The sequence below is a fragment of the Somniosus microcephalus genome, unplaced genomic scaffold (assembly GCF_052327205.1).
Source record: "Somniosus microcephalus isolate GS21.2 unplaced genomic scaffold, FLI_Smic_1.0 unresolved_chr2, whole genome shotgun sequence".
Taxonomy (NCBI): Eukaryota; Metazoa; Chordata; class Chondrichthyes; order Squaliformes; family Somniosidae; genus Somniosus; species Somniosus microcephalus.
Window position 1 is genome coordinate 65,289,215 of NW_028225180.1, and position 72,089 is coordinate 65,361,303.

The 72,089-nt window shown below is 44.6% G+C and overlaps 1 pseudogene; it reads left to right on the forward strand.

Annotated features, from left to right (window-relative positions):
• Positions 1-8,074: 8,074 nt before the first annotated feature.
• Positions 8,075-46,072, forward strand: LOC147092751 (uncharacterized; annotated as a pseudogene).
• The last annotated feature ends 26,017 nt before the right edge of the window (positions 46,073-72,089 follow it).

Below are 72,089 nucleotides of genomic sequence, written 5' to 3' on the forward strand. Positions count from 1 at the left end.
TTTGGCAACTAAAACTGGATGAAGAGAGCATCAAATACTGTACCTTCAACACACCTTATGGCAGGTATTGTTTCCTCAGAATGCCTTTCAGGATAATATCTGCATTTGAAATCTTTCATAGAGCGATGGAACACATAATTGAAGGTCTGGAAGGAGTTCGAATCTATGTTGATGACATCATCATCTGGGGCTCCACAATGAAAGAACACAATGAGAGACTGACTAAAGTGCTACAGAGCATACGCCGGAATGGACTGAAGCTCAACAAAGCCAAGTGTCAGTTTGGCGTCCAGGAAGTCACTTTCCTAGGAGATAATCTATCTGGTAAAGGAATAGAGCCAGATATGGAAAAAGTAAACGCCATACTCAAAATGCCCCGACCCACTGACAAAAAAGGAGTGCTACGCATCATGGGGATGATAAACTTCATTGGAAAGTTCATTCCTAACTTGTTAGCCAAGACAGCCTGTCTGCGAGACCTGCTACGTCAAACAAATGAGTTCGCATGGACAGAAAGACATGAGCAAGAGTGGATAAACCTCAAAACAGTGCTGACTACCACACTTGTACTCACCTTCTTTGACCCAACAAAAAGAATCAAAGTGTCAACGGATGCATCAAAAGATGGCCTAGGTGCGGTCTTGCTACAAGCAGAGGGTGAAGATTGGAAGCCTGTTGCCTATGCCTCCAGGCCTATGACTGATACTGAATTTCGATACGCCCAGATTGAAAAGGAATGTCTAGGCTTGGTAGTTGGACTAGAAAAGTTTCATGGCTACATATATGGACTTCCCACCTTCACAGTTGAGATAGACCACAGCCCACTGGTTGCCATCATAAAAAAGAACCTGAATGAGATGTCTCCAAGGATTCAACGACTCATGATGAAGCTGCAAAGATATGACTTTGAACTGGTCTACACACCAGGCAAATACATAGTGTTAGCAGATGCACTATCCCGAGCACCCACAATGAGTCATGTGAGCTCTACTGAAGAAGACGTGGATGTTCATGTGAGTATGGTCACTGCTGCGCTGCCCGTGTCAGACACAAAATCAAAGCAAATAGCAGAAGAAACATTAAAAGATACAGTATTACAAACAGTAATAGAGAACATTCATCAAACAGAACAGAATAGTCATTCCACAGGCTCTACATCAAGACATGCTCAAAATGATTCATGAGGGATACCTCGGAATTGAAAAATGCAAAAGGAGAGCAAGAGACACTGTTTATTGGCCTGGCATAAAAAAGGACATTGAAAGCATGATAGGCAAATGTGAGACATGTCAGAAACACCAAAACAAACAAGCAAAGGAACCAATAATGGTAGCTGACATACCAACAGCACCATGGCAAAAGTTTTGTATGGACCTTTTTCATTTAAATGGTAAAGACTATCTAATAGTGATTGACTATTAGTCTAACTATCCTGAGATGGCGCTGCCCTCAGGCACCACAGAAAGCAGTGTCATAATGCATGTGAAATCCATCTTCGCCAGACATGGAATTCCCAGGATTGCTGTTAGCGACAATGGTCCGTGCTTCAACTGTAAGGAGTGGCAACAGTTTGCAGCACATTATGACTTTCAACACATCACAACCAGTCCTTTGTATGCTCAGTCGAATGGTAAGGCAGAGAAAGGTGTTCAAGTTCTCAAGCAGTAACTGAAGAAAGCGACAGAGAGCAAGTCTGATCCTTATCTCGCCTTGCTGAGCTACCGAGCCTCACCTTTAGACTCTGGTTCTTCACCTGCTGAACTCCTAATGGGTCGCAAGTTGCATACCACGCTACCCTGCTGTGCAAAAGATAAGCAGAGTAAGGAACTGAGGCAGAGACGTCAACTGTTAAAGCTGAAACAGAAATCATTCTATGACAAATCATCCAAAACTCTGAAAACATTGACAAGGGATGATGTTGTCAGGATTGAAGATCCAGATGCATGGAACAGGAAAGCTACAGTTCTTGAGGAAGTAGGACCAAGGTCATACACTGTTAGAACTGAGGAGGAACCGCCATTCTCTCCTAAAAATTCAAGAGACTATCGAAGAGCAAATCGATGACAATGCCGCAACTGAATCTTGTCACTCACCACCAGAACAATCTAACACAAATACACATATAGGCTCTCATGAAAACACATCAAACTTACCTGTGCTGAGAAGATCCACTCGTGAAGTAAAAAAGCCTGATAGACTTAATATTTGAGTACAAAGAAAACTACATTGAAAATACATTGACTGTTGAAGATGTTTATGTTGTTATGATTGATTGATATTCATTGATACTGATTTTGTTTAACCTCCAAGAAAGGGGGCTGTAATGATCAGTAAACTTTCATTCTGGAATGGTACACTAGGTGGTGCTGTATGTAATTAAGAGTGGGCTACCCACGATGCACCAGGCTACCCACAAGGCAGCAGTCAAGATGGATGCCTCTACAGATACTGTACCTAGTCCTCATGTGCTCAATAAAGTGTCTAGCAAAAGCAAGCTGTTCTTAATAAAAACGACTAGTTATTAATGAACATAACAGAGCTGGGTCAGTGGTGTGTGGGGATGGGTCAGTGGGGTGTGTAACTGGGTCAGTGGGGTGTGCAGCTGGATCAGTGGGGTGTCTGGCTGGATCAGTGGGGTTAGGGGTTGGGTCAGTGATGTGTGGTGCTGGGTCAGCGGGGTGTGGGGCTGGGTCAGTGGGGTCTGATGCTGTCTCAGTGGGGTGTGCAGCTGGGGCAGTGGGATGTGGGGCTGTGTCAGTGGGGTGTAGGGCTGTGTCAGTGGGGTGTAGGGCTGTGTTAGTGGTGTGTGGGGCTGGGTCACTGGGGTGTGGGCCTGGGTCAGTGGGGTGCGGGGCTGGGTCATTGGGGTGTCTGGCTGTGTCAGTGGGATGTGGGGTTGGGTCAGTGGGGTGTGGGGCTGTGTCAGTGCGGTGTGGGGCTGGGTCAGTGGGGTGTGGGGCTGGGTCAGTGGGGTGTGGTGCTGGGTCAGTGGGGTTTGGGGCTGGGTCAGTGGGGTGTGGTGCTGGGTAAATGGGGCTGTGTCAGTGGGGTGTGGCACTGGTTGAGTGGGCTGTGGGACTGAGTAAGTGTTGTGTGGGGCTGGGTCAGTGGGTTTTGGGGCTGGTTCAGTGGGGTGTGGGTCTGGGTCTGTGGGGTGTGGGGCTGGGTCAGTGGGGTGTGGGGCTGGGTCAGTGGGGTGTGGGGCTGGGTCAGTGGGGTGTGTGGCTGGTTCAGTGGGGTGTGGGGCTGGGTCTGTGGGGTGAGGGGCTGGGCCAGTGGGGTGTGGGATTGGTCAGTTGAGTGTGGGTCTGTGTCAGATGAGTGCGGGTCTGGCTCAGTGGGGTGTGGAGCTGGATCAGTGCGGTATGGATCTGGTTAAGTGGGGTTTGGGACTGGGTCAATGGGCTGTGGGCTGGGTCACTGTGTTGTTTGTCTGGGTCAGTGGGATGTGTGGCTGGTTTAGTGGGGTGCAGTGCTGGGTCAGTGGGGTGCGGGGCTATGTCAATGGGATGTGGGGCGGGGTCAGTGGTGTGCGATGCTGTGTCAGTTGTGTGTGCGGCTCGGTCAATAGGTTGCGGGGAAGGGTCCGTAACGTGTGGCGCTGCATCAGCGGGGTGTGGGGCCGGGTCAGGTGGGTGTGCTGCTGTGTCAGTGAAGTGCAGCGCTTGCTCAGTTGGGTGTGGGGCTGTGTCAGTGGGATGTGGGGCTGGGTCAGTTTGGTGTGGGGCTGGATCAGTGGGGTGTGGGACTGGTTCTGCGGGGTTTGGGGCTGGGTCAGTGAGGAGTGGGGCTGGGTCAGTGATGTGTGAGGCTGGGTCAGTGGGGTGTGGGGCTGGGGCAGTTGGGTTTGGGGCTGGGTCAAAGGGGTGTGGTGCTGAGTCAGTGAGGTTTGGATCTGGTTCAGTGGGGTGTAGAACTGGGTCAGTGCGGTGTGGAACTGGGTCAATGGGCTGTGGGCAGGGTCAGTAGGGTGTGAGGCTGGGTCAGTGGGGTGCGCGGATGGGTCTGTGGGATGCGGGGCTGGGTCAGTTAGGTGCGGGGCTGGGTCAGTTAGTTGTGTGGCTGGGGCAGTGTAATGTTTGGCTGGGTTACCGGGGTGTGGGGGCTGGGTCAGTGAGGTAAGGCGCTGGGTCAGTGGTGTGTGGGGCTGGATCAGAGGGGTGTGGGACTGGGTCAGTGGGGTGCGGTGCTGGGTCAGTGGGGTGTGGGGCTGTGTCAGTGGGCTGTGGGGCTGGGTCAGCGGGGTGTGGGACTGGCTCAGTGGGGTGCCGGGCTGTGCCAGCAGTGTGTGAGGCTGGGTCAGTGGGGTGTGTGGCTGGGTCAGTTGGGTCGGGAGATGGGTCAGTGGGGTTTTGGGATGGGGCAGTGTGGTGCGGGGCTGGGTCAGTGGTGTAACGTGCGGGTCTGTGTCAGTGGGGTGTGGTGCTGCTTCAGTGTGGTGTGGGGCTGGATCAGTGGTGTGTGAGGCTGGGTCAGTGGTGTGTGAGGCTGGGTCAGTGGTGTGTGAGGCTGGGTCAGTGATGTGTGTGAGGCTGTGTCAGTGGGGTGTGGGGCTGGGTCAGTGGGTTGTGTGGCTGGGTCAGTGGGGTGTGGGGCTGGGTCTGTGGTGTGTGAGGCTGGGTCGGTGGGGTGTGTGGCTGGGTCAGTGGTGTGCGGGGCTGGGTCAGTGGTGTGTGGGGCTGGGTCAGTGAGGTGTGTGGCTGGGTCAGTGGTGTGCGGGGCTTTGTCAATGGTGTGTGGGTCTGGGTCAGTGGGGTGTGGGGATGGGTCAGTGGGCTGTTTGGCTGTGTCAGTGGGGTGTGGCTCTGGGTCAGTGGGGTGGGTGAATGGGTCAGTGGGGTGTGGGGCTGGGTCAGTGGGTTGCGAGTCTGGTTCAATGTGGTGTGGGGCGGGGTCAGAGGGGTGTGGGACTCGGTCAGTGGTGTGGGAGGCTGGGTCAGTTGGCTTCGGGGCTGGGTCAGTGGGGTTTGGGGCTGGGTAAGTTGGGTGAGTGACTGAAGCAGAGTGGTGACCAGCAGGGTCAGTTGGGTGTGGGCTGGGTGTGTCTGTTGTTGTACTGGGTCAGTGGGGTGAGGGGCTGTGTCAGAGGGGTGCGGTGCTGGGTCAGTGGGGTGTGGGGCTGTGTCAGTTGGCTGTGGGGCTGGGTCAGCGGGGTGTGGGTCTGTGTCAGGTGCGAGTGGGGCTAGGTCAGTGTGGTGCTGCGCTGGATCAGTGGGGTATGAATCTGGGTCAGTGTGGTGTGGGACTTGGTCAGAGGGGTTTGGGGCTGGGTCAGTTGGGTGCCGGACTGGTTTAGTGTGGTGGGGGGATAGGTCAGTGTGTTGTGGTGCTGGGTAAGTTGGGTGAGTGCCTGGGGCAATGAGGTGCGTGTGTGTGTCAGTGGGGTGTGGGGCTGGGTCACTGGGGAGTGGGGTGTGTCAGTGGGGTGCGGGGCTGGGTTAGTGGGGTGTGGGACTGCGTCAGTGGGTTGTGGGTCTGGTTAAGTGGGGAGCGGGGCTGGGTCAGTGGCATGTGGGCCTGGGGCAGTGGGGTGCAGTGCAGGGTCAGTTGGATGTGGTGCTGGGTCAGTGGGGAGCGAGTTTGGGTCAGTGTGGTGTGGGTCTGGGGCAGTGGGGTGCAGTGCCGGATCAGTGAGGTGTGGGGTGATGGGTCAGTGGGGTGTGGGGCTGGGTCAGTGGTGTGGGGGGCTGTGTCAGTGGTGTGTGAGGCTGGGTCAGTGGGGTGTGAGGCTGGGTCAGTGGTGTGTGGGGGTGTGTCAGTGGGGTGTGGGACTGGGTCAGTGGGGTGGGGCGATGGGTCAGTGGGCTGTGGGGCTTGGTCAGTGGTGTGTGAGGCTGGGTCAGTGGGGTGTGAGGCTGGGTCAGTGGTGTGGGGGGTTGGGTCAGTGGGGTGTGGGGCTGGGTCAGTGGGCTGTGGGGCTGTGTCAGCGTGGTATGGGTCTGTTTCAGTGGGGAGTGGGGCTAGGTCAATGTGGTGCTGGGCTGGATCAGTGGGGTATGAATCTGGGTCAGTGTGGTGTGGGGCTTGGTCAGTGGGGTGTGGGGCTGGGTCAGTAGGGTGCGGGACTGGTTCAGTGTGGTGGGGGGATAGGTCAGTGGTTTGTTGTGCTGGGTAAGTTGCGTGAGTGTCTGGGGCAATGAGGTGCGTGTCTTTGTCAGTGGGGTGTGGGGCTGGGTCACTGGGGAGTGGGGTGGGTTAGTGGGGTGCGGGGCTGTGTTAGTGGGGTGTGGGACAGCGTCAGTGGGTTGCGGGTCTGGTTAAGTGGGGAGCGGGGCTGGGCCAGTGGCATGTGGGCCTGGGGCAGTGGGGTTCAGGGCGGGGTCAGTTGGATGACGTGCTGGGTCAGTGGCGAGCGAGTTTGGGTCAGTGTGGTTTGGGTCTGGGGCAGTGGGTGCAGGGCCGGATCAGTGAGGTGTTGGGCTGGGTCAGTGGGGAGTGGGGCTGGGTCAGTGGTGTGGGGGGCTGTGTCAGTGGGGTGTGAGGCTGGGTCAGTGAGGTGTTGGGCTTTGTCAGTGGGGTGTGGGGCTGGGTCAGTGGGCTGTGGGGCTGGGTCAGTGGGGTGTGGGGCTGGGTCAGTGGGGTGGAGCGATCGGTCAGTGGTGTGTGGGGCTGGGTCAGTGGGGTTTGGGGCTGGGTCAATGGGGTGTGGGGTTGGGTCATTGGGTTGTGGGGCTGGGTCAGTGGGGTGTGGGACTGGGTCAGTGGGGTGTGGAGCTGGGTCAGTGGGGTGTGGTGCTGGGTCAGTGGGTTGTGAGGCTGGGTCAGTGGGGTGGGTGGCTGGGTCAGTGGGGTGTGGGGCTGGGTCACTGGGGAGTGGGGTGGGTTAGTGGGGTGCGGGGCTGTGTTAGTGGGGTGTGGGACAGCGTCAGTGGGTTGCGGGTCTGGTTAAGTGGGGAGCGGGGCTGGGCCAGTGGCATGTGGGCCTGGGGCAGTGGGGTTCAGGGCTGGGTCAGTTGGATGACGTGCTGGGTCAGTGGCGAGCGAGTTTGGGTCAGTGTGGTTTGGGTCTGGGGCAGTGGGTGCAGGGCCGGATCAGTGAGGTGTTGGGCTGGGTCAGTGTGGAGTGGGGCTGGGTCAGTGGTGTGGGGGGCTGTGTCAGTGGGGTGTGAGGCTGGGTCAGTGGGGTGTGAGGCTGGGTCAGTGGCATGTGGGGCTGTGTCAGTGGGGTGTGGGAGTGGGTCAGTGGGGTGGGTCGATGGGTCAGTGGGGTGTGGGGCTGGGTAAGTGGTGTGTGAGGCTGGCTCAGTGGGGTGTGAGGCTGGGTCAGTGAGGTGTTGGGCTTTGTCAGTGGGGTGTGGGGCTGGGTCAGTGGGCTGTGGGGCTGGGTCAGTGGGGTGTGGGACTGGGTCAGTGGGGTGTGGAGCTGGGTCAGTGGGGTGTGGTGCTGGGTCAGTGGGTTGTGAGGCTGGGTCAGTGGGGTGGGTGGCTGGGTCAGTGGGGTGTGGGGCTGGGTCAGTGGGATGCGGGGCTGGGACAGTGAGGTGTGCGGCTGGGTCAGTGGTCTGTGGGGCTGGGATCAGTGGGGTGCGGGGCTGGGTAAGTGGGAAGTGCGTCTTTGTCAGTGGGTTGTGGGGCTAGATCTGTGGGGAGTGGGGCTGCGTCAGTGTGGTGCGGGCTAGGTCAGTGTCATGTTAGTCTGGGTCAGTTGGGATTGGGGCTGGGTCAGTTGGGTTCGGGGCTGGGTCTTTGGTGCTTGGGGCAGGATAAGTTGGGAGAGTATCTGGGGCAGACACACAGTCCCAACTAAAGGCTGGAAAGAACTGAATTTAAGACGGCCACCACAAATCACATGACATCAACTACCAATGAGATTACAGCATATATCCCAAGGCAGGAAACAAACAACCAATCACAATACTTCTTACTAAACATAAAGAATAATCACCACAATACCTCACACAGGTCGAATGCAAACCAGACATGGGGAGAGGGTTCCTGGGTTTGTTTTGGTCGTCGCAGTGATGACACCGGAGACACAAGGTCGTGAGGTATATCAGGTACAAAATATTGGTATACTAAAAAATGGCATACATATATCTTACCACAATATGTTGCCTAACGCAGTGATGTTGAAATGAAACCGGATGGTACCAATCTGGAAGGATGTGTCACCAGACATGCCATCATCATGTGCCCGCATGCAATCAGCCAAAGCCCGCAAGCCCAATGTGGTTTCAATAACACGGGCATGGAGATTAACTGCACCATGGAGGCATTGGATGCAGCCTCAAAGCCCACCCAGGTGTCATACGCTGGCAAAGGTGAATACTGTGTAACGACCAACTTGGAGATGTTTGCGTATACCAATCTAACTGGCGACATCCCCAGTCCAGAGTTCAGCTTCACACCAGCAGTTCTGGTATGGATTGGAAACGAGGAGTTGGTGGACATACATCAGTTTAATATTACCTCTCGTTCAGTGTCTGAAGCCATCAAGTATGGATTATAGAACTACATCAACACCTTTGGGTATCCTATACCCCCACTGCCCGAACAGCTGAGGCAGTTGTGGAAGGAGATACAGCTCTCCCAAAAGGTGTACTATATTCTGCAACAACGGAACACGGATTTGAAGAAAGACATCAACGCGCTGAAGGTGACCACATGGGTGGATGGCATTTGGGATGGGGACTAAATATACAGAGCCATCCATAGATCCGACTGATTTCACATGTATTAGTCATGGTGCAGTTAGTAATTGTCCTGACCTTGTTATGTATGACATGCAGGAAATGTAAACGGAATCGGGTGAAACAAATTTTAAAACAAGTGGTTAAAAATGCTAATTCTTGTACTGCTCCTACTCCAAGCGTTTCAGATGATGGCTTTAACAACTTGTTGGAAAATCAAGTGTGTGAATAATGAAGCAATCGTATAATGAATCGGGGAATGCCTAAATATTAATTTTACTCATCTGATGCATATCTGGCGCCTCGACGGGTGGCCACCCAGACAGGATTCACACCAGACCATATGCAACAAATGTGTGGCCTACCTAGAATAGCCAAAGGCCTGGGGGGGTGAAGTATAGAACAAATTGAGGGGCTGGTGGTTACAGGAAAACCTTCAACATTCGTGCTATTTGATCTGGGAAAACCTATATGCGTTTCTGACATATTATAAACCCACCAGCTTATCACAATATTGTAGCTTAGAGAGCACACTCTCCAACCCCGCTTTAAGGGTCCTTTCCGGGGGTAGGAAGGGGTGACTGAAAGATCCAGCTTGTTTTCAATGAATTCTGGGATACTTGAATATGTTAACCCGCTATTTACCCATAGTGTAGGTTTTGCTGACTGAAGCACATTTGCAAACTGCAAGACGCCACTTCACTAATAAAACTTTGGAATGTGTGTGTTCACAGCCTCAGTCGAGCCATTGTCTAAACACGGCCTGTCCTCCCAGGAGATGAGGGTACAATTAACAACCAATGTTGTACCAGTCACAGGATACATGAATCACTGCGGCCTTGTAGCCATCCTGCTTGTTCGACAGTTAAGGATAAAACATGTTTTCTCAAACTATAAAGTATGCCGACAATGGGGAAGTTATAACAGCAGGCATGTGTGGAGTAGGATGAAACAAATAACATCTGTGACTGGCATGGTCAGAGGGTACACTCGTTCAAGGAGTGGGCCCGACAGTTGAGTGACTAACCACAAAAACCAATAAAGAGTAACTGTTGTGACACTGTTTGTACATGCACTCCCCCATTCTGTAGTAGGTGGGCATTGCTTATTAGAATTGTATAAATTGAATGATCCGCTATTTGTCCCTCGAGAGTGCACCACTAGCTTGAGGAAGCTGAGTGGCTCTCCCTTGTGCACAAGTTTCTATTAGCTGTTTTAATAAACTCTGAACTTGTCCTCAATTCCGTCGGCGTCTGGGTTTTCTCCAAATTCGAATCTAACACTGGTGGTGAAACTTCTCTAACATTACTGGTAATGAGCCTACTCTACAATTTCTGATGGTGTACCTGCTATAACATTACTGGTAGTACATCTACTATAACATTATTGGTGGTGACTCTAATCTAACATTACTGGTGGTGACCCTGCTCTAACATGAATGGAGGTGAACCTACTTTAACATTACTCGAGGTGACTCTACTCCAGTATTACTGGTGGTGACGCTACTCTAACATTACTGTTGGTGACCCTACTGTAACATTAAAGGCAGTGACCCTACTATAACTTTACTGCTGGTGACTCTACTCTAACATTACTGATGGTGACCCTACTCTAACATTACTGGTGGTGGCTCTTCCCTAGCATCACTGGTGATGAGCCTATTCTACAATTGCTGGTGGTGTACCTGCTCTATCATTACTGGTGGTAAATATACTATAACATTATTGGCGGTGACCCTAATCCAACATTACTAGTGGTGACCCTACTCTAACATTACTGGTGGTGTCTCCACTCTAACAATAATGGAGCTGACAGTACTCTAACATTACTGGTGGTGACCCTACATTACCATGAATGGAGGAGACCCTACTTGAACATTACTCAAACTTACTCTACTCCATTATTACTGGTGGTGACCCTACTCTAACAGTACATTTGGTGACCCTACTCTAACATTACAAGTGCTGACCGTACTCTAACATTATTGGTGGTGATGCTACTCTACAATTTCTGCTGGTTTACCAGCTCTAACATTGCTGGTGGTTACTCTACACTACCATTACTGATGGGGACTCTAATTTAACATTACTCGTGGTGACTCTAATCTAACATTACTGGTGGTGACTCTAATCTAACCTTACTGGTGGTGACTCTAATCTAACATTACTGGTGGTGACTCTAATCTAACATTACTGGTGGTGACTCTAATCTAACATTACTGGTGGTGACTCCACTCTAACATTACTGGTGGTGACTCCACTCTAACATTACTGATGTTGATGCTACTCTAACAAGAATGGGGGTTAATCTACGCTAACTTTACTCGTGGTGACTCTACTCCAGTATTAATGATGTTGACCCTACTCTGACATTAATGGTGGTGACTCTACTGTGACATTATGTTGGTGACACTCCATAACATTACTGGTTGTGACCCTACTCTTAAATTAATGGTGGTGACCCTACACTAACATTACTCGTGGTGCCTCAACTCCAGTATTGCTGGTGGTGACCCTACCCTAACACGAATGGATGTGTCCCTACCCTAACATTAATCGTGGTGACTCAGCTCCAGTATTACTGGTGGTGAACCTACTGGAACATTACTGGTGGCGTCTCTACGCTATCATTGCTGTTGGTGAACCTACTCCAACATTACTGGTAGTGACCCTAACATAACATTAATGGTGGTGACCATACTCTGACATTAATGTTGGTGACCATACTCTAACGTTACTGGTTGTGATCCTACTCTAAAATTAATGGGGGTGACCCTACACTAACATTACTCCTGGTGCCTCTACTCCAGTATTGCTGGTGGTGACCCTATTCTAACATTACCGTTGGTGACCCTACTCTAACATTATTTGTAGTGCCCCTACTCTAACATTACTGCTGCAGACTATAATCTAAGATTAATGGTGGATACTCTGCTCTAACATTGCTGTCGGTGACCCTACTCTAACATTACTGGCGGTGATCCTACTATAACAATACTGTTGGTGACCCTACCCGAACATTACTGGTGGTGACTCTACGCTAATATTACTGGTGGTGACTCAATCGAACATTACTGTTGGTGATGCAAATCTAGCAATACTGCTGGTGAGTCTACTGTAACATTAATGGTGGTGTCTCTATTCTCATATTACTGGAGGTGATCCTACTCTATCATTAATGTTGGTGACCCCGCTTTAAAATGAATGGTGGATACACTAATCTAACATTACTGGTGGTGACCCTACTCTAACATTACTGGTGCTGTCCCTACACTAACATTGCTGCATGTGAACCTATCCTAACACTACTTGTGGTGACTCTACTCCAGTATTGCTGGTGAGGAACCTATTGTAATATTACTGGTAGTGACCCTACTCTAACATTGCTGATGGCGTCTCTACTCTAATATTATTGTTAGTGATCCTACTCTAACATTACTGGTAATGACACTAATCTAGCATTGCGGTCCGTGTCCATACTCTAACATTACTGGTTCTGACCCTACGCTAAAATTAATGGGGGTGACCCTACACTAATATTACTCTGGTGCCTCTACTCCAGTATTGCTGGTGGTGACCCTACTCTAACAGTACTGGTGGTGACCCTACTCTAACATGATGGAGGTGACGCTACCCTAACATTACTCGTGGTGACCCTACTCCAGTATTGCTGTGGTGTACCTACTCTACCATTACTGGTGGTGACTCTGCCCTAACATGACTGGTGGTGACCCTACTCTAACATCATTTGTAGTGACCCTATGCTAACATTACTGCTGCAGTCTATAATCTAAGATTAATGGTGACTCTACCCTAACATTACTGGTAGTGATCCTACTATAACATTACTGTTGGTGACGCAACCCGAACATTACTGGTGTTCACTCTACTCTAACATGACTGGTGGTGACTCTACGCTCACATTACTGGTGGTGACTCTACTCTAACATTACTGGTGGTGCCTCTACGCTAACATTACTGGTGGTGTCTCTACTCTAACTTTTACTGGTGGTGTCTCTACGCTAACATTACTGGTGGTGACTCTATGCTCACATTACTGGTGGTGCCTCTACACTAACATTACTGGTGGTGAACCTATTCAAACATTACTGGTGGTTACTTTACTGTAACATTAATGGTGGTGACCCTAATCTAACATTACTGGTGGTGACTCTATACTAACATTCCTGCTGGTGACCCTACTCAACATTACTGGTGCTGGCTCTACCCTAACATTAATGTTGGTTAACCTACACTAACATTATTGGTGGTGACTGTACTCTAACATAACTGGTGGTGACCCTATTCTAACAATAATGGTGGTGACCCTACTCTAACATTAATGGTGGTGACTCCATTCTAACATTACTGGTGGTGATCCTACACTAACATTACTGTTGGTGACCCTACTCTAACGTTAATGGTGGATACTCTACACTAACATTGTTGGTGGTGAATCTACTGTAGCATTATTGGTGGTGACTCTACACTAACATTATTGGTGGTGACTCTACTGGAACATTTGTGTTGGTGACGCTACTCTAACATTGCTGGTGGTGAATCTACTCTAACATTTCTGTTGGTGATCCTACACTAACATTACTGGTGGTGACCCTACTCTAACATTATCATTGGTGACTCTACTCCAACATTAATTGTGGTGACCCTTCTCTAACATTATTGTTGGTGACACTACTCTATCCATACTTGTGGTGATCCTACGCTAACATTACTTGAGGTGACCCTACTCTAACATTATTGGTGGCGAACCTACTCTAACATTATTCTAACAGTCAGTCTTAAGTTTAATGGCCTTAGTTTCCTGAGTTCCATTTTCTTGCTTTCTATATTTTTTTCACTGTCCTTTTCTCTGCAATTATTTTTTTGTATTATTTTGGTTTCACTTGTTCCTCGTGCTTACTCTCTATTATGTGTCCTTATGCGTGTCCCCTGTGTTTCCCTTGATAGCTGTGATAGCTCAAGTACAAAGAATGTTAGAGGGAACCAAATTGCTAATTGAAAGGGAGCAACAAGTGCCCCCCAAAAAACTGGATCTCCACAGTCAGAATTGCATAGAAGTTACAACATGCAATAGGCCCAACCATTCCATAGAGTTGATAAATAGCTCCTAATTACATCTGCCCACCGGGTTCCCATATCACTTTATCCCACTTTACTTGTTGTATTCGTTTATTGAATGTGGGCGTCGCTGGCAAGGCCAGCATTTATTTCCCATCACTAATTGCCCTTGAGAATGTGGTGCTGAGGCACCTTATTGAACCGTTGCCACCTGTGTGTTGAAGTAACCCCCACAGTGCTGTTAGGGAGGAGGTTCCAGGATTTTAACCCAGCGATGATGATGGATCAGCGATATACTTCTAAGTCAGGATGGTGTGTGACTTGGGGGAACTTGGAGGAGCTGGTTTTCCCATGCGCCTGCTGCCCCATCTGGAAGATGTCGCGGGTTCAGTCAGCTATTTAATCTATTCATAACCATTGACATTTTTAAACTTCATTCAATGATGTTGCCAGTTACTGCCCATCAAAGTAGTCATGAGAAGGTGATTTGAATAAACAATCTAGGTTGCCGGAGACTTCCCGATGAGACATTAAATCAATGCCTTCTCTCTTGGGTGGACGTAAAAAATCCCATGGTACTATTGATAAGTAGAGCAGTGGAAATGTCCCCGGCGACCTCACCAATAATTAACCTCGAACAACAACATTGAAACAGATTCTCTGGTGAATATTACATTGTGGGAGTATGCTGTGCCCAAATTGGCAACCACATGTCCTGCACTACAACAGTGACTGCACCTCAAAAGTACTGAAATAAAAACAGAAAATGCTGGAAATACTCAGCAGGTCAGGCAGCATCTGTATAGACAGAGAAAGAGTTAACATTTCAGGCCGTTGTCCTTTCGTCAGAATTGGAAAAAAGCAGGACATGGAAATTATTTTTAAGCAAGCGTAGGGGCTGGGAAAGGGGGAGATGAAAGAACAAAAGGGATGGAATGTGATACAATGGAAGGCAGGAGAGTTCAAGAGACATTAAGAGATATTCAAGGCAAAAGGAGATAGGTTACGGGACAGGTTAAGAAACAAAGAAAGGCTCTATAAGAAGTGTAAATTGCGCTGGCAGAGGGAAAGACGTCCCTCGTGAAGGAGAAGGTTGGGGCCAGGAAACTGGAAACAACAGAAGCTGAACACCAACTCTCCGACACCTCCTCCTACTCTGCCTGGACCATGATCCCACAACCAAACAGTTTCCTGTCGCCAACTGCCTCCTTTTCACTATGGACGTACAATCCCTCTACACCTCCATCCACCACCAGGATGGCCTGAGGGCACTCCGCTTATTCCTTGAAAAGAGGTCCAACTAGTTCCCATTCACCAGCGCCCTCCTCTGCCTGGATGAACTTGTTCTCAGATTGTACATCTTCTCCTTTGAATCCACTCACTTCATCCAAATCAAAGGTGTCGCTATGGGAACCCGCATGGTTCCTAGCTATGCCTGCCTTTTCGTGGGATATGTGGATCAATCTTTGTTCCAGTCCTACTCAGGTCCCCTGCCTCACCTCCTTATCTGGTACATCGATGACTGCATCAGTGCCGTTTCCTGCTCTCGCCCTGAACAAGATAATTTCATTCACTTCGCTTCCAATATCCAGACTTCCCTCACCTTCACATGATCCATGTCTGACTCTTTCCTTCCTCAACTTCTCCGTCTACATCTCTGGGGTTAGGTTATTGACCAACAATCACTACAAGCCCACTGGCTCCGACAGCTACCTGGGCTACACCTCTTCCCACCCCGCTTCCTGTAAGACCTCTATTCCAACATCCCAGTTTTTCCATCTCCGCCGCATCTGCTCTGACAATGGCACCTTCCATACCAGTGCTTCCGACATTTCTTCCTTATTTGCTCAACCGAGGATTCCCCTCTACTGTGGTTGACACGGCCCTTGACCTTGACCGTTCTATCTCCTGCACCTCTGCCCTCACTCCTGCCCCTCCATCCCGGAACTATGATAGCTTTTCCCTTGTCCACCCACCAGCCTGCACATTCAACAGATCATCTTGTGTCATGTCCGCCACATCCAGCGTGATCGCACCAACAATCACATCTTCCCCTCACCTTTCCTTTCAGCATAACGTAGGGACCGCTCCCACAGCGACACCCTGGTCCACTCCTCTATCATCCCCAACACCCATTCCCCTTTGCTCGGCACCTTCCCATGCTAGCGCAGGAGACGCAGCACATGTCCTTATACATCCACCCTTCCCACTGCCCAGGGCCCCAGCACCCCTTCCAGGTGAAACAGCAATTTACTTGTACTTCTTGCAATTTTGTATACTGTATTCGCTGCACACGATGCGGTCTCCTTTACTTTGGGGTGAGCAAACACAGATTGCGTGAACTCTTTGCAGAACAGTTCCGTTCAGTCCGTATGGGGGCACCGAGCTTCAGTCACTTTAATTCACCGCTCCACTCCCATTCAGACCTCACCATCCTCGGCCCCTTGCACTGTTCCACTCAAGCTCAGTGTAAGCTCGAGGAACAGCATCTCATCTTTCGATTAGGCACTTTACATCCTTCTGGACTCAAGATAGAGTTAAATAATTTCATATCATAACCTCGGCCCCTATCACATATATATTTTATCGACACATTTTGCCTGTGTCTTGTTCTCCTCTCCCCCACATGGCAGCTGTCTTTCATTCTGCCAGCGCAATTTACACTTCATCTAGAGCCTTCCTTTGTTTCTTAACCTGTCCAATTACTATCTCCTTTTGCCTTGATTATCTCTTAATATCTCTTAACCTCTCCTGCCTTCTATCCTATCACAGGTCTTCCCTTTTGTTCTTTACCGACCCCACCCCATCTTTCCCAGCCCCTACATTTGCTTAAAAATCTGTTCCTTTTCCTGTTTTTTTTCAATTCTGACGAAAGGTCATCAACCTGAAACGTTAACTCTGTTTCTCGCTTCACAGTTGCTGCCTGACCTGCTGAGTATCTCCACCATTTTCTGTTTTTATTGCAAAGTTCCAGCATCTGCAGTATTTTCTTTTCGTCTGAATAGTACTGAATTGGCTGTAAATTGCTTCGTGATATCCTGAGCTGGTGAAAGGCGCCTTATCAATGCAAGGCTTCCTTTGATAAGCATATAACACAAAACTGCTCTCGGATTGTGCAGGACAGATTAAGCAGTGAGGATTTAATGAAAGGTGATGTGACTGAGGAGAGCGGTACACTTAGCGTTGTGGAGCAGCAAACAAACAAACAGAGAACTGACCTACAACGGCGAATCAACGTGACCTTTCAGGCTCTAATGTTGCAGCTGTGAAGTGCTCCAGTCAGGACTGACCCTGAGTATTGATCTTATTTCGGGTCACTCGTGTGCAAAGGCACTTTCCACTCCTGGGAGCGGGATAGTGGGAGGCCGCTAGGTCCAGTGTCAGAGAGCTCGGCCACGAGGAAAGTGCAGCGTAAAGTCACACTGTTAAAACTTAATGGCGGTGCAGGAACATACAAAGATAGGAAAAGACCAGCTGGCCCAGCAATCCTGCTCCCACAGGCTTGTAGCATCAGAGCTTTCTACTTCCAAGTGATCTCCTGGGAGCAGTAAAATAGTAGGAAAGTACAGGGCCAATAACGGGGGAAAATCCTCTCCGACATGCTCAGGCGATCGAAACCTGTCCAGTGGATCACAGCGGCCATGCGCACGTTAATAGTTAAACCATTTACATTTAATATGAGGCGGTCTCTGGCCCATCCAACTCCCTGCTGAAGTGATGCAGAGCGTCAGCACACGCCGCACAAACTGGCAACGCAATCCAAACACTCACTGCTCTCTGGGAAAGCCGAGCATGCAGCCTATACCTAGGTTAGTGTAACTTAAATGCCTGTCCCCTGGTTCGCTCCATCCTTTCAAACACAAGTCACAGAAGTCACAGAAACCCCACAGTGCAGATATAGGACATTTCGGCCCATCGAGCCTGCACCGACACATATCCCACCCGATCCCGGTAACACCTACACCAACACATATCCCACCCTATCCCCGTAACCCCACGTATTTAATCCCCCTAACACTAAGTGTCAATTTATCATAGCCAATCATCCTAACCCGCACATCTTTGGACTGTGGGAGGAAACCGGAGTACCCGGAGGAAACCCACGCAAACACAGGGAGAATGTGCAAACTCCACACAGACAGTCACCCGAGGCCAAATTCGAACCCAGGTCCCTGGCGCTGTGAGGCAACAATGCTAACCACTATGCCACCGTGCTGCCCAAAATAATCTAAGAATAGACATTCTATCCATGGCGTACATTATTTTATATAACTCTCAGGTCGCCTCTAAGATGTGGACCTGTGAAGTTAGGCGAGGTACGAGGGGTGGTAAACAAGGGTTATCTTAAGCATGTTTAAGGGCACGGAGCGTTAAAGGACCAGAGCTTGGACCATGTGTCAATGCTTCATACTTGTGCTGACTGATCACTGAACTGATATTCTGGGTCGGGTTGGGCGGAAGACTGTTGAACATTTCAAGTAGCAGCTAGAGGCGGTGATGGGATTGTGGGTCCCAGTGGATTGATCTGCTCGATGGATCGAACATCATTCGTCATCCATACTTATCTGAGTGAACCAGGGCTTCGCCAGAGTTGTGATCGCACAATGAAGAGTTTGAACATTAACAAGAGGATCGGTAGTTAGTGGCACTAAGCGTTTAACAAGGGGCTTGAATATAACTAGTTAATGAATAAGGCAGCACCTCTAAGAATTAGACATATTTTTATCAGAGTTTGATCTTAACAAGTTGTTGTTTTTGACAGAGGACTGAGCTACATTAGTAGATTAATAGATGTTTGTTATAGTTAATTTGAGACTGTACATGGAAGGTTTATTCCTGGATTGTAGTTTTGCGATTTCATTAGACACCGAGAGTTTCACCAAGCCTTCAAATATAATAAGTTACTGAATTAGACATGGCAGCATGGGGTGAACACATGTTTGGTTAAAACTAACATTAAACAGAACATTGAGACCTTAACAACAGGCTCCGTTTTAACAACTTCAGGTACACAGGACACCAAGGGTGTTGACCCCAGCCAGCTGCTGGATTGGGGTGGGCGGTTACTTAAAGGTCCTGTTGGACAGGGGCCCAGGGGGATTAAACAGATGGTGTGAGCAGGTTCGCACACACGGTCTGTCACTCACAGATGGACTTAATACTCCTGCTGCTTTACATAACGGGCCAGTATTATGGTCTGGTCAGCTATGAGCCTGCTTGTCCCAGGCCAGGCTGAAGGAGTCTGCGGAGTCAGGAAGGCTGAGGCTGCGATCCGCTTCAAACCCCTTGGAGAGTGTGAGCCTCTGCATTAATGAGAGGATCCTCAGGGAATGTCACTTGCTGTACACGGACTCACAGCACGGTAAGGCACTGGGGGCAAGCGTTTTAGGGACAGCATTGGGGTATATTTTCAACATATATTTACAACACACGGCCCAGTCCATCCTCCGTGTGTGTGAAAGGCAGCAACTGAGAGCTTTATTTCGGTGTTTCTGAGACACTCGGCTCCCGGGATTCACTCTGCCTGTGTTGGCACCAATTCAACTTTAAGATGTTGCTTTCAGCAGGACTTTGTGAGAACTCGCTCTCACAGCTGCGTTTGTGTGAAATATTTTCTTTCACTAAAGTTTAAATATATCTATAATGCTTCATTCATATGTTTCTGTAAAACTTAAATATATATTTGAAGCGCGAGCTCTGTGATTTATTGCAGCTTTAAGGATTCTTGTTGCTCACAATGCACTGGCTCCGTCTGGTCTGGGCAACAGCAGGGCAGCAGAAAGAGGAAGGACCGCAGTGAGAATTACACAGTGAGCGAATGGGAGTGAGATTTACAGAGAAATGGAATGGGAGTGAGATTTACAGAGTGAGGGAATGGGAGTGAGATATATTGAATGAGCGAATGGCAGTGAGATTTAAAGAGTGCGAGAATGGGACTTAGATTCACAGTGTGAGGGAAAGGGAGTGACATTTAAAGAGTGCGGGAATGGGAATGAGATTTTAAGTGATGAAATGGGAGTAAGATTTATATAATGAGGGAATGGGAGTGAGATTTACAGAGTGAGGGAATGGGAGTGAGAATTACAGAGAGAGGGAATGGGAGTCAGATTTACAGAGTGAGGGAATGGGAGTGAGATTTACAGAGTGAGGGAATGGGTGTGAGAATTACAGAGAGGGAATGGGAGTGAGATTTACAGAGTGAGGGAATGGGAGTGAGAATTACAGAGAGGGAATGGGAGTGAGATTTGCAGAATGAGAGAACGGGAGTGAGATTTACAGAGTGAGGGAATGGGAGTGAGATTTAAAGAGAGAGAAATATAGAAACGCGTAGAAGATAGGAGCAGGAGCAGGAGCAGGCCATTCGGCCCCTCGAGCCTACTCCGCCATTCAATGAGATCATGGCTGATCATTCAAATTCAGTACCGTGTCTCTGCCTTCTCCCCATATCCCTTGATCGCTTTAGCCTTAAGAAATATATTTAACTCCTTCTTGAATATATTTAATGAATTGGCCTCAACTGCCTTTTGTGGCAGAGAATTCTACAGATTCACCACTCTATGGGTGAAGAAATTCCTACTCATCTCTGTCGTAAATGGCTTACCCCTTAGCTTTAGACTGTGACCCTTGGTTCTGGACTCCCCCGCCATCGGTAACATCCTTCCTGCATCTAGTCTGTCCAGTCCTGTTAAATTTTATAAGCTTCAATAAGATCCCCTCTCATTTTTGTAAACTCCAGCGAATATAAGCCCAAACGACCCAATCTCTCATCATAGGTCATTCCTGCCATCCCAGGTATCAGTCTGGTGAATCTTCGCTGCACTCCCTCCATGGCAAGAACATCCTTCCTCAGATAAGGCGACCAAAACTGCACACAATACTCAAGGTGTGGTCTCAACAAGGCCCTTTATAACTATAGCAAGTCATCCTTGTTCCTGTACTCAAACCCTCTCGCTACGAAGGCCAACGTGCCATTTGCCTTCTTAACCACCTGCTGCACCTGCATGCTTACCTTCAGCGACTGGTGCACAAGGATACACAGGTGTCGTTGCGCTTCCCCTTCTCCCAATATATTGCAGTTCAGGTAATAATCTGCCTTCCTGTTTTTGCCAGCAAAGTAGATAACCTCGTATTTATCCACATTATACTACATCTTCCAACATCTGCCCAATCACCCAACCTGTCCAACTCATACCGGAGTTTCTCGGCCTCCTCCTCACAGCACACACGCCCACCCAACTTTTTGTCATCTGCAAACTTGGAGATATTACATCTAGTTCCCTCGTCTAGATCATTAATATATATTGTGAATAACTGGGTTCCTAGCACCGATCCCTGTGGTACCCCACTAGTCACTGATTGCAACTCGGAAAAAGACCCATTTATTCCAAATCTTAGCTTCCTGTCTGCCAACCAGTTATCTATCCAAGTGAGCACGTTACCCCGAATTCCATGTGCTTTAACTTTGCACGCTAATCACTTATGTGGGACATTATTGAAAGCCTTCTGAAATTCCAAGTACTCCACATCCACTGGATCTCCCTTATCTATTCTATCAGTTACATCCTCAAAAAATTACTGTGGATTAGTCAAGCACGATTTAACTTTTGTAAATCCATGTACAATTTGTCCGATCCTGTCACTGTTTTCCAAGTGCTCGTCTATTACATGTTTTATAATGGACTCTAGCATTTTTCCCACTCCCGATGTCAGGCCTATCGGTCTATAATTCCCCGTTTTCTCTCTACCACCTTTTTTGAATAGTGAGGTTACATTAGCTACCTTCCAATCCACGGGAACTGTTCCAGGTTCGATAGAATTTTGGAAGATGACCAGCAATGCATCTACTATTTCTAGGGCCACTTCCTTAAGTGCCCTAGGAGGTAGATTGTCAGGCCCTGGGGATTTATCGGCCTTCAATCCCGTCAATTTCCCTAACACCATTTCCCTACAATTAATGATTTCATTCAGTTCCGTCATTCTCATTAGACCCTATGTTCCCTGACATCTCTGGGGGATTATTTGTGTCCTCCTTTGTGAAGAAAGAACCAAAGTATGTATCTAATTGGTCAGCCATTTCTTTGTTCCCTATTATAAATCCCCCTGATTCTGACTGCATGGATCCTACGCTTGACTTCACAAATCTTTTTCTCTTCAGTCAGTTTTTAAGTTCCTTGCAAGCTTACTCTCATACTCTATTTTCGCCCTCTTAATTAATCCCTTTGTCCTCCATTGCTGGATGCTAAACTGCTCCCAATCCTCAGGTTTGCTGGTTTGCCTGGCCAATTTATATGTCCTCTCCTTGGATCTTATGCTATCTCTAATTTCCCTTGTTAGCCACGGTTGAGTCACCTTCTTTGTTTTATTTTTATGCCAAACAGGGATGAAACATTTCTGTAGTTCCTCCATGCGATCTTTAAATGTTTGCCATTGAGGGAATGGGAATGAGATTTAAAAAGTGAGGGAATGTGAGTAAGATTTACAGAGGGCAGGAATGGGATTGAGGGAATGGGAGTCAGGTTTTCAGAGTGTGGAAATGGGAGTCAAATTTACTGTGAGGGAATGGTAGTGAGATTTACAGACTGAGGGGATGGGAGTGAGATTTACAGAATGAGGGAGTGGGAGTGAGATTTATAGAGTGAGGGAATGGGAGTAAGATTTACAGAGGGCGTGAATGGGATTCTGAATAACAGTCAGGGAATGGGAGTGCGGTTTACAGAGTGAGGGAATGGGAGTGAGATTTAGAGAGTGAGGGATTGGAAGTGAGATTTATACAGTGAGCAATTGTGATTGTTTAAACAGTGAGGAAATGGGAATGAGATTTAAAGATTGATCGAATGTGAGTGAGAATCACAGATTGAGGGAATGGGAATGAGATTTACAGCGTGAGGGAATGGGAGTGATGTTTGCAGAGTGAATGAAAGGGAGTGAGTAATACAGATTGAGGGAATGGGAGTGAGATTACAGATTGTGGGAATGGGAGTGAGCTGTACAGAGTCAGGGAACGGGAGTGAGATATCGACTGTGAGAGAATGCGATTGTGAGTGAGACTTGGCGAGTGAGATAATATGAATGGCATCGATAGTGTGAGGGAATCGGGGTAAGAACGAGATGTACGGAGTGGGAGAATTGGTTTTACATTTAAAGATGTGGGGGCTTGAAGGGCAGCCTTTCTGCAAGAAGGGATATAGAGGTAAACCAGATTACGATAGACCAGTTCATCTATGGTCTCACTGACCGACTTTCAGTGCTTTAGATAAAAATGATAATTTCATGCGACGCTGTACACTGTGTGATATCGAATTAGATGCGTTTTATACACCATGCTGAATTCTCCTTTCTGTGGAAGTCAGTGGTGGGGAGAATCGGGCGGCGGGTATAATGAGCGGCCAGTTCTCCATCGCCCCTGTTATGCTATCACCCAAAGTTGAAGTGAACCCTCTTTGAATTTAATAACAATCAATGGTTGTATATTAAGTAGCCATTTAGTTTTTCTCTTTAATGTAGCAATATTTCCCATCCCAGTGTCATTTCCTGGGGGCACTTTAGCTTCTGGCGATAATATGGAATGGGCAATATCGAATTGGCCTTCCATTGTATTCAATGGGAAGGAAAATCGGGCGTGGTATAAAATGGGCGACTGATTCAATATGTCCCATTTTACACCATCGCCCAAAGTTAATATGCCCCCTTTGTGTCACCTTCACGCACACACAACCCACAACTTTGCTTTTAGGAATGAGATGATGAGAGACCCTCCGCTGTTGACAGGCCTGGAGGACATTGCCAACAGGCTGGGACTCGGCCACATGGCTCCAAGGAAGAAGATCACGGTGATGCTGATGAGGAACCATTCGGCTGGCAAGAGCTCGTTCATCAACTGGTGAGTACATCATTTGTTCTTTTACTCTTGCAACACTGGTGACGCTGGCAAAGACTCATTTTTCCCAACTTTAGTTGTCTTGATGGCATTAAGAACCAGCGAAGTGGTGTGGGATTGGAGTTACTTGTTAATGCTGTGGATGTAATCTGAATGAATTTTACCAAGGCATTTGATAAAACACCTCAAAGAAGCTTGTTACAAAACTCAGGAAAATGCTACGGCAAGCGACAGCAGGATCGCTATCAATCTGTTAACAGAAAGGAAAATGTGCAGGGACTCTAATCAGCGAGAATAGTGCAAGGGAAAGGTTTGAATTTCAAAATTTAGCTTCAAGCTGCCTTCAGTGTCATGAAGGTGAATTATGCCATCGACATTGCTCCTACTAAAGGCAGGCGGGGCCTAATTAACATTCAATAGCTGTGCCCCAATAACTTCATCAGGCATGGCAATTGCCTTGAATCTGGCATGCAGCATTTGCGACAGGCCTTCTAAAATCGGGGCCTAATGGGCATGCTTGTATTGGAGACGGGTTGGAAGTGCTTTACTCCGGGGTTCAGTACTGCATCCATTTTAGTTCTTGGAGTTTATCAAAGATTTGGAATTAAGCACAGGGAGCTTAATCTCAAAATTTGCGCAGGAGTCAAATAGCAGCGGATTTAAAAACCAAGAGGACATAGAGTTCATGAATTAGACAGTAAATTTGGACAGGCCTCTGACAGAAAATGTGTGCAGTTTTGGGCACCCCAATATAGAAGCTAATTCAGCCGCAGACAACACGCAGCATAGATTCAGCAGGATGATGCCTTCATGACGAAGTACTTATGTTACAACTATTCATAGTATCATAGAAAGATATCACCAGAGAAATAGAAAATCACGGGACTGTAGAATGGTGGCGTTACAGAAGCAGAGAGTCAAATAAACAGATTATCATAGAATCAGCGAATCATAGAACCATCGACTCTTAGGACCCTGGAACCTCTGATTCAGTTAATAATGTAACCATAGAAGTAGAAAATCAGAGACACACAGTTCAGAGAACTGAGAACTGTAGCATCTTTGAAGCAGAAATCAACGTGAATGACAAGCAGGTAGTTTGCATAATTGGCGGGCAATCTGCAATGCCAGTTTCATGTCCAGGCAGCACGCTGAAAATCTACTTCATAATCAGAGAACCTTAGTACGGTTGAATCAGTGCAATATCCAGTTGCAGCACCAACGCTTCATAGAATTATACAGCTGTAGAACAGTGAAATCATAGAATAAGTGACTAAAAGAAACATAGGAGTAAATACAGGAGTAGGTAAAGCAGCCCCTCTAACCATTTCTGTCATTCAATTATATCATGGCTGATCTGTACCTTAATTTCCTTGAAACATTTACCAAAAACAAACAATCTCAATATTGAAATTTTCACTTGTTTCAACATTTACAATTTTTGAGAGACAAATTTCTAGATTTACACAACCCTGTGGGTGAAAAGGTTTTTCATGATTTTACTACTAACCGGCCTAGCTCTACATTCTGCTTTCTGCTCCCTTGTTCTGGATTTCTATACAACGGCATAAAGATTTTCTGTATCAACCCTGTCAATTCTGTATCTACCCAATCGAATGTATTATGCATAAAAAACAACTCGATGAAATCACTCATTATAATTGTAAACTCGCCTGCCCTCATTATTTAACACTTCAGTGGTGGTGCAAATGGTTCATGGGGGGGGGGGCGTTGGGGTGGGGGGCATTCCAGATTCCCTTTATTCTTCGTGGGAAGATGTGCTTCCCTATTTCGCTCCTGAATAACGTAGCTCTAATTTTAAAATTATGGACCCTTCTTTGGCAGGACATAGTTTCTTAGCATCCATCCTACCGAATAATTTAATCATTTTGCACGATTCTGTCAGATCTCCTTCAATATTTTATACTCAAGGGAACACCTTTTTATGCTGGTGAATATGTTCTGTACCCCTCAAAGGACAACAAATCTTTGCTGAAGTGCAATGTCCATAACTGAGTCGATACTATCGATGGGGGCCTCAGCAAGTCTCTCCACAACTGGAGGATAACTTTCTCCACTTGGACTTCCAGCCCCCTTGACATTGGGGCCAAAATTCCATCAATCATGTCATTATGTTTGGTATCTGTCTATTAGCGTTCAATGATTTGTGTGCATGGATATCGAATATATGTTTGATTCTCCATTGTTCGTAGATTCTCAAGATACAGAACATTCTCTGAATTAGTTATCTGGATCCGGAGTGATGGCCTGACACTTCCCCGTATTGAGATCATTTTGCCACAGTTTCTCCTATTCAATTAAACTATTTTATCTCCTTTCGTGAATTGCTGCTCCCATCTGCACGAAGTAATGTGTCTGCCAACCACGTGCAGACCTCTAATATACAACACTCTAATTTTTCATCCAATCCATTGACAAATATGGTGAAAAGATGCTGACACAGAATAGATCCATGGTTAACAGAATTTTTCACATCAAGACAGTCAGACTATTTGTAATTCATCCAAACTCTCTGTGTCTTACCACCCAACCAAATTACAACCCATTTCAAAAGGTTCCCTCCAATTCCACACAATTTCATTTTCACTAACATCTCTTGTACATAACCTGATCAACTACCTTCTGGAAGTCCATATAGACAACATCCAGAGACGCTCCTTTTTCTAGCATGACAAAAATGATCTAGATTACTCATGACTCAATAATTTTTAATATCCCAAGCAGATTAATTCAATTTTCATGCTCGCTAGTCATACCTATTAATAGTATATATTCCATGAAATTAATATATATATGTATATTGACGTTAATGGAGAAGAAAATAGATTGCCTTGTAAAAGTGGTTCATGGTTCACTGTAAACCTGCTTTGTGAAACTGGCTGAAACCAATTTCACCCCGTTGAGTCTGGAGGTGACAAAAGCAGGGATCAATGTTACAAAGTAAATCATACATTTATTTTTATCATACACTATTCTGCCTGTGACATAGTTTATGTGATACATCTGAGAGGAATAATTTTATCTGTTCCCTTCACTGTAAAGGTAAACTGCTGTGTATGCACCGTCACTGTATGAAAACACTGGAGGGAGAACTGAGTGCACCTCACATGTAAATGTGCAAATTTATGGCAGTACGACTATATTCATTATTTCAAATCTTCCTGACGAGAAATATTTGAAATAGTTTTTAGATATGAGTGCCACAGGGTTTGTCAAAACCAAGTGTGGTCTTCAGGTAAAGTGTCTTTAGAGGCTGGGGAATAATTGGCGCAGGGCGCAGATATGTACTTCACGTCTCATTTTAGAATTCTGTCCGCATTTTTATATAATACTTTAATTGTAATTATTTAGATTTAAACTGCAAAGCCTATGGTAATTTAGGAAGCACAGTTTGGTGGAACATGTGGGGTTCTTTTAGAGTACAGGCAGATCATCTAGGAAAGTGTGACTACTGTTAAATTGTAGTGGGAAAATTTGGCTTGAAATTATGACTAAACGCGACAACAGGAATTAAGGTTTTCCAGACAGGAAGTGTGCACAGATGATAGAAATTCCATATATTACAGATAGAGCTAAAGAAAGAAAAAGGGCGGTTAATACTGTGTTGTGGGATTAAAATGTACAAATGCCTTCAGCCTTCCTCTGTATTTTACCCCTTCACAATTTTAGCTGAAGATTTTTCTACCCCTTTCTCTGTCTTCACTTTGCTGTCGTTCTCTTGAACCATCCACTCAGATGCCTGGTTGTTCACCGGCTTTCTGCTGAAAGATTCTGAGAGCACCGAGTTAGACAAAACCTCTAATATTTGTAGCTCTAATCATTTTGTCTTGTAGGTATGTTGAAGAACATATACAGAAAACGGGAGTTGCAACAGAAATACAAGGATTTACCTTCGTCACCAGTGGCAGGAAAAGGGTATCCCTCACAGTGAGTAATCTCATGAATCATCCCCGAGCCCTGACTATTTCCCTGTCTGATGGACTGCCTGGGAAGGAGCTTCAATAAACACGACACCACTCATCACAGTGAGTCTCTCAGCAAACACTAAACTAGAGGATATCGTCTTCTGAGCTTAAGTGTGAGGGATCTGAGCTGCCTCCTACCTGACCCGAAGCCCTGGAAATCCACTTCATAGGGTGTGTGAACGATTATTGCCCCCCATTCTCCGTCCCACGCATGGATTTGACAGTGTAGCTGCAAGGATAGGAACCATGGGCAGTATCTACCTTTCTAGCCCAAAGGGTTGTGGTTATTTTACTGTGATCACTGGTTGAGATAAGGAAACGCAGCACGGACCAATGAGAGGGGGAGTTATTTGTATGTCTTGGAACCAGCTCCAAAAAGCAACATTTTAAACAAATTACGAGGACTGAGCATTTATTTCTTCTAATGTTTGTTTTTTTATTTTCACAGGGCAAGGCGACACTCCATCTATACCCGCAATTCCAAGCTCTGGAACAGATCGAAGGTAAATTCACAACGACTGTCAGTATTACAGACAACAGGAGGGAGACGCTCACTTTCTCTGTCCCCTCAGTCCAGTGAAGTTTCCACTCTTGAAATGCGAGCCTTTCACAGGCAGGATGTCCTGCAGATTAATCGATGGTTTCTAAATATTGAAATTAGGACACGCACGTTTAAGCAATGTAGCCTTGGACAGTGAGCACGTGCTCTATTGGAGGCGAAGTATAGAATGCAAGCTGGGAAGATGATAGACAATCAGTGTGAGTGACTCCTGCTTGAAGTTGTAGGTTGATGGACAGCTGATTGAACTGTGCTTACCAGAGAAAGTTTTATGGTTCGTCTTTTGCAAGCGAGAAAGAGACAAGAGAAGAAGCAACATATAGAGAGAGAGCGAGAGAGAGAGAGAGTGGGAATGAGGGATAGAGACAGTGAGAAGAGAGAGAGAGAAAGAGAGACAGATGGATATATATAGAGAGATATGAATGGATTGAGAGAAGTTTCTCTCAATTGGACCAAAGACAGTTACCGGTTCTGAATTCAGCGGGATTGTCACAAGGAGAATGGCAAAACACTATTCCCACTGGTGGCTGAATCCAGAACTTATAGCCTTTCGATTATAACCAAAAGATGGGAGAGGTTGGAGATTTTTTAAGCAGGTGGTTGTTAGGCTATGGAGTGATCGATCAGAAATAGTTGGTTACACAGATTCAGTTTACTTTTTAAAAGAGAAGGGAATAAATATTTCCGCAATGGAAAACATGGGAATGGGAAAAGGGTGAGGACATGGGGCTAAGGGGCTTGCTCCTTCAGAGAGCAAGCGCAGCCACAATGAGCAGAATGACATCCGCCTTCACTGAAAGAATTCCGCGATGCAGTTTGCTTATTGTCCTGATGCATCTATTTCCAATCTATATTCGATGATTTACCTTATACTACAGTAGGTTTCATGTCGCAAGTAATACGAAGGCTGAAAATGTTGGGAGCACGCATCAAAGAGCTGGGTTTGAATTAAAGGGTGTATGGTGTCCGCTGGAGCTCCGTGGCAGCATCATCACCTCTGTGTGAGAAGGTAGTGGGTTAAAGGACTCCAGGTCTCGAGCGCATAGGTTGCCTGACATTTCAGTGCAGCACTGAGGGAGTGCTGAATGGGAGATGAACACCGGGTATAGACACTACATGGGGAATAGACAGAGTATTGGAAACTAAGTGGCGAATGAACAGGGGGATATAAACTAAATAGGAAATACACTGGAGAATAGGAACTAAATGGAGAATAATTAGGGTAATAGAAACGAAATGGGAAATAACTATGGAATGTAATCTAAATTGAAATAAACAGGAGAATAGACACTAAATTGAAATAAACAGGGGTTTATAAAAGGCACGGGGTATACACACGGAGAATGTAAACTCAGTGGGGCATATATAGCGGGACAGAAACAAAATGCATCATAAACTGCGCAATGGAGATTTATTGGGAAATAACAGGTGGAATAGAATGTAGAGGAAAATAGGGGACTGACCAGGAGCGTGTTCAGACACAATTTGATATCAAAACAACATTTGGGATGTTCCGACAGATGATCAAAAACCTTTATCAAAGAGATAGTTTTTAAGGAGCGAATTAAAGGAGGAGATAGAGGTAGAGCGGCGGGGCGGTTTACAGAGGGAATTGCAGAGCTTCGGGCCCAGACAGCTGAAGGTACGGTACGGCTGCCAATAGTGGAGCACTGAATAGCGTAGATGCGAAAGAGGCCAGAATTGAAGGAGCTCAGAGATCTTGGGAGGGTTGTAGGGCTGGAGTAGGTTACAAAAATAATGTGGGTCGAGGCCATGAGGGATTAATTGAAGGCATTGATGTTAATTAGAAAATCGAGGCATTTGCAGACAAGATAGCAAAGTCGGTCATTTAGAACAGGATTGATGGGTGAACGGGACTTGGTGCGAGTTAAGATGCGAGCAGCAGAGTTTTAGATGAGAGGGAATATGAACTAAATGGGGAATAAACAAGTGGAATACTAACGCATAAAATCAACCATAGAACAAATTGCGAAGCAGAGAAGTAGAGGTCGGTAAATTATACGTTCTTCAGTGCATAAAGGTGATGAGCTGAAAGGTACAATCCTGAGTTATCACAGCACCGCCACTGACAGGAGGGTGGAATTACAGCATAATGTTTCCATACAGTTTCTATTGTAAAATGGACACAGGAAGTTATAACGTGGAAAATGTTGATGGAAATGTGTGACAAAAACATAACTTTGGGAAAAAGTTGCAGACTGGAATTGTACACAGACATAAGACTTTTTTACATTTATTTATGATACAGCTATCTCATAAATTCCATTGCGGGATAATATCATTAAATCTATGTTGGATTTAAATTCATTTACTGTCAAGGGAGGTTGATGTATAAGGAAAGCCTTTCGCGAATTACAAACACACCAACATGAAATGGAAAGTTCTATTCCCGCAGCTGAACCTGGAATTCTGGAACAACTTCTGCTCCTGCTCACTGCTCGTTCTGTGCTCCACAGGAGTGGCAGACTACCTGGCCACCGAGATCAGCACCTCCAAACAGAAGCAGTTTAAGCTGGTGACATTTATCGATACCCCAGGGCTTGTGGATGGAGACATGACCTATGAGTTTGATGTTGATAAAGCGCTTATCTAGCTGGGTAAGTGCTCAATCCCCTCCGGAATATACACACCAGCGCTCAATCATTTGGAAATTGCTGGCAACACAATTCAATATTAAAATCTGGCAGATTTCTATAATTTGGTTTTATATTCATTCTCGGGATGTCAGCGTCACCGGCAACCTTGGCATTTATCGCCCATCCTTAGTTGTCCTGAAAATGTGGTGCGGAATTTCATCTTGAATTGGTGGTTTATTTTCTGTGATATAACTAAGCCGCTCCTAGTTTACTTCAGAGGCGAGTTGTCAAACATACTGCTGAGGGACTGGATATGCCAGACCGGATAAGGATGACAGTTTTAATGAACCAGTTAGTCTGTTATGACAATCTGCCAGCCTTATACTCACGTTTACAAATACCAGCTTGTTTAAAAAAAGGATTGAAATACTTATTGTCTGTGGTAGGATTTGAATGCACGTTTTGCTCGATTTCTAGTCCAGTAACTTAACCACTGCACTGCCGTACCTAACCCAATGTATGTGGGAAATTGGGCGACAAAGGAAACATGGAGAACCCCGAGGGACACCTGGGAGCCTGGACACCAATGAGCAAGGAAGGTTCTTGGTCGAAGTTATTTCGTTGTATCTGCGTTCAGAAATGAACCAACGTCCAGCCTTCCCCTTAAAGAGCTAATATTTAAAGGGAAACAGGAAGAACTTTGTTCAGAAACAGCAATATCCAGACAGACAGAAGGTCCCATTTGTACAGCGGCTTTAGACAGAAAATGTCTAATGGTGCTTCGTCGAGGTTAGAGAAAAATAAATCAAGTGGTAAAGAAAAAGTCAACAGTAGATAACAGTTATAGGGTACAGAATCCGAATAAATATTTGTATTTAAATATTAGATGAACTAAGCCAAGGTAGATCGCCAAGTGAGAAGTTGAGTGAGTGATAAGGCATTTGATAATAGGAGTGGGGTAAAAGCTGCAGAGCAAACTGTAGGCGAGGATTAGGATTATAAATTCTTTGGCCTAGAAATTCGGCTCGGGCGGTGGCGAAAAACGAACGATATCGGATCGACTGCCCATTGTAGGCGGTGCCTGATATTCAGTTCTATTGCCGTCAACTGAATATCAGGCGCTGCGTATAACGGGCGGCCGATCCGATACCGCTCACTTTGTGCCACCGCCCGACACAAATTCTGAGCCACTGACCCTGGAGAATCAGGAAACAAGGTAATTCAGTGAAGATGGGATTGATGGGCCACGGAAATCCAATGCGACAGGATGTGGGAGGCGAGGCGACATTTTAATGAATTTTTAAGCGTCTGTTGGTAATATTACATTTCATGATTTCTGGATTTGAAAATCCACTCAGGTAGTGTTTCTGTTTGCCTGGTTTGCAATCAGATTTACTCCTCGTAATACACATCCACTCAGGATTCTACACCGGCTACCAACACCGGTCGCCAGTAGACGGCCTGCTGATTGCTCAGCCGGTGGTGAGACTGCATTGTTCTGCAGGGCCTGTGAAATGAAGTGGGAAGCGCACTGCCGACCAGCAACAGACTACCCCTCATCTCCCAATAAAGAATACGATGGCTGGTCACTCAGAGTTTCCTGGATTATAGCAGAGCCTGTCTTAACACATATTGCGGGACTGGAGTCAGATATAGTCCAGACCCGGTAGGCATGGCAAGTTCCCTAATCAGAAGTGAGGTTAGTGAATGTTTGTTATATAAATCCAGCAGCCGCCATGGTCATTTGTGAGGCAGAATTTTTTTTCATTCTGTTTAACAACTCACCATGATGAGATTTCAATTCAGAACCTCTGGGTTTCTAGTCCTGTACCGCAACCAATTCACTATCACCCACTTCATGAACTGTGCCTTCTTTGTTTCCCTTTTTTGCTGCTTTCTACATTCTGGAGAATAACTCTTGCCGGGTTCTGTTCTACCGGCGTGGGTGACCTCTGGTACCTGGTGTGATTAGTGACTCTCCATATTTGAACCAAGACACTGTGCGTGGGCTGGCGTTTTTTTGCTGCAGTCTGATACAATGGAGCCCATTCTTTCCCCTCACCTTACCCGCACGTGCAAGGATGCAGTGATGAACTATGGGAGTCAGTCGCTGATTGGCCCTCCATGAACCAGGGCCCATCCAGTAAAGTTGAAGCGTCCAGTGAACCCCAGCTGAGAGTAGCTCAAGCAGCAGAGCTTGTGAACAAGTTATTACCGTCATAGGCTTCAGCCCCACACCTTTCAGTGCACTCACCCATCCATTGTGGTCATTTATTGCGCATTATTGACAGACACTCATAACACCGGATATATTCACTCGTTTTTTTCTGCTGGTGAACAGGCCGATCTGATCTTTGTCTTCTTTGATCCGAAGGGCCAGGCCCTATGTAAACGGGCACTGAACGTGGTGGAAAATTTGACCGAAAAACACGGTGATAAACTGAAATTCTAACTGAGCAAAGCCGATGAAGCTGGTCATGAGAGTGACAGACAGCTAGAGACAGAGTTCACTTTATTGCAGCTGCGAGTCCCCTTTGTGGATGGATTTCCAAATTACGTGATTTGATCACGGTGCCCAGTTAGAATTTGCCACCAATTAATAAAAGGCAGATGTGATGTGGAATCGATGCGTACAATGAGCCTGTGTAAAGATCGCTCCAAATCTGTTCTCCCACACATAAACTAAGGTGTTCCTTTTGAATGAGTGCATTGTGCTGTAAAAATGTCCCACCCAACTCATTAATTGGATTACGGTGTGTAGAGGCGATTGGTTCCCCATTTTAAAGTCATACATATTGTCCATATTTTGATATAATTCCTTGATTTGATATTGATACTTATAATTACGTAGTAAATCTTTCTGTAATTTGGGAAGTTGATTTTGTTGAGGGTTTTTGCACTTTTCTCTGCTGGAGAAGCTCAGGAGCGGGGAGAAGTAAACACGAGATGCTACAGCATCACCACTGGCGGGGCATAGTTACAGGTGGCTGTGGTGTTTCCAGTATAAATTTGGACAAAGGAATTTTTAAAAGGAGAAAGATTGATACAGAAATGTGACAACAGGAATTAGGTTTGGTAGACAGGAAGTACACGTAGGCATAAGGTTTTGAATAGGTCATAGATAATAAATGGATTAACACTTGCCAATAGCTGTCTGTAGCAATATCTGACAATGTGATTTGAATCCAGCGTTGGAATAGTTTTCATGATAACAGAGAAAATTTCCAGATCCTAATATTCAATATATGAGGTTTTGAGATACTTTTCACCCCATATCGCTAACTGTACACCATCCTCACTGTGCACCAGGACAAAATTGATGGCACAGGCAGCATTTGCCGATTGACATGAACAAAAAGTATAGTAACAGAGCTCTGGGATCTGATTAGGAACGCATTTAAAAGAATGGTTGGAGCGCAATGGAGGGTGCACTCTCCGAATAACAGGCTGTTCTCTATGGGACAGATTGGGGGCCTGGTAGCTTAGCACTTGCAATCCAAAGGTCGGGATTGAAACACCAACCACAGCAAGGTGTGCCATTGAATACAATAACGTATGTTAATTTCTGGACTGGAGCCAAAGAAATTATGGTGAAAGTTACTGAAGTTCAGGAGGAGGTAATGTACCCCCTCTCAGGATTTGATGAATCTTGTAGTTTCGGCTAACCTTCAATTCTTAACAAAGCCACCAAAGGACAGATTAACTGGTCATTTATCACAACCTCAAGATTGTTCTATAAACTCAACTGGTGCCATAATGTCCTTCAGAGAAAGAAGCCTCCCACATATACCTGGTTTGGATTACACATAACTCCAGTTCTGGGAACATTTCGACTTTGTACGATGCAGTAACACGTGTAATAGCGCATTGTCTGAAGGTTGTCCATCTCCCCTGATTTTTAGTTTCATTGAATTGAATGGAAGTGAAAGATCATTATTTTTATAATATCACACACATTCAAAATATACTTCGATGTGCTAACTCTTAATGCCCCCATCACAACCCAGGATGGGCAGCAATTGCAACTACACTGCGAGAGCAAATTTACAAATTGATCCCGTAAAGACACTCAGAGATATGAAACCTGGGGGCGGAATGTATTGCATGAAAGCTTTTAACGCCGATTTTGCAATTTTTACTCCTTTATCAGCAGTTAGACCTTCCAATAACCCCGTAGTCTCAGCAAAATAAAGTGGGTGTGAAATAGGAAACAAAAAGATTATATTGGGTTCAATGCCTCTTTCGAAATAATGGATCTGAATCAGCAAACTGTGTTTCCTAATCTAAGTATTTTTGTAGCAGTTTTGCGTCTCCAGAAGTGCCTGCTTTGTTTCACGGTTTAAGTATAGTCTTTTTAAATCATTGACTGTAGTTAAAATACCAATTTTACAGATCCTTAGTAGCATTTTGAGGTCGATAGCCAGGCAGGGAACTGATTGGCTTTGACCAATATCTGACATATTGCACAGGCGGCTCTCATTTATTCCTAAACACTCACCTCAGAATCAAAAGAACACCGGTTCATGCCTCGATCTAGAAGTTATGTCCATAATGAAGGTTGATGCCCAGTGCAGTGCTGGGTGAGTACAGCCATGTGGGAGCGATCATCTTTTGGACCAGAAGTTAAACTGAAGCCTCGTCTGCCTGTTCAGGTGAAAGTAAAAATATTCTGGCACTATTTGAAGAAGGTGATGTGATGTTAGTAAATATTCATTTCTTAATCAACGTCAATAAAATAACTTAACTGGTCAATGATCTCAAAACCATTTGCAGGATATTGCTTTGCTGCAGCGTTAACCTGACAATAACAGTGACTGTATTCTGCAGCTAATTAATTGTGAAATGCTTCGGGACATTCTGAGGATTTGAAAAGCTCTATAACAGTAGGGTTTTTTAAGTTTCTGATGGGATGTTGTTTGCTGAAGCCCGGACATCTGCTGAGATTTACAGTGGAATATGTTTGTGCCGTTCCTCAGAGAGTGATGATGCAGATAGTGCAAGAGCTGTGCAAGAGACATGGGCTGAGCAAATATGGTTTTGATATGCTGATCATCTACATCCCGGATCCCAGCAAGGTAGGTCTATGTTCCCTCAATGTTAATCAGGAATGTACAGAGCTCACAGAAACAACGCTCTGTAGATGCTGCACGCGCGGTTTCCAATTTGCATGTTGGATAAGGGACGGGTAGCACAGTGGTTATATTACTGGATTAGCATTCCAAGAGGCCTGGACTACTGATCCAGAGATGTTAGTTCAGAATCCCACCACAGCAGCTGGGGAATTTATATTAAGATAATTAAATAAACCTGGAATAAAAAGCTAATATCAGTAATGGTGACGATTGAAACTATCGGATTGTCATAAAAAAACACATCTGGTTCACTAATGTCCTTTAGGGAAGGAAATATGCCGTCCTTACCTGGTCAGGCCTATATGTGACTCCAGACCCACAGAAATGTGGTTGAGTCTTAACTGTCCTAGCAAACAGCAACGGGGTTAATAATACTGTAGCGGTTCAAGAAGGTGGCTCACCACCACCTTCTCAAGGGCAATTAGCGATGGGCAATAAATGTTGGCCTTGCCAGCAGTGCCCTCATTCCAGGAACGAATAAGAAAAAGGCAGACAGACGGCTTTCATCAATAGGATAAATCCACCTGAAGCGAGATAACAATTTCACTCATGCGGTGCTTCGTATTGCGTGACTACCGTTAATGAACTTCATAACTGATTTGAATGAAATGATGCAATGTTTTCAAAATATTTGTGAGTTGGAGTTACGAATTGGAATAATTTTCCCTTTAGTTGTTCTCAACATATTGGCCCTGAAATTAGGATCGGGGGCTTGCCGCGCATGCAAGCTCCCGATCTGCACTCACCCTGCGCGCCGACATCTGAAGCCCGGGCCTGCATGCATTTCCTGTCACAGGCCCGGTTCAGCTGTCGGCGCGATGTGCTTACCTGATCCAGCAGCGTAGATAGTGCGATGTGCCGGCTGGGATCAGGTGAGCACTGTGCAGCCAATCAGGGGAGGGGAAACTCATTCATGTGTTTGACAGTAAGAGCTGTCAAACTCATGAAAAATATGGACTGCCAACACACTACTTTAACTTTAAATAAGATTTTTAAAAACATCCCACTGATTATATTAACTATAAATAGGTTTTAAAAAATGTTTTAAACAATTAATCAATTTTTTGAAAAAAATAATTTTTTTAAAAATAGGGTCTAAAACTAAACTTATCTTACTGTAAATTCTTTAACAATAACAAACCTGCGGGAAAAAAAGTTCTACATTTTACTAAAAGCCCACTTACCTGAAAAACTAAATACTTATGGCTGCTTTTTCCACGCGTAAAGACCGGAGGCCTTTACACGCGCGCAACTCTGAAAAAAAAAGAATTTCACTGCGCACGCGCTGCCTGTGAAGTCACGCGTGCTCTGCCTCTGAACACCTTGGGTCAGAGGACAGGAAATGCCGGTTTTCAGCACATGCGCTGTGCATGCTGAAAACGGACAATTCCTCCGGGCACACGCGTGAGTACCTCGTCCTTACTCACGCGTTGTGCCCGGAATTACTGGGCCAATGTGGTTCTGGATAAGTTGCTTTTATTGGCCCTTCCATGATGCCTGGAGGAGATGGCGGGCATTCCCTGTGAATTACTGAAGGCTTTTTGATGCGGGTGCTCCCAGGGTGGCTTCAGGAGAAGAATTTCAGGATATTGAAACAATCCTGTGAATAAATGGCGATATATGTCCCTGTGAGGTGAAATGTAGCTTGGAGGGTAAATTGGGGTTGTTGTAGTTCCCATTATTCTGCTGCATTTGTTTTTATTTGAGGTCGAGTTCGCATAGGAGGAAAATGCTGTCAAAAAATCCTCGGAGAGTTGCTGCTGTACATCCTGTAGACCGTACATACAGCAGCCGCCTTGTGTTGGTAGTGGAGCGGTTAGTATTGTGTCGAATATAGGCCGATTTAGGGAATGGTCCCAGATATCCGTCGATGTGTATCTGTAGGCTGGAGCATTGTTATACCGGAAACTCCAGGAATGTGTAGACAATGTAGCGGGACCGGTTAATGGCTGACATGCAGGGAGGAAACTTGGCGTCATAACCAATAAATCTCTGACGATCCACAAGCAGTGTTACAAGGACATTGGGAAGGTAAATAGAGATTTAGGTTGTATTGCTGCAATAGGACAATATAAACTAACAACACTCTAACGAGGTTTTGGCATGGTTCCACTTTGGAAATTGCAGACCATTTTGGCAGGCATAGATAGTGAGGATACAGGAGGAGAGCGATCAAAGTGATACATATTCGCAGGGCACTATAATATTGGGATTGATTAATAAATTGAGGTGATTTTCATAAGAGAGCTGTTAGATCGGCAGCATGGTGGCATAGTGGTTAGCAGTGTTGCCTCACAGCTCCAGGGACCCGGGTTCGAATCCGGCCTCGGGTGACTGTCTGTGTGGAGTTTGCACATTCTCCCCGTGTTTGCGTGGGTTTCCTCCGGGTGCTCCGGTTTCCTCCCACAGTCCAAAGATGTGCAGGTTAGGTTGATTGGCTCTGATAAAATTGACCCTTAGTGTTAGGGGGATTAAATACGTGGGGTTACGGGGATAGGGTGGGATATGTGTTGGTGTAGGGGTTATGGGGATCGGGGGTGGGATATGTGTCGGTGCAGGCTCGATGGGCCAAAATGGCCTCTATCTGCACTGTGAGGTTTCTGTGATTCTGTGATACATTGTGGGCTGTAAAACGCGGTGGAGATTAAATTCTGCTCAGTTGTATGAGTTGATCGATCCCTGGGAGAACTCGGGACAGTGAGTATAAATCACATCGACAAAGTGTTAGGATAGACATTCGGACCCAGAGTCCTCAAACTCTGCAGCAGATTACTGAGCCATGCAGTGAAGGTAAATTCACCACAGTCCAATTGGAGCAACACGAGTTACCGAGTTAGCGGTACCGTTCTGTTACTGGTAAGTCACAGGCTAGCTGGAAGACTCATGGTTATTGTACTTTCCTGTAGCTTTGCTCGATTACCTTAGAGGATTGGAAAGAAATAGCCCCGAGTTTGTCCTAAATTCACAACTGCTCTTTTCTCTGTGTTTTACCTCAGCGACGGATCGTATGACCTGGCGGCAGGTGGTGGGGGGTGGGGAGTAGTGGTGGGAGGTTGATATTTTTCATCGGCTACAACATGCCTGGTTGGGAAGCGTTTACAGATATTTATTAGGCCCTTTCCTGTCTTCGTTTGTGTATTCTAATAGCTAACATCACCCCCTTTATTGAAAAGCCTGGTAGAAATCAGAAGGAGCAGATGCATGTTGAGTAGAGCAGTAGAGCAGAATAATAATGGTCAATCATCGTCAGATTTGGCGTTCAATACCTGAGTTTTATATCACGAAACGAATAATCATGTGGGCAAGGATCTTCTGGATTCTGGGGTCATTTTAGAGTAATTTTATCTGTTCGTGTTAGAGTAGAACGGGCGATAGCGTATTGACCGTCCTATTCACATCGCCAGACTTAATTTCCCATTGCAGTTATCCAATATCGCTCCGATATCGCCAGTTTCACACTAATTAAATTCGCACAATTAAAATGAACCCTATTGAGTTAGTGTCGGAAACAGCGCCCGATTTCTCAGTTAAATACAGCCTGGAGGTAGGGAGGTCGCAGTATGATCAGTTATTCATCGATATGGATAAGAGAATGCAGTGTGTCCTTCGGAGTGGGATGCCTCTAATTTATCAGCTGGCAGTTCCGATGTCTGTTTGTGTCTTTTGGACTGGCAGCCAACACGTTGCATCAGTCAGATCCAAGATGTGTGCACGACAATAGAACAGACGGTAAACCGGACAGTTGAGAACACGCTGAACCAGCTGGAGAAGGACTGCAAGCTGAGCATGCGCACCACCAGGAGCCAGCTCGAGGAGAGCAGGTGAGGCTTTAGTGTGAGTTGTCTTCAGGACAGGTGCAGTGAGACTGGGCAAACAAGGGTAGGAATAAACAACATTGTCAGAAATGGTAACAGAAATGTTTTATAACTGAAGAGAGCATCTGGGCAAGGAGACTGGGCTCGATATTCCTTCCTGCGTTTCTCTTATTCTGGCTTCTTGCACATCTCCGATTTTAATCGCTCCACGATTGGCGGCCCTGCCTTCAACTGCCGAGGCTCTAACGTTTGGAATTCCCTTTCTAAGCCTCGCCACCTCTTTACTGCTCTTTCCTCCTTCAAGAGGCTCGTTAAAAACGTTTCATCTGCCTTATGTGGCTCGGTTTCAAATTCTGTTTGATAACGCTCCTGTGAAGCGCCTTGGGACATTTTACTGCGTTAAAAGCTCTATATAAGTATAAGCTGTTATCATATCATGAATGTTTAGATAGGAAATGTGCACTTATTTTCTTCAGCAGATATTATACTTCAAGAAGATCTTATCCAAGATTTCAAGTTAATGGGGCAACTGAAAAGATTATTGTGAACTGTTCATATACCAAGACAGGCGAGGTAGAATCGGGGAATTAGGAGCAAGAACAGAAGTCGAATGACCCATTTTATCCGAAGAGAACGGAGATTCTGGAATCATTTACCATTGAAGAGAATTGAAGCGAGCAGTGCAAAGGGCCTGGTGTCCGGATTGAGCGATATGTGTGTGGATGCACAAAGCATTATAAAAAGAGTTTGAGCTGAAAGCTATAATAATTATGGAAAATAGAATGTTTCTGTAACGGGAACATAACTTAGATTTGGGCTGGCCTTGAAACTTAAATTTTCAGGTTTGCGAGTAGGAGAGAACCTTGGAAATAGTGATCATCACATATTGGGAGAAAGGGGCGCATCAGACTGTTGGCCATTTTAACTATGGGCAATAATGTAAAACGGATGATATCGGTTGGACCGCTCGTGACATAGAAACATAGAAGATAGGAGCAGGAGTAGACCATTCGGCCCTTCGAGCCTGCTCCGCCATTCAATGAGATCATGGCTGATCATTCAAATTCAGTACCCTGTCCCTGCCTTCTCCCCATATCCCTTGATCCCTTTAGCCTTAAGAAATATATCCAACTCTTTTTTGAATGTATTTAATGAACTGGCCTCCACCGCCCTCTGTGGCAGAGAATTCCACAGGTTCACCACTCTCTGGGTGAAGAAATTCCTCCTCATTTCAGACCTAAATGGTTTACCCCTTATCCTTAGTCTATGACCCCTGGTTCTGGACTCCCCGGCCATCATAAACATGCTTCCTGCTTCTAGTCTGTCCAGGCCTGACAGAATTTTATAAGTTTCGATGAGATCCCCTCTCAGTCTTCTAAACTCCAGTGAGTATAAGCCCAATCGACACAATCTCTCCTCCTAGGTCATTCCTGCCATCCCAGGTATCAGCCTCGTGAATCTTCGCTGCACTCCTTCCATGGCAAGAACGTCCTTCCTCAGGTGAGGCGAACAAAACTGCACACAATACTCAAGGTCCGGTCTCACCAAGGCCCTGTACAACTGTAGCAAGACATCCTTGTTCCTGTACTCGAACCCTCTTGCTACGAAGGCCAAAATACCGTTTGCCTTCTTAACCGCCTGCTGCACCTACATGCTTACCTTCAGCGACTGGTGCACAAGAACACCCAGGTCTCTTTGCACTTCCCAATCTCCCAATCTATTGCCAATCAAATAATAATCTGCCTTCCTGTTTTTGCCACCAAAGTGGATAACCTCACATTTATCCACATTATAGTGCATTTCCCATGTTTCTGCCCAATCACCCAATCTGTCCAAATCGTACTGGAATTTCACGACATCCTCCTCACAGCTTACCCTCCCACCCAGCTTTGTGTCGTCTGCAAATTTGGAGATATTACATCCAATTCCCTCGTCCAGATCATGAACATATATTGTGAACAGCTGGGGTCCTAGGACCGATGCTTGCGGTACCCCACTAGTCACTGCCTGCCACTCAGAAAACGACACATTTATTCCAACTCTTTGCTTTCTGTCCACCAACCAGTTCTCTATCCAAGTCAATACCTTGCCCCCAATCCCATGTGCCTTAATTTTGCACACTAATCTCGTATGTGGGACCTTATCGAAAGCCTTCAGAAAGTCCAAATACACCACATCCACTGGTTCTCCCTTATCTATTTTACCAGTTACATCCTCAAAAAGTTCCAGTAGATTAGTCAAGCATGAATTACCTTTTGTGAATCCATGTTGACTTTGTCCGATCCTGTCACTGCTTACCAAGTGCTCTGCTATTACATCTTTTATAATAGATTCTAGCATTTTCCCCACTACCGATGTCAGGCTTACCGGTCTATAATTCCCCGCTTTTTCTCGACCACCTTTTTTGAATAGTGGGGTAACATTAGCTACCCTCCAATCCATGGGTACTGTTCCAGAGTCTATCGAGTTCTGGAAGATGACCAGCAATGCATCTACTATTTCTAGGGCCACTTCCTTAAGTACCCTGGGATGTAGATTATCAGGCCCTGGGGATTTATCGGCCTTTAGTCCCATCAATTTTCCTAACACCATTTCCCTACAAATACTGATTTCTTTCAGTTCCACCCTTTCATCAGGCCTTATGTTCCCCGGCATCTCTGGGAGGTTATTTGTGTCCTCCTTTGTGAAGACAGAACCAAAGTATGAATTTAGTTGTGCTGCCATTTCTTTGTTTCCCATTATAAATTCCCTTGATTCTGCCTGTAAGGGACCTACGCTTGACCTCACCAATCTTTTTCTCTTCACATATCTATAAAAGCTTTTACAGTCAGTTTTTATGTTCCCCGCAAGCTTACTCTCATGTTCTATTTTCCCTTTCTTAATTAATTCCTTTGTCCTCCTTTGTTGAATCCTAAACTGCTCCCAATCCTCAGGATTATTGCTTTTTCTGGCCAATTTATATGTCGTCTCCTTGGATCTTATGCTATCCCTAATTTCCCTTGTTAGCCACGGTTGAGTCACCTTTTTTGTTTTATTATTATGACAAACCTCACGAAATTTTCCTTTCAATTAGAGTCATTCGGGAGAGTTGTAAAACCGGCTGCCGATTCACTATCATCTGTTTTACACCATGGCACACAACCAGAATTACTCCCACGGCAAGGACATTTGAACGGGCCTATAATGGGCGGCTAAATGTATATCGCCCATTGAACACTATCGCCCAGAGTTAAAATTACCCAAAATGTGAAACTTCAAATGAAGGCATCTGGTGAAGTTTGGGGTTAATAATGTTAAATATAATCACGTGGAATGCAAAACGTTTAATGGCGTTTTCAAACGAGAGAGTGGAAGGTTTAAAATGGGGCATTAAGCTGACAACAGGTAGCATAACAACAAATACAGAGGGCTTTTACAAATATGCAAAATTAAACAATTAGTTAGACAGGGTAGGACCGATCATGAATAAAGTATAAGGTGGTGGGTAATTATGTTGTGTGATGGTGTAAAATCGACGATATAGAATTATGCGCCCAACACACACCATCAAGTCAATCGAAGGGAAAATTTGACGTGGCATAAAATGGCGACCAATTCAAAAACGCCCATTTTGCAACTGTGCCCAAAGTTAAAATTACCCCCATAGATTCTAATTGAGATAAATTTATGGTAATGATAGCTGATCTCATATATTAAGAAATGATCCAGCTTCGGATCACTGTTGTTGATTTCTGGTGTCCTGCGGTGCTGAGTTTCCATTATTACACTGGTTTGGTGGACTTATGGAATCTGTTTTACACCAGTTACTGAAGAGAATGATTCTGATTTCCATTTCAGTGAACTGGCATCTCAGAACCGGAAAGCCTGGATGAAACATATGTTCTTCAGCTCCTTGACATACCTGGCACCACTCTCACTGCTGACAAGTTTCATCATTTCCAACACATCAAGAGAAAGCCTCGCCGATATAATGGGAGAGGATTGGCCCACATTTCGCTGACCTGGGCGGTATGACTCTCTTTTAATACCCTGAGTCTAACCAATGAATATCTGCCAGTGTTAGGCGTCTATTTGTTTGATTGGACTGCGTAGATGGAGCACTATTCCATATCCTGCCCCATGAGTCTTTCAGGAGAAAATACAGTGGGAGCTTAACTGTGTATTAAACCCGTACTGGACCAAACCTAGGATTGTTTTATGGAACAGTGTATAAGGAGCTTTCCTCGGTATCTAACCCGTGCTATACCTTCCTGGAAGGTTTTGATGGGACATTGCAGCGAAAGCTTCAAACTGTATCTAACCTGTGCTGTAGCTTCCCTGGGAGTGCTTAATGGGACTGTATAGATGGAGCTTTACTCTCTATCTGAAGCATGTTTTATCTAAACCATACTGTATTTTATCTCATATTAGTTGATGTGTGTGTTTGACTCGGCATTGTACAGGACGTTTTATTCTGTACCTGACGCATGCTGCAACTTCCCTGGGAGTGTTTGATGGGATAGTTTACCGAGTGCTTTATGCCGTATATAACCTATGCTGTACCTAACATAGGTGTGTTTTATGGGAAAGTACAGATGGAACTTTACTCTGTATCTTACGCTTGCTTTATCTAACCCTTACCGTGTATAACCTGACGATAGTTGATGTGTGTGTTTGATGGGATATTGTAGAGGGAGTTCTGCCCTGTATCTGACCAGTGCCGTACCTGCACTGGAAATATTAAATGGGCCATTGTAGAGGGAGCTTTACTTTGTATCTAACCCGTGCTGTACCTGCCCTACGTGTGTTTGATGGGACAATATTGAGGGAGGTTTACTACATGTTAAACTCCTACTGTACCTAACCTGATGGTAGTTGATGGTAGCTGTAGCTGGAGTTTTTTCAGATTTTATTCTTGCTTTGCAGATAAGATGCTAGAATTTTCTCTGAGCATAGAATGAGGGGGTGGTCGAGAAGAACTTAAAATATTTCAGTGAAATAATGAGATTGTTCCACTTCTCCGGTCACTTTCATTCATGCAAAATAAGGTTGGAAATCAGATTTGCTTTGATGGCCACTTCACATGTTCACTTTTAGCTAAGTTGATCTCAGATGCCTTTAATTTTCCCCTAGGTTTCTCAAGAACTAAAAGTTATTGTCTTGTAACAGGGACCAGCGCTTTACTTCATCAAGATAAGTTCAATCTGACCTGAAATGGACCATCATAAACTCTTACCATGAACCAGAATTACAAAGATTGCAATGTGAGACTTTTACGACACCTTTATTACAGACCTGCTCAATGTGTCACTTTGTTACTCTTCTCATCTGGCTAGTGGTGTGTATCTAAAACCTGGAACTGTTTAACCGGGAAAGTTACCTTCTGGCGCCGATTATTCTGATCGGATTCATGTTCGTTTCGATGTTCCTTTCAAAGTGCTATCCCTGTTAAATGTTACTCTGAGAGCGGAAGATGCAGTGGAACAAAAACAAAGGAAAAGTGACTTAAAGGGATAAGGCTAGAGAGACTGAAAGAGTCAGATATAGGGAGAGAAGGAGTAACAGATGAAGGAAGCTAGGTAATGTCAGAAAGAGACAAAGACATCTACAAACACACAGGGAGACGTAAGGGAACAAACAGAGACAAGGGGAGACAGAAACAGAGAGAGGGGGCTGAAAGAGAAATACAGGCAAAACACGGGGACTGAGGTAAAACGAAGCACAGAGAGAGAGAGAGGTGAAAGACAGAGACAGGAACAGAGAATGAGGTGACCAGAGAGCGACAAGGAATACGAAAGAGAGACAGAAAGAGAGAGTGAAACAAAGATAGAGGGAAGAGACAGCGATATACAGCGAGAGAGAGAGAGAGAGAGATAGTTTGACGGAGACTATCATCAGTAGAGGGGTAGGAATTTAACCAGGGAGGAAGATTTCTGCAGGTGCAGTTCGCCAGATGTAAAATAATGCTAGATTGTGACTGAAGAGATGAGGAAACTGCTCACCCACACATTGTATCCTGTGCTGTGCTGAATTTCTGCCTCCATTATTCAGCTCAAAAACGACCCTATTGAGGAAGGAGAAAAATAAAGTAGAAGCAAACCGTGGCTATGTCCAATGTGTTGTGGCTGAGAAAAAGGTGAATTTTCCCTGTCTTCCTGTCCTCTCTCTGATCATAACAATCTACCGATAAACTTCTCTATATCGACATTTGCATTACATTTGCCTTTTACAGGCCCTGTATTTACCTTCAGTGTTTGGATATCTGTCTCTCGACAATTATATTCACCAGACATTCCAGTTTTGACGCAATTCATTCTTGAATTTCCTTTATTAACACGGGAATAATCCTTTATATGTTGCAAGCAGAGCTCTATGAGATATACCTCCATCAGCGTGTCTCTGAACAGGACGTGAGCTAAAACTGACCAGCAGTAGGACCTTGTAAAGTGAGACAATAACATGATATGATTTCTAACTCTGGCCTCCTATGAGTGCACGGTTGTATAGTGTTTATGTTACTGTGCTAGTAGTCCAGAGGCCTGGACTAACGATCCCGAGCCGTGAGTTCAAATCCCACCATAATACCTGAGGAATTTAACTTCAGTTAATTAAATAAAAGTCTGGAATAAAAAAGTTAGTGTCAGTAATGATTACCATGAAACTATCAGATTGTCGAAAAACCCCATCTGGTTCAATAATGTCCTTTAGGAAAGGAAATCTGCTGACTTTACCTGGTCTGGCTGATATGTGACTCCAGACCCACTGCAATATGCTTGACTCTGAACGGGCCTCTGAAATGGAATAGCAAGTCAATCAGTTGAACCAAACTGCTACGAATAAGAATAAAAGCGGACGGAACTCCTGGTGTGGACGTCGCCACTGGCATACCAAGCCCAGTAGAACCAGCCAAATCCTTGTCACGCACATTGGGTACTTGTGACAAAATTGGGAGAGCTGTCCCACAGACTAGTCAAGCAACAGCGTGACATAGTCATACTCACAGAATCATATCTCTCAGCCAATATCCCAGACTCATCCATCACCATCCCTGGATATGTCATGTCCCACCAGATGTGGGGGCACAGTCGTAAACAATCGGGAGGGACTGGACCTGGGTGTCCTCAACATTGACTGGGAACCCCGTGAAGTTTTAGGTCAAGCATGTGCAAGGAACCCGCCTGCTGATTACGACCTACTGTCCTTACTCAGCTGATGAATCAGTACTCCTCCATTTTGAGGACCACTTGGAAGACGCACTGAGAGTAGAAAAGGCCCAGAATGTACTCTGGGTTGGTGCCTTCAGTAGATGATCCATATCGGCATTCTCTTGAGGTGCCCCGCCGTCACAGAAGCCAGTCTTCAGCCAATTCGATTCATTCCACATGATATCAAGAAACGGCTGAACGCACTGGATACAACAAATGCTGTGGTACCCGACAACATCCGGGATGTCGTGCTGAAGACTTATGCTTCAGAACTGGTTGTGCCTCTAGCCGGGCTGTTGCATTACAGCTGCAACACTGGCATCAGTACAGCTGCATCACTGGCATCTGTTCGAGAATGTGGAAATGTGCCCAAATATGTCCTGTGCACAAAAAGCAGGACAAATCCAATCCGGCCAATTACCACCCGATCCGTCTATGCTCAATGATCAGCAAACTGATGGAAGATGTCATCGACAGCGCCATCAAGCGGCGCTTTCTCACCAATAATCAACTCACAGATGCTCAGTTTGTGTTCCGCCAAGACCACTCAGCTTGGCTCCTGACCTAATTACAGCCCTGGTCCAAACATGGACAAAGGAGCTGAATTCCAGAGGAAGGTGAGAATGACTACCCTTGACATCACGGCAGCATTTGACAGAGTCTGGCATCAAGGAGCCCTAGTAAAACTGAAGTCAATGGGAATCAGGGGGCAAAGTCTCCACTGGCTGGAGTCATACCTAGCACAAAGGAAGATGAATCTGGTGGTTGGAGGTCAATCATCACAACCCCATGACTTCGTTGCAGGTGAACCTCAGCTTAATGTCCTAGGCCCAACAATCGTTAGCTGCTTCAGCAATGATCACCCCTCCATCATAAGCTCAGGATTGTGGATGATCGCTAATGATTCCACAGTTTTCAGTTCCATTCATAACTCCTCAGATAATGCAGCCGTCCATTCCCGCATGCAGCAAGACCTGGACGACATTTAGCAAGACCTGGACGACATTTAGGCCACAACGTTAGCGCCACACATGTGCCAGGCAATGATTATCTCCAACAAGAGAGAGTTGAACCACCGGTCCTTGAAATTCAACGGCATTACCATCACTGAATACCCCAGCATCAATATTCTGGGGTTCACCATTGGCCAGAAACTTGACTATGATGCTCTGCTCATTATAATAGATTGATCACAGCAGCCCAATGCTCACCTGCCAATATTTTCATTATGAATGGCCCAAACCAGCTAGATGCATCTGGCTGAGGGACTGGCCAGAATGGGCTTCCGTTTACATCAGCGTTCATTTATATAGTGCAATTAAATTAATAAAACACCCCAAGGCGCTTCCAATAGCATAATCAGACACAAAGGCCTAAAGAGCCAAAGAAGGAGACACGTGGACAGGTGCCCAAAGGCTTGATCAGAGGTAGGTTTTTAGGAGTGTCATAAAGGTGAGGAGAAATGCAGAGTTTCAGGGAAGGAATTCCAGTGTTTAGAGCCTATACAACTAAAGGCATGGCTGCCAATGGTGGGGCGAAAACGTGTAGGATGCACAGGAGGAAATTTTGGCTCATTCTTGAATGGAGGGCAGACATGCTATTTGACAACACAGAGACAGTGGAAGAGTTGAGAGAGTTGGTGGTGAGGTAGAGTTCTGTGTCTTCTGCATACCCGTGAAATCTGATGTTGCGTTTTCGGCTGATGTCGCCAAGGGGCAGCATGTAGATGCGAAATTGAAGGATCAAAGAGCATTACCTTTGGGGTTAGAGGTAATTGTGTGAGGGAGCGAAGATATGCCATTGCAGGATATTCTCTGGCTCAGACTGCTTAGGTTAGAGTGGAACCAGACGAGGGCAGTTCCACACAGTTTGAAAATGGAGGAGAGGCATGGAGAAGTATGGTGTGGTCAACCGTGTCAAGGACGGGAAGAATGAAAGGGAATAGTGTACCATCGTCACAGACACAGAGCATATAATTTGGGACTTCAATAAGGACCGTTTGAAGTGCTGTGCAAAGGCAGACATTTGATTCGATAGATTCAAACAGGGAATTGCGGGAGAAATGGACACGAATTTGGGAGGCGACAATACGGTAAAGTACTTTGGACAGGAATATGATGTTGGAGATGTTGCAAAAGTTACAGGGGTCAAGGGTGCATTTGTCAGGAGGGAGTGATGGCGGCTGATGTGAAAGGGAGGGGACAGTGCCAGAGCAGAGAGAACTGTTCACATTATCAGATAGCATGGGGCTAGGAAGAGAAACAGGATGGTCATGCAGTTTAATTGGAATGGGATTAAGGCAACAGGATATGGTTTCTGGGAAAACACAGACTTACAGGATGGGTAATAGGGGAATTCACGGGAATACAGTATGTGTTTAATTAAATCACAGGACAGGTAAACTTAGAGTAATGCAGCAACTCTTTAATTAAAATAGAATAAAGGAGATTTTAGGGGAATACAACAATGGTTTGCTATCAATAGAATAACAGGCAGTATAGGGCAACACAGTAATTGTTGAATTAGAGGAATGCAGCAAGTATTTAAGCAGAAATAGACTAAAGGGTAATATACAGGAACACAGTGACTGTTTAATTAGAGTTAGAGGACAGGGTAAGTTTGAGGAGTGCAGCAAATATTTAATAAAAAATAGATTAAACTTACTTTACAGTAACAGAATAACTGTGTAATTAGAGAGAGAGGACAGGGTAATTTAGGGGAAAACAGTAACTGTGTAATTAGAGATAGAGGGCAGGCTAATTTAGGGGAACACGGAAACTGTGCAATTACTGATAGAGGACAGGTAAGTTAGTGCAGCACACTAAATATAATTAGAGAGAGAGGACAGGGTAATTTAGGGGAACACATTAAGAGTCTAATTAGAGAGAGAGGAAAGTGTAATTTAGGGAACACATTAAGGGTCCAATTAGAGACAGAGGACAGGGTAATTTAGTGGAACGCAGTAAATGTGTAATTAGAGAGAAGACAGGGTAATTTAGGGGAACACAGTAACTGTGTAATTAGAGATAGTGGACTGGATAATTTAGGGGAACACAGTAAGTGTGTACATTATGCTAGACGACAGGATAAATTAGGGGAAAACAAAAGAAGTTATTAGTGATAGATGACAGTGAAATTCTGGGGAACACAGTAACTGTGTAATTAGCGATAGATCACAGGGTAATTTAGGGGAACACAGTAAGTGTGTAATTAGAAAGAGGACAGGGTAATTTAGGGGAACACAATAAGTGTGTAATTAGTGATAGAGGACAGTGTAGTTTAGGGGAACACAATAAGTGTGTAATTAGTGATAGAGGACAGTCGAATTTAGGGGAACACAGTAACTGTGTAATTAGAGATAGAGGACAGGGGAATTTTGGGGAACACAGTAACTGTGTAATTAGCGATAGAGGACAGGTTAATTTAGGGGAACACAATATGTGTGTAATTAGAGAGAGGATAGTGTAATTTTTTGGTACACAATAAGTGTGTAATTAGTGATAGAGGACAGGGGAATTTAGGGGAACACAATAAGTGTGTAATTAGTGATAGAGGACAGGGGAATTTAGGGGAACACAATAAGTGTGTAATTAGTGATAGAGGACAGTGTAATTTAGGGGAACACAGTAACTGGGAAATTAGAGATAGAGGACAGGGGAATTTAGGGGAACACAGTAACTGGGAAATTAGAGATAGAGGACAGGATAATTTAGGGGAACACGGTAACTGTGTAATTAGAGATAGAGGACAGGATAATTAAGGGAAACACAGGAACTCTGTAATTAGAGATAGAGGACAGGATAATTTAGGGGAACACAGTAACTATCTAATTAGAGATAGAGCGCAGGGTAATTTAGTGTTACACAGTAACTGTGTAAATGCAGATTAAGGACAGGATAATTTAGGTTAACACAGTACGTGTGTAAAATGTGATTGAGGAGATTGTAATTCAGGGGAAGACAGTAACTGTGTAATTAGAGAGTGAGGACAGAGTAATTCAGGGGATCAAAGTAACTGTTTAATTAATGATGGAGGGCTGGGTAATTTAGGGGAAAACAGTAACTTTGTAATTTGTGTTAGAGAACAGGGTACTCTAGGGGAGCAAAGTAACTGTGTTCACATAAATTAACCCGTCCTCTGTCACTAGTTGGATAGTTACTGTGTTCCCCCAAATTAACCTGTCTGCTATCTCTAATTAAACAGTTACTTTGATCCCCTAACTTACCCTATCTGCTATCTCTAATTAAACAGCTACTGTGTTCCCCTTAATTTCCCTGCCCTCTATCTCTAATCACACAGTTACTGTGTTCTCCAAAATTACCCTGCCCTCTATCTCTAATTACACAGTAACGGTGTTCCACTAAAGTACACTGTCCACAATCTCTAATTACAAAGTTACTGTGTTCCACTAAATTACCCTGTGCTCTATATCTAATTAGACAGTAACTGTGTTCCCCTAAATTATCCTGCCATCTATCTCTAATTACACAGTTACTGTGTTCCCCTAAATGTTCCTGACATTTATCACTAATAACATAGATTGCTTCCCCTGAATTATCTGCTCTCTATCTCCAATTACACAATTACTGTGTTCACCTAAATTACACTGTCCTCTCTCTCTAATTACACAGTTGCTGCTTTCCCCTAAATTTCCCTGTCCGATAACTCTAATCACACAGTTACTGTGTTCAGCTGAATTACCTTGACATATATCTCTACTTATACAGGAACTGTGTTCCCCTAAATTACCCTGTCCTCTATTATAAATTACACAGTCAGTTTGTTCACCTAAATTACCCTGTCCTATATCTCTAAATATACAGTAACTGTGTTAACCTAAATTACCCTGTCCTCTGTCACTAATTACATATTTATTGTGTTCACCTAAATTAGCCTGTCCGATATCTCTAATTATAATGTGCCTGTGTTCCCATAAATTACCCTGTCCTCTATGACTAATTACATTTATTGTGTTCCCATAAATTAACCTGTCCTCTATGTCTAATTACACTCTTAATGTGTTCCCCTAAATTACCCTGTCCTCTATCACTAATTACACAGTTACAGTGTTCACCCAAATTACCCTCTCCTATAACACTAATTATACATTAACTGTGTTCCCCTAAATTACCCTGTCCTCTATCACTAATTACACAGTTACAGTGTTCACCTAAATTACCCTCTCCTATAACTCTAATTATACATTAACTGTATTCCCCTAAATTACCCTGTCCTCTATTACTAATTACACAGTTACAGTGTTCACCTAAATTACCCTCTCCTATAACTCTAATTATATATTAACTGTATTCCCCTAAATTACCCTGTCCTCTATCACTAATTACACAGTTACAATGTTCACCTAAATTACCCTCTCCTATAACTCTAATTATACATTAACTGTATTCCCCTAAATTACCCGATCCTCTACCACTAATTACACAGTTACAGTGTTCACCTAAATTACTCTCTCCTATAACTCTAATTATATAGTAATTGTGTTCCCCTAAATTACCCTGTCCTCTATCTCTAATTACAAAGTTACTATGTTCCCCTAAACGTCACTGTCATCTATCACTAATTACATTGTTAGTTTTCACCTAAATTACCCTGTTCTTTATCACTAAAAACACTTACTGTGTTACTCTATATTATCCTGTCGTCTGGTTCTAATTATACATACTGTGTTCCAATAAATTACCCCGTCCCCTATCACAAATTGAATATTTACTGTGTTCCCCTAAATTACCCTGTCTGCTATCTCTAATTAAACAGTTACTGTGATCCCCTAAATTGCCCCGTCCTCTATCTCTAATTACACTGTTACTGTGCTCCCCTAAAATACACTGCCCTCTATCTCTAATTAAACAGTTACTGTGTACCGCTAAATTACCCCATCCTCTATCTCTAATTAAACAGTTACTGTGTTCCCCTTAATTTCCCAGTCCTCTCTCTCTAATTACACAGTTATTGTCTTCTCCTAAATTACCCTGTCCTCTTTCTCTAATTACACTGATACTGTGTTCCCCTAATTGGCCCTCTCATCAATCACTAACTACATAGTTAGTTTTCCCCTGAATTACCCCGTCGTCTATCTCTAAATACACTTAATATGTTCTTCTATATTATCCTGTCCTCTATCTTTAATTATCATTACTCTGTTGCACTAAATTACCCTGTGCTCTATCACTAATTATGCAGTTACCCTGTTCCCCTATATTACCCTCTTCTCCATCTTTAATTACAGTTACTGATTTCCCCTAAATTACACTGGCTCTATCTCTATTTACAGAGTTACTGAGTTCCACTAAATTACCCTGCCCTCAATCTCTAATTACACAGCTACAGTGTTCCCAAATTACCCTGTCCTCTATCTCTATTTAACCAGTAACTTTGATCCCCTGTAGTAGCCTGACCTCTAACTCATATTACAAAGTTACTGTGTTCCCCTAAATTACCCAGCACTCTATCATTAATTAAACAGTTACTTTGATCCCCTGAATTACTCTGTTCTCTATCTCTTATTACACAGTTATTGTGTTCACTAAATTACACTGTCCTCAATCTCGAATTACACAGTTACTGTCTTCCCCTAAATTACCCACTCCTCAATCACTAATTACACACGTACTGTGTTAACCTAAATTACCCTGTCCTCTCTCTGTATTTACACAGTTACTGTGTAACACTAAATTACCCTGCGCTCTATCTCTAATTACAGAGTTACTGTGTTCCCCGAAATTTCCCTGACATCTCTCAGTACTAAGATAGTTTGCTTCCCCTAAATTCCTCTGTCCTCTATCTCTAATTACACAGTAACTGTGTTCACCATGTTACCCTGTCCTATATCTCTAATTACACAGTCACTGTGTTCACCTAAATTATCCTGTCCTATATCTCTAACTGCACAGTTACTGTGTTCACCTAAATTATCCTGTCCTATATGTCTAATTACACAGTTCCTGTGTTCACCTAAATTACCCTGTCCTATATGTCTAATTATACAGTTACTGTGTTCCCCTAAATTATCCTGTCCTATATCTCTAATTACACAGTCACTGTGTTCACCTAAATTATCCTGTCCTATATCTCTAACTGCACAGTTACTGTGTTCACCTAAATTATCCTGTCCTATATGTCTAATTACACAGTTACTGTGTTCACCTAAATTACCCTGTCCTATATGCCTAATTATACAGTTACTGTGTTCCCCTAAATTACACTGTCCTCTATCTCTAATTACACTGTTACGGTATTCCACTAAATTAACGTGTCCTCTTTCTCTAATTACACAGGTACTGTGCTCCCCTATATTAAACTGGAACACAGGCACTGTGTAATTAGAAAGAGAAGAGAGGGAAATTAAGGGGAACACAGTAACTGTTTAATTAGAGATAGAGGGCAGTGTATGTTAGGAGAGCACAGTAACAGTGTAATTATTGATAGAGGACAGTGTAGTTTAGGGGAACAAAATACTGTGTAATTAGTGACAGAGGATGGGGTAACATAAGACCATAAGAACATAAGAAATAGGAGCAGGAGTAGGCCAATTGGCCCCTCGAGCCTGCTCCGCCAACCCACTATCACAGAACCATCTCCTGAATCTAACAGAATTAGACACACGAAATAGGAGCAGGATCAAGCTACACGGCCCCTGGACCCGCTCCGCTACCCACAGGGCCATGACCGATCCGAACCTAGATTCATGTCCAAATTCCTGCCCGCTCCCCATAACCCTTAATTCCCATTACTTCTAGGAAACTGTCGATTTCTGTTTTAAATTTATGTAATGATGTAGCTTCTACAGCTTTTTGGGGCAGCATATTCCATGGACCTACCACCCTCTGAGTGAAGTAGTTCCTCCTCATCTCAGTATTGAAAGAGCAGCCATTTATTCTAAGACTATGCCCCCTTGTTCTAGTTTCACCCATCATCGGGAACATCTTCCCCGCATCCACCCGATCCAACCCCTTCACAATCTTATATGTTTCAATAAGATCGCCTCTCATTCTTCTGAACTCCAATGAGTGGAGTCCCAAACTACTCAACCTCTCCTCATATGTCCATCTCCTCATCCCCGGGATTAACCGAGTGAACCTTCTTTGTACTGACGCGAGAGCAAGTATGTCCTTTCTTAAGTATGGACACCAAAACTGTACGCAGTATTCCAGGTGCGGTCTCACCAGTACCTTGTAAACTGAAGCAATACCTCCCTATTTTTATATTCTATCCCCCTAGCAATGAAAGCCAACAGTCCATTGGCCTTCTTAATCACTTGCTGCACCTGCAGACTGACCTTTTGAGTTTCGTGCACCAGGACACCCAGATCCCTTTGTACTTCAGTACTTTCCAGTTTCTTGCCATTAAGATAATAACTTGCTCTACGATTTTTCCTGCCAAAGTGCATAACCTCACACTTTCCAGTATTGTATTCCATCTGCCAATTCTCTGCCCACTTACTTAGCCTGTCTATGTCCCTTTGCGGGTTTTTTATGTCCTCCTCACTCACTACTTTCCCTCCCATCTTTGTATCATCTGCAAACTTTGATATGTTACACTCGTTCCCCTCCTCCAAATCGTTAATATAGATTGTAAAGAGTTGGGGACCCAGCACTGACCCCTGCGGAACACCACTAGTTACTGATTGCCAGTCTGAGAATGAACCATTTATCCCAACTCTCTGCCTTCTGTTAGATAGCCAATCCTCTATCCATAGAGTCAGTCATAGAGTTTTACAGCACAGAAAGAGGCCCTTCGGCCCATCGTGTCTGCACCGCCCATCCATCCCTGTCCAGTCTAATCCCATTTTCCAGCATTTGGTCCATAGCCTTGTATGCAATGGCATTTCAAGTGCTCATCCAAATGCTTCTTGAATGTTGTGAGGGTTCCTGCCTCTACCACCCTTTCAGGCATTGAGTTCCACATTCCAACCACCCTCTGGGTGAAGAAGTTCCTCCTCAAATCCCCTCTAAATCTCCTGCCCCTTACCCTGAATCTATGCCCCCTTGTTATTGACCCCTCTACTAAGGGGAAAAGTTCCTCTTTATCTACCCTATCTATGCCCCTCATCATCTTGTACACCTCAATCAGGTCCCCCCTCAGCCTTCTTTGCTCCAAGGAAAACAACCCCAGCCTGTGCAGCCTCCCTTCATAGCTGAGGCGCTCCATCCCAGGTAACATCATGGTGAATCTTCTCTGCACCCTCTGCAAAGCAATCACATCCTTCCTATGGTGAGGCGACCAGAACTGCACACAGTACTCCAGCTGTGGCCTCACCAGCGTTTTGTACAGCTCCATCATAACCTCCCTGCTCTTATATTCTATGCCTCGGCTAATGAAGGCAAGTATCCCATATGCCTTTTTAACCACCTTATCTACCTGTTCCGCTGCCTTCAGGGATCTATGTACATGTACACCAAGGTCCCTCTGACCCTCTGTACTTCCTAGGGTCCTACCCCTCATTGTGTATTCCCTTGCCTTATTTGTCCGTCCAAAATGCATCACCTCGCACTTTTCAGGGTTAAATTCCATTTGCCACTTTTCCACCTATCGTCCTGTAGCCTGAGGCTTTCCTCCTCGCAATTTACCACCCCACCAATTTTCGTGTCATCTGCGAACTTACTGATCATACCTTTTACATTCTCATCCAAATCATTTATGTAGATCACAAACAACAAGGGACCCAGCACCGATCCCTGAGGTACCCCACTGGACACAGGCTTCCAGTCACAAAAGCAACCTTCGACCATCACCCTCTGCCCCCTGCCACTCAGCCAGTTTAGGATCCAACGCGCCAAGGCACCCTGGATCCCATGGGCTGTTACCTTCTTGACCAGTCTCCTATGCGGGACTTTGTCAAAAGCTTTACTGAAGTCCATGTAAACCACATCCACAGCATTTCCCTCATCCACCCCCCTAGCCACCCCCTCGAAAAATTCAATCAGATTTGTCAGACATGATTTACCCTTGACAAAGCCATGCTGACTATCCCCGATTAATCCTTGCCTCTCCAAGTGGAGACTAATTTTGTCCCTCAGAATTTTTTCCAATACTTTCCCTACCACAGATGTTAGGCTCACTGGCCTGTAATTCCCTGGTTTGTCCCTGCTACCCTTCTTGAATAATGGTACTACGTTAGCTGTTCTCCAGTCCTCTGGTACATCCCCTGTGGCCAGAGAGGTTCTGAAAATTTGTGTCAGAGCCCCTGCAATCTCCTCCTTTGCCTCCCACAGCAGCCTGGGATACATCTCGTTCGGGCCTGGGGATTTATCCACTTTTTGGCCTGCTAAAACCGCTAGCACCTCCTCCCTCTCGATGCTAATATGTTCAAGTATGTCACAGTCCCCTTGCCCGATTTCTAAGTCTGCATCGTCTTTCTCCATAGTGAACACAGATGCAAATAATTCATTTAAAACCCCGCCTACCTCATCTGGCTCTACACACAGATTGCCACTTTGGTCCCTAATGGGCCCTACCCTTTCCCTGGTTATCGTCTTGCCCTTAATATACTTATAAAACATCTTAGGATTTTCCTTTATTTTGCTCGCCAGTGTTATTTCATGGCCCCTCCTCGCCCTCCTAATTTCTTTTTTAAGTACGCCCCTGCACTTTTTATACTCCTCTAGGGCTTCTTCCGTCTTTAGTCTTTTGTAACTGCCAAAAGCCCCCCTTTTATTCCTAATGCATTTTTGTATATCCCTTGTCATCCAAGGTTCCCTTTGCTTGTTGGTCCCACCCTTGACCTTTACAGGAACATGTTGGCGTTGTACTCTCTCTATTTCCCTTCTGAAAGTCTCCCACTGTTTTGATGTGGATTTTCCTATAAGTAGCTGCTCCCAGTCCACTTTTGCCAGATCCTGCCTTATCATATTAAAATCGGCCTTCCCCCAATTTAGAACCCTTATTTCCGGGCCGCCTTTGTCCTTTTCCATGACCACCTTAAATCTCACCGAATTATGGTCACTGTCGCCAAAATGCTCTCCTACTGACACTTCCACCAGTTGCCCAGCTACATTCCCTAGAATTAGGTCCAGTACCGCCCCCTCTCTTGTAGGACTTTCTACATGTTGGCTCAAAAAGCTCTCCTGGATGCACTTTAAGAATTCTGCACCCTCTATGCCTTTCACACTCTGACTATCCCAATTAATATTGGGGAAGTTGAAATCCCCCACTATTATTACCCTATTATTTTCGCACTTTTCTGAGATTTGCCTACATATCTGTTCCTCTATCTCCCCCTGACTGTTTGGGGGCCTATAGTACACTCCCAGCAAAGTGCTTGCCCCCTTTTTGTTTTTAAGTTCTACCCATATGGCCTCATTAGAGGAACCCGCTAATATATCATCCCTCCTTACAGCAGTAATTGACTCCTTAATTAATATTGCAACACCGCCTCCCCTTTTACAACCCCTCTGTCTCGCCTGAAGATTCTATACCCCGGAATATTGAGCTGCCAGTCCTGACCCTCCCTCAACCATGTCTCCGTGATAGCAACAATATCGTACTCCCATGTGTTCAACAACAACTTCAGTTCATCCACCTTATTTGCAAGACCCCTTTCATTAAAATAAATGCCTTCCAGCCCTATCATATTCTCTTTTGCCTTCACATATTTGCACTGCCTTCCCAGCTGACTTGTTTTTCCCTCTGTATTTGGCTGTAAATCACCCCCTACTATAGCTCCACTCTGTACCCCATCCCCCTGCCAAGTTAGTTTAAACCCCCCCCCCCCCAGCAGTGCTAGCAAACCTCTCCGCAAGGATATTGGCTCCCCTCTGGTTCAGGTGTAAACCGTCTGACTTGTACAAGTCCCACCTTTTCCAGAAGCAGACCCAGTGATCCAGGAAACTAAAGTCCTCCCCCCTGCACCATCCCTTTAGCCAGGAATTCATCTTTTCTATCTTCCTATTCCTATACTCACTAGCACGTGGCACCAGGAGTAATCCAGAGATTACAACCCTTGAGGTCCTGCTCCTTAGTCCTTCACCTAGCTCCCTAAATTCTTGCTGCAGGACCTCATCCCTCTTTTTACCCATGTCGTTGGTACCAATGTGGACCACGACCACTGGCTGTTCACCCTCCCCCTCCAGAATGCCCTGCAGCTGCTCAGTGACATCCTTGACCCTGGCACCAGGGAGGCAACAAACCATCCTGGATTCACGTCTACGGCCACAGAAACGCCTATCTGTTCCCCTTACGATAGAGTCCCCTACCACTATTGCTCTCCCACTCTTTTTCCCCCCTTCCTGGGCAGCAGGAGCACCCCCAGTGCCAGGAAGTCGGCTGCTGCTGCCTTCCCCTGGTGAGTCATCCCCCTCAACAGCATCCAAAACGGTATACTTGTTTGAAAGGGGGATGTCCGCAGGGGTTCCCTGCACTACCTGCCTGCCTTTGTTGCTCCGCCTGATGGTCACCCCCTGTGCTGCCCTACCCTGAGGTGTGAACAACTCGCTAAACGTGCTATCCACGAGCCTCTCAGCATCGCGCATGCTCCAAAATTCATCCAGCCACAGCTCGAGCGCCACAATGCGGTCTACAAGTAGCTGCAGCTGGATGCATTTCCCGCACACATGGTCGTCAGGGACACTGGCAGCATCCCTGACTTCCCACATGGAGCAAGAGGAGCAGAACACGGGTCTGAGCTCTCCTGCCATGACTTACTCCTTTAATTAATTTAAAAATTTATTCAATACCCCAGTTACAGGTATACTCTAGGGCGCTTTATTTACCAACTGTCCCCACTACACCACAGAAATTTAACACCACAGAATTCAAGCTTGTATTGAAAAGAGAGAAATACTCACCAACCAATCACTTACCTGCTCCCTGGTGACGTCACACTTGGATTACTTTATACCTCTCTCCTGGAACCTGGATTGGTCGGTGCCTCTGACTGCTCCCTCTCAAGCATTTAAGCTCTCCCGCCTCGGGCCAGAATATTACCCCCAATCCCGTGATTTTTTATCTTAAGCAATAATCTTGTGTGGCACCTTGTCAAATGCCTTTTGGAAGTCTAAATACACTACATCCACTGGTTCCCCTTTATCCACCCTATACGTTACTTCCTCAAAGAACTCCAGCAAATTTGTCAAATATGACTTCCCCTTCATAAAACCATGCTGATTTTGTCCTATTAAATTATGATTATCCAAATGTCCTGTTACTGTCTCCTTAATAATGGACTCCAAAATTTTACCTACCACAGATGTTAGGCTAACCGGTCTATAGTTTCCAGCCTTCTGTCTACTGCCCTTTTTAAATAAGTGTGTTACATTAGCAGTTTTCCAGTCTGCCGGGACCTTTGCCGAGTCCAGGGAGTTTTGGAAAATTATTACCAATGCATCCACAATCCCTACCGCCACTTCCCTCAAGGCCCGAGGATGTAAGCCATCAGGTCCAGGTGATTTATCGGCCTTGAGTCCCATTATTTTACCGAGTACCACTTCCTTAGTGATTTTGATCGTGTTTAGCTCCTCCCCCCCTTTAGCCCCCTGTTTGTCCAGTGTTGGGATATTCTTAGTGTCTTCTACTGTAAAGACTGATGTAAAATATTCATTCAGTGTTTTTGCCATCTCCATATTTCCCACCATTAATTTCCCGGTCTCATCCTCTAAGGGACCAACATTTACTTTAGCCACCCTTTTTCTTTTTATATAACTGTAAAAACTCTTACTATCTGTTTTTATATTTTTTGCTAATTTACTTTCCTAATCTATCTTCCCTTTCTTAATCAATCTTTTTGTTATTTTTTGCTGTCTTTTAAAGTTTTCCCAATCCTCTATCCTCCCACTCGATTTGGCTACCTTTTATGCCCTTGCTTTTATTCGAATACTATCCTTAATTTCTTTACTTAGCCACGGATGGCTGTCTTTTCTTTTACACCCTTTTCTTCTCAGTGGAATACTTAGGGGAACACTGTAACAGTGCAATAAGAGATAGATGACAGGGTAATTTAGGGGAACACAGTAACTGTAATTAGAGAGAGAGGCCAGGGTAATTTACGGGAACACCGTAACTGTGTAAATAGTGATAGAGGACAGGGTAATTTACGAGAACACAATAACTGTTCAATTAGTGGTAGAGGACGGGGTAATTTAGGGGAACACAGTAACTGTTCAATTAGTGATAGAGGATGGGGTAATTTAGGGGAACACAGAATGTATAATTAGAGACAGAGACAGATGACAGGATAACATAGAGGAACACAGGAAATGTAATTAGAGATAGAGAACAGGCTAATTTAGGGGAACACAGAATCTGTGTGATTAGAGATAGAGGACAGTGTCATTTAGGGGAACACCGTAACTGTGTTATTAGTGATAAAGGACAGGCTAATTTAGCAGCAGACAGTAACTGTGTAATTAGAGAGAGAGGACCGGGTAATTTACGAGAACACAATAACTGTGTAAATAGTGAAAGAGGAAGGGGAAACCAAGGGGAACACAGTAAGAGTGTAATTAGAGATAGAGGACGGGGTAATTTAGGGCAAAACAGTTGCTGTATAATTAGAGATAGAGGACAGGTTAATTTAGGGGAACACAGCAACTGTGCAATTAGTGATGGAGGACAGGGTAATTTAGGGGAAAACAGTAACTGTGTAATTATAAATAGAGGACAGGTTAATTTAGGGGTACCCAGTTACTGTATAATTAGTGATAGGGGACAGGGTAATATAGGGGAACACAGTAACTGTGTCATTAGAGATAGAGCACAGGGTAATTTAGGGAAAGCAACTTTGCTATTAGTCATAGATGACAGCGACAATTAGGGGAACACATTAACTGTTTAATTAGAGATAGAGTGCAGGATTATTTAGGAGAACATAGTAACTGTGTAATTAGAGATAGGGGGCAGCGTAATTTAGGGGAACACAGTAACTGTGTAATTAGAGATTGAGGGCAGGGTAATTTAGGGAAAACATCTTTGTTATTAGTCATAGATGACAGGGACAATTAGGGGAACACAGTAACTGTCTAATTAAAGATAGAGGGCAGGGTAATTTAGAGGAAGGCAAACTATGTTATTATTGATAGATGACAGGGACAATCAGGGGAACACAGTAACTGTTTAATTAGAGATAGAGGGCAAGATACTTTAGGTGAACACATTAAGTGTGTAATTAGAGATAGAAGGCATGGTAATTTAGGGGCACAGAGTATCCGTCTGATTAGAGATAGAGGGCAGGTTATTCAGGGGAACACAGTAACTGTGTGATTAGAGATAGAGGCCATAGTATTCAGGGGAACACATTAACTCTGTAATTAGTGATAGATGGCAGAGTAATTTGGGGACATGGAAAGCTATTCACCGTTTAATAACAAATAGAGATCACAGGAATGCCAGGAGCACACAACAACCCTTCAATGAAAAGAACAAAATAGAGCGGAGCTGGAAATCTGAAATAACAACAGAAAATGCTGGAAACACTCAGCAGTTCAGGCCGCATGGAGGAGCGAGAATTAAAAGCAACGTTTCGGATCGAACCCTTCGTCAGAATTGGAAAAGTTTAGGGAAGAGTGATTTTTAAGTACTGGCTGTTTAATTAGAAACGAGGTCGAGAATCACAACCATATGGAATGGAATTTGACACGGTAATGCAACTGTTAACTTTGCTTTCTATTTTACTTTTTGATTTTGGATGATGTGATTGATTAAATATCGACTTCTCACGATTGTAGCTGGGTGCAGATGCACCGCATCTGTGTCTGATGGAGTGAAAACCTCTTCATGAAGCCTTTCTGGTGCCTTCTGTACGATTGATCGTCTGATTCCAGTTAAATGAGAATGTGCCTGCTACACAGACTTACTCGAAACTCATAATCGCTTCCGTAGAAGCGGGATGATAGCCGGATTGCCAAAGCCTGGGCTCCACAGAGACTTGAAAGCAATTGGAGTTTGACTTTTTCAGAAGCTCAGGATCAAGTGGAACTTTGAAGAGTGATGGGTTAAGAGGGCACTTAATCACAATTAATAAATGAAGCTCATTCACAAAGGACTGAAGCTATTGTTAGCGAAATGTTTTCAATCAGCTTCTTGAACATTGAAGTGATGTGGCATCGGTATTTTAGCACAAAGTATAAGCAATAGTAATTAATCATACAATTAAAGGTACTAACTACAATCACAGCAGCTGATTGTTGGTTGGGGATTCAAACGTGTTGTAATTCTGAACTCAGTTTCTTGGACCATTGCGAATGCTCAGTCCAAACTGTCACATTTCCACTGCCTCTTCGTATCAATCCTCACAATTTTGCATTATCTATTCATATAGAAGTAAAAATACAACTCTATATAACGAAACTTTAATGGTCTCATCCTTTTATCATAAATTATAGTTTTCTTTACTTAAAGAGCACGTTTTCCTTTGGGCTGACCCGTATAATTACCTTAGTTCATTATATTAACATTAATTTCACGCTTGTTCCTTTACTTGCTATTCGACCAAATGAATACTTTAATTATAACTCTGTCTTTATTTCTGTACTATTTGTACAAATTAACACGCCAAGTCTCCTTCGGCAGCACCTTCCAAATCGACGAACTTTTCCACCTAGAATGACAAGGGCATCAGGCTCAGGGGAACACCACCACCTCCAAGTTCCACTCCAAGTCACACATCATCCTGACTTGGAAGTATATCGCCATTCCTTCATCATCGCTGGGTCAAAATCTTGGAACTCCCTTCACCACATGGACTGCAGTGGTTCAAGTCGGCGGCTCACCAGCACCTTCTCAAGGGCAATTAGGGATGGGCAAGAAATGCTGGCCTTGCCAGCGCTCCCACATCCCATGAAAAAAATAAAAACATTATGATGACATTCCAGATGTTTTCCTTTACATAATTAACAGATTTCCAACACTGTTATCAAATGATTAAAGTTCTTTGAAATATATGAATCAGTTTAACAATATATGACTTTTATTACATTTCTTCTTACTGCATCCTGAATCTGACCATTGCTGCAGGGTGAGCCCACGCGCATCAGCTCAGTGCTACTTTAAATTAACTGCTTAACAGGCAATGGCTAAAGGTTAACATTAATACAACATTAAGATAAACCAATATAACAGTATAACATTAGCAGACTTCAGGATAGTCTGATTATCCCTTCCCGTACATTGCCCTCTGTCGTAGGATTAGAGTATTTCATGTCAGCCTTAAACTATATCTCATCAGCAACGTATATCTATCGCGGTCTATTCTTTTGTGCAGATCTCTACCCATTGATTTTACACATTAAACTCTCCACAACCACATTAACCTTTTTAAGTAGTGTTGTTTTCAGCATGATTGACCGTGTCTTGGACCTGTTCACCATAGTATCTTCATCATGAATATCGCAAGCTAGTTGCTTCCTGCCCAACGCGTCACCTCTGCACACACAGCGATAATCCAAGATCTCCAATGGAAAGCTATCAGTTAACCATCTTAACTAAAATTTCTTGACTTTCACGAGATTGTGCATTGATTCCAGACTTATATCTTTCGACGAGTCGTGCCAAGGTGACTTACGATAAGTAGGGACGTCATAGCATAGATAGAATGAGACAGTTTCCATTAGTTCATGATCAAGAACTAACTGCCATAGATAAAGGAATACATGGAAGTGATTTAGAACTGCGAGCAGGATAACCCTCTTTACATGGAGTGTTGTGAGGCTGTGGAATTCACAGAGGGAGAAATAATCGCTATTACAAGTTTAAATTGTATATATCAATGAATAAAAATAGGTTGATGGGATGTTGAGATCAGGGGGTTTAAAGTGAATGGATCTATTTTCTCGGGTGCAGTGTAAACGCGGAGACGAACTCTTTGGCTAAAATGATCAGTTCCCCTGTTATCAATTCTACAACATTTCGATTACCAGTTTGGGATTTAAGTAAACATCTGTGAACAAAGATGTCGTGTCACATTGACGAGTCAATTTCCTACTGTCTCCATCATTAGACACTGATCAGGAGACAGGGCCCCGTTCTATTGGTCCAGGAGACAATGGGGGGAGGAGTCTGATGGGGAGACCAGCGCCTGCAACATTCACACCAACATTACAGAATTACAGAAAACCACGATTGTAACATAGGTTCTACATTAAAGAAACCTTTAACTATTAATTATACTGGGGCGTCTCATTCCAGTACCTGCGGTGTGAGGCAGTTAACGCTGATGCCCACATGTTCTACTCCACTGCTGAAGCTCAGTCATAACTGTTCTCTTTTGATCTTGAGCGGGAAGTGCGCTGTTTTAGCGGGTCTCGGTTATGCTCATCCGGGGAAAGCAGCAGGCATCAAACACAAGGCACAAATTGGAGTAAATGTTCTCTGATGCCTTTTAATTTTCACTACAGCAAACCATAGTCATTGCTCTCTAGTTTGGACAAGAATTTTTGTTATATTTTTTCATTGATTTGCAAATAAATGTCCAAGGAGTTTTCATCAACTGCTTCAGCTCTTCCCTGAATTTAGTTTGTGTAGCTGCATAAATGCACGTGTTTGTACAGGAACTCAAAAACATGAGCATATATCCGGTTTCAGCGGCAATATAGGCAGGGGCTGCATAATCTCCTCTGTAATGCACGGTGCTTATCACACTGGTAGTTAAATAAGTAACGTTAGTTGTCAGCCACAACAGTATAAAACTGCCCGATACAGAGAACAGTAAAATGATGGATTTCCTTCGGCTCTCCATCTCTGGATCGCTCTGATTCTCATCGTTGTTACCCCGGAGTGCCCTGCGGGCTCGACTGGCCACTACAATACGTCTGGCTGTCAAACAATTCAACAGTAATATCAAAACATAACTAAGCCAAGTAAAACAAATGCCACGTACCCAGGAAAACGCCACACCTAAAGGCGATGAAATAAACTCCGCCCTGGTGCGGCAACCCCAGTGAACATTGTTAATCGTTCGCTCAGGTTCAAATGCAAACCAATAAAAAAGGCTCTGTAAACAGATCAGGACAGAGGCCGTTGTTATAACCGCGGCCGCAGTTCTCACTGTGCAATACTTGGTTTTAAACCTGTTACAACATATAGCTACAAATCGGTCAATTGTGAACGAGACTGTAAACCACACCGACGAAAACAGGGCGACAGCTTGCAGGTATATAACTATCTTACAGACGGCAGTTAACGACAGGAATGCATGTGGAATGTAATAACGTAAAATGCGGTTCAATAATACATTGATGGTCATGACCAGTAGATCTGCTGTTGCCATGGCCACCATGTAGACAGAGATACATTTGGAAAGGCCGCAGTTTCCTCTGGAGAGAATCACGATTGTCAGTAGGTTCGCTGTAAGAAGGAGCAACAAGAGGTCAGTAACGGGATCATTCAGGTAAATCTCACAGATTATTGTGGGGAAATGTTCAGATGTGTCCCTATTTAGCGTTAAGGGCACGGATTTTTTCATTAACATTGGCGATGGTGAAGACACTTTATTTAAAGGAATGAAATCACTGAACATTCAATATCGAGAACTGCAAACCCGCCGTCTGTCCAGCAAACTTCAGTCATAATTAAATATAATTACACGGCAATTAATGGAAAGATATAATTCAAATAAAATACACAACTCCGATAAAAAAAAACGTTCAAGTTATACTCAAACGCTGCCGAGAGGAGGGGAGCTCCTTCCTGAGTGGAATTTATTTCGTAAAATACGTTACAAAATCCCCTGTTGGGTGGAAGTTCTGCAGTCCGAGGAATTATCAACTTAATGTAGACAGGGAACAACGGCACAAATTACTTGTTTACTATGGGCACTGAGCAACACATTCTTTAATGAGCTACGTGTTGTTGGAGGGGCCGGGGAATCAGCCTTGCCCTCCCTCAGTATAGGGAGGAACATTGAGCGCCCGGTGCCCGCGATCTAGCGACCGGAACAGCGCCTCAGCGGTCACGCGGACGACTGGGATTGCCGCTGATTTTCATCGACTGATCCCGGTGAATAAATGACTCTGCAGTGTGGACATTCTCGGGATTTTTTACATTAACACTAAGATAGTCAACAGGTATCAGGCAACAGGATACATTGACTTACCGGGAATGCCAAATGCTGCGAGGGCATGGTAGTAAATGTCCCGTATCTGTAGAATTATTGGCCGTGCCATTGTTTTGAAGATTTGTGTGAATTCTGAGCTGCTTTACAGTTCCAGCTGGACTGTTTCTGAGATCCGTAAATGCTCCCATTTTATAGAACAATCGCTGCCCCGGTGAGACAATCCAGTTACACAATAATTGGCTTTAGTTACAGTCACTTAACAAACAAGGAGCGATTTTCAACTTCAATGCGCTCGGGCCGCCAATGGGGAAATTGAACAGCTCAGTCCATGAAACTCCGTCCATTAACATAAATTAATGGAAAGTAATCCCAAAGGGACTGCACTCTGCGCGTGGCCAGTAAACCCTGAAGGATTTCTTGGAGCCTCATTTTAATTTGGTGAAATCGTCACTCATCCATTGCCTAATTAAAATGTATTTTTTACTGTGATGATGAATGATGTTGAATCGGCTCTAACATTACTGATGGTGACGCTACTCCAACATTAATGGTGATGACTCTACTCTATCATTATAGGTGGTGAACCTACTCTAACATTACTGGTGGTGACCCTACTCTAACATTAATTGTGCTGGCCCTACTCTAACTTTACTGGTGGTGACTCTACTCTATCATTACTGTTGGTGACTCTACTCTGTCATTACTGTTGGTGACTCTACTCTAACGTCACTGGTGGTGCCCTTGCTCTAACATTACTGGTGAAGACACTAATCTAACAAACAGGTGATGAACCTACTCTAACATTATTGGTGGTGCCAGTACACTAACATGACTGGGGGAGACCCTACTCAAACATTACTTGCGGTGACTCTACTTTAACATGACTGGGGTGACCCTACTCTAACATTACTGGCTATGCCCCCACTGTTACGTTCCTGCTGGTGACTCTACGATCATATTACTGGTGTTTACATGGCTCTAATATTACTGTAGGTGGCCTTAATCACCATTATTCCTGGTGATCCGATTCTAATATTGCTGGTACTGACTCTTCTCAAATGTTACTTCTGGTAACAATAATCAAACTAATGGGTGGTGACTCATCTCTACCATTACTGCTTCTGACTTTTTTTTATTTGCTCACGGGCTGTTGGTGTGCTAAGTCAAGGCCAAACATTATTGCCCATCCCCAGTTGCCCTTGAGAATTTGCTGGTGAGCCGCCTTCTTAAACCGCTGCTGTCCATTTGTTGAAAGTCCTCCCACAGTGCTGTTAGGGAGGGATTTCCAGGATCTTGACCGAACGACGATGAAGAAACGCCGATATAATTCCAAGTCTGAATAGTGTGTAACTTGGAGGTGAACTGAGAGGTGGTGGTTTTCACAATGCGCCTGCTATCCTTGTCCTTCCAGGCGACAGAGTTTGCATGTTTGGGAGGGGCTGTCGAAGAAAATTTGCGAGTTGCTGCAGTACATGGCACATACTGCAGTCACAGTGCACCGGTGGTGGACGGAGTGAATGGGTAAAGTGGTAAATCGGTGCCAATCAAGTGGGCTGATTTGTCCTCGATGGTGTTGAGCTTCTTGAGTATTGCTGGAGCTGCATTCATCAAGGCAAGTGGCGAGTATTCCATCACACTCCTGCCTTGTAAATGGGGGAAATAATTTGGGGAGTCAGGAGTGGGAGACTCGCCGCAGAATACCCGATCTCTGACCTGTTCTTGCAGCCAAATTAATTATTTGGCTACTCCTGTTGATGTTCTGGTCATTGGTGTCTCCTACGATGTGTTTGGTGGGAGTTTCGACAATGGTAATGCCATTGGCTTTCAACGGGAGGTGTTTACACTCACACTTTTTGGAATTTTTCATTTCCTGGCATATGTCTGTCAGCAATATTTCTTGCCATTTTTCAGTCCAAGCCTGCAAGTTGTCCTGCTCTCGCTGCATGTGGGCTTCATTATCCCAAGAACTATGAATAGAACGGAACACTCTGTAATCAGCAGTGAACATCCGGATTCTTCTGTGCTTATGTTGGCCGGAAGTTCAACGATGAAGATGCTGCAGGTGGCTGGGTCTCGAACACTGCCCTGGGGAAATACTTCAGCGATGATATGGCTGACCTGCAACAATCTTCCTTTTTGCTAGGTATAACTGCAGCCAGAGAATTGTTTTCCCCCTGAAACCCATTTACATCAATTTTACCAGGGCTGCTGGATGTCACACACGGCCAAATGCTGTTTGATGTCCTGGGCTGTCATCGTTACCTCACCTCTGGAATTCTGATCCATTGTCCATGTTTGGAATAAGCTGTAATGAGATCTGGAGCCATGTGAACGTGGCGGAACCCAAAATGAGCATCCATGATCAGTTTATTGATCATTAAGGGGCACTTGATAGCAATGACGACAACACCTTCCATCACTTTGCTGATAATTGAGATTAAGGTGATGAGGCGCTAATTGGCAGAATTTGATTTGCCCTGCTTATTGTTGACAGGTCATTCCGGGGTAATTTTTCACTATGCCGGTAGATGCCAATATTGTAGTTGTACTAATAGAGCTTGGCTAGAAGTGCAGCTGGATCTGGAGCACAAATCTGCAGCACCACAGCCCGGAGGCTGTCGGGCCAAAGCCTTTGCCGTATCCAGCATGCTCAGTCATTTCTTGATGTCACGTGGAGTGAATTGAATTGGATGAAACTGATATTGGCCCAGAAATTCGGGTCGGGGGATTCCCACAGGTGCGAACCCCCGACCTGCACTTACCCTGGACGCCAGCCGTTGAGCTGTGGGCCCGGTGGAATTCCGATCCGGGGCCTGGTCCAGCTGCCAGTGGAAAGTGCTTGGGTATCGCAGGGGCGCAGTTAGTTCAATGCGTCCCCTGGGATCATGTGGGCCTTGGAGAACCAATGCTCCATTCATAAATTTGACAGGAAGAGCTGTCAAACCTATACATACTATAAGCCCCAAAACATCACTAAAACTTCAATTAAATTGAAAAAAATCACATCTTTAAAATAACTATGAATTATATGAAACAACTATTTTAAAGAATAATTTACACTTTTGAAAATATTAATTACATGTTCTAACTGGGTTAAAAATAAACTTACATTTCTTTAAAGTATTTAAAAATAATAAACCTGTGGAAAAATGTTTAAATTGTAATTAATTCACCACTTACCTTGTTAAAAGCAGGCCTTGCGCCTGCTTTTAAAAAGTGTAACTGATGGAGACTTACCCTCCCGGAGAACCCTGCAAAAAAAACATAAGTTTGATGCGCATGCACTGCCTCTCTGGTGCACGCGTTCCATCTGTCAACCCCTTCTTTCAAGGGAATGGAAGTTCCGGTTTCCCATGCATGCGCAGTGGGCATGCACAAAACCGACACTTTGTTGGGCCTACGCATGAGTATCCAGTGCGTACTCACGAGTGGGGACCCGAATTTCTGGGCCAATATTTTTAAAATATCTATAAATAACAAGAAACAACTATTATAAACAATAATTTAACATTTTGAAAAAATTAATTACATTTTCTAACGGGGCTAAAAATAAAATTGTCTTTTGTTAAAATATTTAAGAATAATAAATCTGTGGAACATGTTTTAATTTTAATTATTTCACCACTTACCTAGTTAAAAGCAGGCCTTGCGCCTGCTTTGTAAAAGTGTAACTGCTGGAGACTTACCCTCCCGGAGAAACCTGCAAAACAAACGTAACTTCGATGCACACACCTGCCTCTCTGGTGCACGCGTTCCACCTGTCAACCCCTTCTTTCAAGGGATTGGAAGTTCCGATTTCCCACGCATGTGCAGTGCATGCACGAAACCAGCACTTTCGTTGGGCCTATGCATGAGTACCCAGCGTGTACTCTTGCGTGGGGAACCGAATTTCTGGGCCATTGTGTAGAAGATTTCAGGAAGATTCAAGGAGACACTCGGGAGAGAAAAAAAAGCAGAGTGACCAGAGACATAGGGTGCAGCTTAATCATGGTTGCGCTTCTACCCGGAGATTAACAGATTAATGTAAGTCTCAAGTGTCCTCTCCAAACTACTGCTCAGACACTGTAATGTATTAAGCCTTGCTTGTGCTGCATAAGGAGAAATTCTGTCCCCAGCACTGTTCAACCTCGAATCAATTGGATTCAGGTTCCCTCTGCGATCTTATAATGGCCTGGCATATCCATCATTCTGCCATTACCATCAAGCCAGGGGAACATCCCTGGTTCAATGAAGCATATAGAAGAGCATGCCAGGAGCAGCAACCGATGTGCCAGAAAATGTGGTGCCAATGTGGTGAAGCTAAAACACAGGAGTGCATGCATGTTAAATAGCGGTGCAACATGCTAATGACTGAGCTAAGTGACCGAACAACCAATGGATCAGATCAAAGCTCTGCAGTCCTGCCACATCCAGTCATAAATGGTTGCGGACAATTAAACAACTAACCGGAGGGAGAAGGATCAATGAACATCCCCATCCTCAACATTCCCAGCAGGGACGTATAAAATTGCAGAGAGACTGATTTAATATTATACTTCAATCGGTTTGTAATAGAAACATAGAAACAGAAAAGATAAGAGCAGGAGTATGACATTCGGCCCCTCGAGCCTGTTCTGCCATTTAATGAGATCATGGCTGATCATCCAAATTCAGTACCATGTTCCTGTTTTCACCCCTTATCTCTTGATCCCTTTAGCCTTAAGAAAAATATCTAACTCGTTCTTGAATATATTTAATGAATTGGCATCATCTGTCTTGTGTAGTAGCGAATTCCATACGTTCACCACTCTCTGGGTGAAGAAATTCCTTCTCATCTCTGTCCCAAATGGCTTACCCCTTATCATTAGACTATGGCCCCTGGTTCTGGACCCCCCCGCCATCGGGAACATCCTTCCTGCATCTAGTGTGTCTAGTCCTGTTAGAATTTTATAAGTTTCAGTGAGCTCCCCTCTCATTCTTCTAAACTCTAGCGAATACATGCCTAATTCCTGCCATCCCATGTATCACTCTGGTGAATCTTTGCTGCTCTCCCTCCATTGCAAGAACTTCCTTCCTCAGATAAGGCGACCAAAACTGCACATAATACTCAAGGTGTGGTTTCACCAAGGCCCTGTAAAACTGCAGCAAGACATCCTTGCTCCTGCACATGAATCCTCTCGCTATGAAGGCCAACATACCATATGCCTTCTTAACCGCCAGCTGCACCTTCATGCTTACCTTCAGCGACTG